The following is a 72,089-nucleotide window of genomic DNA, read 5'->3' as shown; positions in this document are numbered from 1 at the left end:
ATCTTTTACAAGAGAGATATTTTAATTTTAATTCTCTTTTAAATTAAATCTTCCACATAATAATAAACATTAAAATTAAATTTTCTTTTTAATTAATTATGGCCGGCCCTACTAGCTTGGGTTCAAGCTAGGGCCGGCCACCTTAAACCCAAGCTTAGGTCGGCCCTAGCTTGGTTCCCAAGCTAGCTTGGCCGGCCCCCTTTAGGTGGGTATAGAAGGTGGGTATATGTGGGTATAGTACTCTATAAATAAGAGGCTACGATAGGGACCGAGAGGAGGAATTGGTTTTGGTCTCCCGATAAAATTAAGCATCCCATGTTCGCCCCGAACACACAACTTAATTTTATCAATGATAATTCATTCCACTAGAGAACTATCATTGAACTACCGCACCAATCCCAAATTACATTTTTGGGCTCCTTCTTATTATGAGTGTGTTAGTCTCCCTGTGTTTAAGATATCGAATGTCCACTAATTAAGTGAGTTACTGACAACTCATTTAATTAATTTCTTAGTCCAAGAGTAGTACCACTCAACCTTATTATCATGTCGGACTATGTCCACTTGCAGGGTTTAACATGACAATCCTTATGAGCTCCTCTTGAGGACATTATCAACCTAGTATCACTAGGACACAGTTTCCTTCTATAATCAACAACACACACTATAAGTGATATCATTTCCCAACTTATCGGGCTTATTGATTCATCGAACTAAATCTCACCCATTGATAAATTAAAGAAATAAATATCAAATATATGTGCTTGTTATTATATTAGGATTAAGAGCACACACTTCCATAATAACCGAGGTCTTTGTTTCTTTATAAAATCAGTATAAAAGAAACGACCTCAAATGGTCCTACTCAATACACTCTAAGTGTACTAGTGTAATTATACAGTCAAGATAAACTGATACCTAATTACACTACGACCTTCTAATGGTTTGTTCCTTTCCATTTTGGTCGTGAGCTACTGTTTATAATTTATAAGGTACTGATAACATGATCCTCTGTGTGTGACACCACACACCATGTTATCTACAATATAAATTAATTGAACAACTACATTTATCATAAATGTAGACATTTGACCAATGTGATTCTTATTACTAGATAAATGTTTATACCAAAAGCTAGGCTTTTAGTATACACCCTAACAGTTTTACCATGTCAGGACCTAGGTTTGATACCTTATTTGATCAGTATACCTTGATATGATTTATTCACTATGGTGCCCATTGTTATATGTCCAAAGGTTGGTTTAGTATATTACCATGCTTAGTGACATGCACCATTTGCATGATCGCATGTTGTACGATAGATTGCTCCATTATTGTTGAGCACTTTGCCAGTTTTCATCACTGTTCGGTGCTCCGTTGTGACGCTCATGGGTAGCGTGACACAGCGTGGTAGCACGTCAGTTTGACTCTTCCGGTGCTCCGTTGGTCCGCTCATGGGTAGTGTGACACAGCGTGTAGCACGTTAGAGATCTCTCCCCGTCATAGTGTACCGGGAGATGAGAGCATTGCACTCCCCCATTTATGATTTGGGGTAGGAGTACGTGTGTACTCCGACAGCATCCCGTCCACTCGGTCACTCATCAGGGGTAGTGATGCAGAGTGCACGGTTGTCACAGCTCTACCCACTCGGTCCCACTTTTGTTATGAGTTGGCTGACTGGCATCAGGGGTGACCATGACATTGGCATCATATGCATGATGCATTTATTGTTTGTGATTGTGTTTGCTGCCTTTTTATGCTGCATATTGTTTGGATACCTATGTTTGACATGCATACATGTCTTCTATACCTTTCGGACTGTTTTTCCTTATACCGGGTCCTGGTTAGTACAGATTCTCTCCTGTCTACTTCGGTTTGCATTTATCTTTATTTTATTCAGGAGATTGTACGCATGATTAGTGCTAGGTGTTATTTTTTTACTTTGTATATCAATTGTACCTGCTGAGTGTTGGACTCACCCCGCCTCCATTGTTGTTATTTTCAGGTTGATGCTGTCAGGAGGGAGTTCCAGTCGCTAGTCCCCACTGCACGTAGCGCTAGACCTCTGCTGATCATGAGATGTTATTTTAGTTTTCTTTATCAGACTATGTCTTAGTCTTGTATTGGTTTTTATTTATGGATCTTGTATGGGTTCTTATCGTTTGATGGATTTTTAGTATGGTTTGGATATGTTTTACTTCACGCCTGCCTGGACGGCAGAAGAGGTAACTTTGTCAGATTTGTGTGTTTACGAGTGTAGTTGAGTAGGGTGGTTTTCAAGTCAGAGTACTACTGCTTTGTTTACTTATTATATAAACTGCGTGGTGATTGTTTTATTTTTGTTATTATTCCAGCCGCATGTGGCTGAGGTATATAGTGCTTGTAGAAAAGTTTCAGATTGTCCGCCGTAGAAGGGAGATGTTACCTGAAATTTTTCTTCGGACAGGGACTCCTCCGGGGCGTACATTATTGGTTTTTGTGAATCAAATCTACTACATTTTTTATAATTATCAATTTTCTTTAAACAATAATAAATTTCAAAATATTATAAAATCAGAATAGGAATACACCATTTTATTCGAATGATAAAAAAACCTTTTTTATTTATTGTCACAATAATACCCACTGAATTTTTATTATTTGAATTATCTTTCCTTAATCGACCCACCACGTGAATGCTTGATAACTAAACTACAAGTTAGGGAAACATTTGAGTCAACATCTTGATGTAGCAGTTAAGAATTTATACTGTGTAATAATTATGATTCATATTTGCTATAACATAGGTACAAGTTGTCTCATAGTGTAGCATAGACAGTAGACAGATAGTGAATGTATGATATCTTTATCATAATGGTCAAAAATCGATTCTAACTGACGAACTAGAATTTATTCTATCATACATTCGATATTTGTGTATTTACATATACCTCTCTTCATATTTGTAGGACCGGTACTAAGAGGTCGTTAATATAGTAAATCTATACTTTTTATAACATCGGCACAAGTGACAGAATTGTTCAACTTAAGTCAAGATTAATCAACAATATCTTGTATTAGCTATGGATCTTAATTACTACAGTGCTACAGTAGTTATGGTTAATAACTACTATATCATATGCACGAGCCACGGACAGTCAATAATATATTTTAAAGTAGATCCGTTATCTTAGTAGCTCTCCTAGTACTGATCTCATGAATATAGAGGGAGGTTTATGTAGGTACATAGGTTATAGGCGCATGGTGGAGTAAACCTCATGTCGTCAGTTCCTGAGAATCGACCGCTGACCATTACGTCAGAGATATCATGCATCCACCATCTGTACTACATACTGAGGGCAAAATTATAAGTCAATAATATATTTTAGCAACTATGATTAATAATCACTACATAAACATTGTTTAAACCTGTTCAACTTAGACTGGCCACGAGACACTGTTTTGATAATTAATAAAAAAAATTCTTTTGATGATTCGAATAAAACAACACCCTTTTGATTTTTATCTTAGTTTTAATATATCTAAAATAAGAAACAACTAGATTTTTAAATTGATATATTATTCTATTGTTAACTTTTATAACACCATAAATTAACCCTTTCAAATTATCTCAATCTAATATTTGTGTTTGTGTTTTTGCTTTTTAACTTATTGAAAAACGTTTTTTTATCGAAATTATTTTAAAGGTAGTGAAAAATTAAAGTATGAAGTGGTTGAAAATAGAAGATAAAAGTTAATGGTAAAATTTGAATGTTATAACTATTTTTAAGTTTAATTTTTATTTAAATGATAATAATATCCTTAAATTATATAATTAATCTTGTCAAGCATCTAGATTTCGATACTCAATTACGATATATTATTAAGAATTTTTTTTCGTAATGATTAATAAATTTGAGAATGTTGAATTCTCCGATTTACCTTGGCCGTGAAAAATTTATAAGTTAATTTTTTTAATTATCTAAATATAATTTTGATACACCATGTTTATATAATTATTATTCTATTTGGAATATGGTATCAAAATTAATTTTTTTATAAGTTTAAAAATATATAAAATTAATAAAAATAAAAATATAAAAAATGACAAAATTTATACAAATACACAAAAATATATTAAAAAAATTGAAAACGTAAATTATATAAAATATAAAATATTATTTTAAAAAATGAATACTTATAATAAAATATGATTATAATTTTATAAATGATTTGGGAAGTGGGAGAGAAATTAAGTGTGGAGTGATAATTATGTAAACTGATAAATTTATTAAGAGTATAAATGTCAGTTTTTAATTTTAGACCATAAATAAAAAAGCAAAAGTAAGAAAAAAATATCAAATGCTTCTCTTTAACTTTTGAGTAAAAATTATAGAAGCTGAAATAGAATTTGACATTCATGAACAATCAAAAGTGAAAAGCACTTAGTAGAACCTCTACCAAACACTCCATTAGAAATGTAATTAGTTATTCCATAAAGGAAACTTAACTTAAAATTAATATAACTTTCTAACTTTCTTTTAGCTGACGCTAGGTATTCAATTTTTCAAACCGACTAATCTTGATGTAACCGGTCTGATCCTATATAAATTTTTCATCGACCATTAAGATAAATTTTTCACGAAAATTTATCACCAACCACCAAAATAAATCAGAAAGTATTCATGAAAGCAAGCTTATCCAAATAATCAATATTCTTAGGGTGCTTCTCACTAAAGGAAAAATCTCCTGTAACACTGCAGTTCATTTTTTTATTATCACAAGCTAAATTCTATCCGAACAAGCAACTTCTGCTTGGTTTCTTTATAAGCATGGATTCGCTTGAATCTCAAAGAAAGATTTAATTCAAATTTAAAAAATACCATCAAACACATTCTCAAAGAACACTACTGAATACCAAAATCAGCTTTGAGTCAAATTCTTGAGTATATTTCAGTTCCTACACCATACATGAACAAGTATCATGTTACCATAAAACTCCATACCAAATCTCAAGGAAACAATTTGTCAAAAATTGTCAGAAAAGCTAAATCTCATGTATCCGTGTATTATGAATTTCCTAAACAAATCTAACTGGTGGCTTCCATCTTTTACCTTTACTATTTTCCACAAAATACAATTTCCTCGTATCTGATCAAGAGAAGGGGAACTCTTACACCGGGAGCAATTGTTTCACTGTCATCAACCATTTTCCAACAAGCTGGCTATCACCATAAGTATCAATGTCTTCATCAAGTTGTGTTAGTCACGACTATTTAGGATTGGCTAATTCTCTGATACTGAATGTGGTGGCTCAAACCGCGGTTGCTCATCTTGTAAAGCTTCATCACCGCCCATTCTCCAACCTCTTTGTTTCTGTGAACTCGACAGGCACCAACAAGTGTAGCCAACATAGCACCTGTTGGCTCGACCGGCATGTGAATAATCAACTCTTCTGCCCTCTTCAGGAGACCTGCTCTACAGTACAAATCAACCATGCAAGACCAGTGCTCCACTCGAGGTGCAATCCCATACCCAGTGTTCATGTAGTCAAACAGTGATAGCCCTTCATTGACAAGCCCAGAATGGCTACAAGCTGAGAGAATGGCCACCATGGTTACATGATCTGGTTGAACCCCGCTACGGATCATCTCATTGAATAGCTTTAGAGAGGTAATTCCTTCACCGAGCATTCCATACCCAGCAATCAATATCGTGTAGGTGATCACATCATGGACTTTCATAACATCGAAAAGCCTTTGAGCGAGTGCCATCCTTCTAGATTTGGAGTATAAGCCTATGAGGCAGTTGCTTAGAACTAGGTGATCAGGGAATCCTTCCTTCACCATATAACAATGAAGTTCCTTTCCATGATTGAGGTTCATAACACGGGTACACAACGAAAGCATGACTATTATGGTAACATCGTTTGGTTGCATGCCAGATCCAATCATATCATGGAAAAGCAAATAGGCTTCCTCAGTTTTTTCTGCATGCAAATTCCCTGTGATCATGGCATTCCAAGTAATCAAACTTCTGATCCCACTAGTTCTAAATATACTATAAGCATAGCTCATGTTCTTGCACCTGGAGTACATTGTGATCAAAGTGTTGATGATGTTTTCGACCCCATAGCAATGGGTTCGTAGTGCTACTCCATGGATCTCCTTCCCAATCTTCATGGAGTTCAGTCTAGAACAAGCCTTCAACCCATTGACTAAAGTCACATGATCCATGGCTGGGCCACTAATTTTCATCCGGGAGATCAACCTTAGTGCTTCATAGTTATGTTGCAACCGCAAAGTTCCTGAAACAATAGCATTACAAGTCACAGTGTTAAATCCTGGGCCTTCTTGCATTGATGGTAACAACTCAATTGCCTCCTCCAACATTCCTGCTGAGACATATCCGGAGATCATTGTGTTCCAACTAATTATATCCCTCATAGGCATTGCATCAAACACCTTCCTAGCTTCTCTCACCGCACCGCACCTAGCGTACATGGCGACCAACGAATTCCAAGTGCACAAATCCAGTTCCACTTCGGAAGCAGCCATGCGGGCATGGACCACCATGGCCAAACCTAGGTTACCCACCTCACCGCAAGCTCGGAAAACAGTCGAGAAAGCATACTTGCCGACGAAGATGCCCCTATCAATCATCTGCTTGTAGGTAAAAATCGCACCTTCCCAGGCGCAGCAGCCAGCGTGCACCGAGACGAGGAAGTTCCAGGCTCGAAATTGGTTCTTGCTCGAATCGGCAACATTGCGAGCCTCGGAGAGGAATCCACAAGCGGCGTAGAAGGTAATGAGCTTAGGAAGGATAAAGAAGTGATCTTGGAAGCCCAGTGCGAGAGCAAGGGCATGGAGCTGCTGGCCCTGGGACAGGGCGCTGCGGGCGGCAGAGCAAGAGAGGAGGAAGGAGAGGGGGTACGGGAGGAGGACGAGGCAAGAGGTGGGATAGAGGCGGCGAAGCAAGGAGAAGGCAGAAAAGGCGTCGGAGAGATGGCCGATGGAGGAGGCGAAACGGATAGAGTCCACGAGGCCGGGAAGGCGATCGGAGTGCGGAGGTGGAGGGAGGGACTCCGCTGGTTGCGCCGGTGGTAGGAGCGGAGAGGGACGCGCGGCCAACCATGGTCCTCGGATGCGCAGATGCGGGCGGAGGAGGGCGTCTGGCGAAATGCGTGGAAGGGGAGGAGGAGAACGCATCAACCTGATTCATTTCAGGTTATGCGGCGGCAGCTGGTGGCGGCGTCGTGGGTTGGAAACTTCGAATCAGCTCCGGTGTTTTAGGTTTAAATGGCGGCCGACAATTTTGAATATAAATCGATCTAAACAGCTTTAGTTCGATCCAAATATTGTTAGGCAATTCACTTTTCCAAATACTCACAAATCGTTTTTTTTTTAATGTTACGGGCGTACATAGATTTTGAAAATTATTGAAGGCCACATCAGACTTTGATATTTATTTTTATTGAAAAATATTTTTTTTTAAAAAAAATCTTCAGTCATCTATAGTGGCATGGGCGGCGGTCCGACAACAGAGCTCCCATTGTAACGTGACAACAACGAAAAATCTCCCTCCCATAATGAGAGGGAAGTTTTTTGCTTTACACGAAAAAACCGCTCCATGATTATGGAACCGTTTTTTCATGTTTTTTATTTTTTTATATATTATTTGTATTTTAATAATTGTAAAAAAATGTCAACGGTTAGATTTTTTTTATATATTATGTTGTTGATTTAATCGTTGTTCAACGGTTAAATTTATTTTTTTAATTTATATTTTTTATAAATACATAATTGATTTCATTTTTTTTTTCATCCATCTCATTGTTATCTTCGCTTTCGATTTCTTTCCTCAACTCTCTATATTTTTCAACCACAAAAATATCTTGATTTATTTCAAATGACTCAAAATCTAGATCGATCTATGCTCCATGAATTCTGGAGAAATGAATTAACGGAAGATGCGGAGGATATAGATGAACGAAGAATGATATTATGTGACCAATGAGATCTATCCAGAATGGGCTACTTTCGTCAAGAGTTTTCCATGTCCCCAGGATCCCAAGAGAAAAATATATAAGGAATGACAGAAGGTCGCGAGAAAGGATGTCGAGAGGGCATTTAGGGTGCTCCAATCACGATGGGTAATGATAAGAGGTCCAGGACGATTTTGGTACAAGGATAATTTGAACGACATCATGTATACATGTATTATTTTACACAACATGATTATTGAAAATGAGGAAGATGCAGTAGTCAATTGGTCGGACGATGAAGGAGATCCTCGATCACAAATATTTCAAGGCTCCACTCAAGAATTCCAAGCATACATCCGCAGAAATTACGAGCTACGTGATAATCAACATCATCAACTTCGAGCCGACTTAGTTGAGTATATTTGAGCACGTTATAATTGTTGATCCTGTCCGAGCGCTGAGTCGACGGACGATGGGGACGTGGCACGCTCCGCTGTCTCCGGCCGGTGGTGTAGATCTCCGGCGAACCTGCAAAGAAGTCGAGCCGGGAGGGGTTTCCCGACGACGGTCCTCCGACGCTCAAGTCAGGCAACGAGGAATGAGAGAGGCAGCGTAACTGTGGCTACAGTGAGAATTGCGCACACCTTCGTCGACGTCTGGGGGTCCTTATATAGGACCCCGGGGAGGCGCGGGCACGCTTCCCCAAACATACCTTAACGAGCCCCTGTCAGAAAAATACCTCTAGCGTCATTCTGCAATCGTCCGAGCATATCCCGGATGTGACGGTGGAAGCTTCCACCGTATGATCCTATGTACAGCTCGGCCGCCAACCCTGCTGCCTATCAGTGACAGACGTCTCGAGGATGATGTTATCCCCTGTCTCCTTTGTCCTCTTGTGCTTCCTGTCTGTTTCAGGGCCGAGCGGTTCGGCCGCTCGGCGGGCATATCACTTCTGCCTCGGTTGTATGCTCGGATAAGACTACTTCTGCCTGTCTTTGCCTGTCTTTGTTGCCTTGTGCATCGGTCGAACGGACAGCCCGCTCGACTCTGAAACCTTTTTACCTTGAGCATCGGAAACCCGACCCCTAGTCGGGTTGTCTTTTATTCAGCTCGGGGGATTCCCGGTCGGTTGGCCATCTTAGTCCGGTCGGTTGGGTAGCCGGTCGGCCATCTCAGTCTGGTCGGTCGGGTCTCGGGGTTGAATGTCTTAACCTTTGACCCCCACGTGTCGTTGACCTTCCGCCAGCGAGGGTCCCCCTTCCTTACCACCGGATCACATGTCTCCCCCTCAAGTCTAGTCGAAGGAGGCGCTAAGTCCGACTGACTGGACTGCCGGTCGACCTGAGTGACACCGCCCTGCCACTCTGGAATGTTCCTCCTCACGGCCGCTCGGCCTCTTACGAGCGCTGGCTTTGCTGCCGTGTCGATGGTCAACACTGACGCCCTTCGGATCTGCTCGGGATTCGTGCAAATCCTCTCCATTAAGACCGAGCACGCGCATTGTGCACCGTAATGGCGTTCATTAAATGCGCCCCTATGACATGGTGCCACGTGGCACCTCCGCTGGTGTCATCGTACGGCTCGGCGATGTGTCTGATGGGACATCGACGGTTTGAAATGAACGGCCCGATGGGGGCCTCGATTCCTGTGACCTGCATCCGACGGTCGAGGCCGATCGGGCCCGACCTTATAAAGCCGTCACCTTCTTCCTCCGCCGCACCTTTGCCTTCGCGTGTTCTGCAACCTTCTTCGGTGCTTCAGCGTTCCGGCGACTCCGATTCTCCATTTTCCGACGATTCCCCGCCGCCTCCTTCGATCCCCAGCTTCTTTGTAAGGTTCCTCCGCCTTTCCTCTCTGTTTCCCTCGTGTTTTTTTGTCAAGTTCTTGTCTTCTGGTCGCTATCCCCTTCATCATCTTCTTCCTTCCGCCGTGTGTCTTTTTCTTGCCTTTTGCTTTCTTTCTTGGTCGGACAATGGCCAGTTCTTCCCAACCCGCAGACCTCACTTTAGACCCCTGGCATACCACTATGGAGTCTCGCTTCGATCGACGCGACGTCGAGGCCTTGCTTGATGGTTATGATATTCCATCTGACTTTGAACTCGTTCTACCCTCACCATCCGCTCGGCCTCACAAACCGTCGAGCGGAGCTATCTGTTTTTTCCGCGACCAATTCACAGCCGGTCTGCGGTTTCCTCTCCACCCCTTCTTCGCCGACATTTGCAATTTCTTTGGTCTTCCGCTCGCCCAATTAGTTTCCAACACTTTTCGCCTTTTGTGTGGAGTGGTGGTACTATTCAAGATACACCGCATTCCTCTCCGCCCGGAAATTTTTTATTATTTTTATTATCCCAAGCAGTCCGAGCTGGATACCTATCTGTTCCAGGCTCGGCCCGGTCTAGTCTTCTTTGATAAACTTCCCTCCTCCAATAAACACTGGAAGGAGTATTACTTTTATCTTCGTCTCCCCGAGCGGGCTCCCTTCCGAACCAGATGGCAGGTCAGACCACCTACTTCTCCCGAGCTAAAAAGGTTTAAGACTCGACCGGACTATCTCCAGGCCGCGAACATGCTTGTCAGTCTGAAGCTCGATATCAACAAGCTTTTGCCTGAAGGCGTTCTGTATATATTCGGCCTGAGTTCGAGCCATACTCCACTCCCGAGCAGCTTCGGTAAGAATTTCACTTGCGCATGTACTTTAAGTGCTAACTGATTTTCTTCTTTTTCCTTTACAGCGAATATCGTTATAGAATCTGTGATGCTCTGGATTTTGAAGAGGAAAGCTGAGGCGCTTGAGGTGGTAGCCGCCAAGGAGATGGAGCAACTGGGCATCACTCCGATCGGCTCTCACGAGGGTGAGAGCGAGACAAACGCGGAGGAGTCGGCCGCTCAGGCGTCCCCCGTGGAGGTGACGGGAGGCGCTACGTCAAACAGGGAATCGACCGTCCAAGAGGAAGGCTCCGATCGGGAAGGTGAGCACCTGCTCAGAAAAAAAAGGCGTCGGAAGGAGACACCGTTGCGATCGGCTACTTCTGTTGTTCGTGTATCCGAGCGGGCGGGATCCGATTCTCGTGGGAAAACTCCAATGGTGGAGGCATTATCCTCCGATCAAACTCCGTCTCAACTAAACTCGCCTGCCAACCCTATTGAGGTTGTGCCGGTCAGCACTCTTCCACCTGCCTCCCGCCGGGTCCAGCACTCGGCTATTTTGTTCAAGTTCTCCGCCCCGGCCTCTGCTCCCTCTACATTTCTCACACGACTCCCGGCCGGAGCCGCACCATCAGGGCCACCCTGCACCTTCCCACCGAGGAGCTTTTGCCCGAGTCTGATCGGCCGACCGCGCTCGAGCATATGATCACCATGAAGGGGCCCCTCGCCGAGATGTGGGCCGATGCTCGGGCCCGTGTTGCGATGATTCCGCTCGGTAACCTGGCCAACAACCAAATGCAGCAGGCCATTAGGGTAAGTGTGTTTTCTTCCGAAGTCCTTTACGCCCTCTCTCCGATTGACTATTAATACTCCTGTTTATGTCAGAGATGGGTGGAGGAGAAAGGGCGGACGCTGAGGATCAAATTTGATCATGTCCGAGCGCTGAGTCGACGGACGCTGGGGACATGGCACGCTCCGCTGTCTCCGGATGGTGGTGTAGATCTCCGGCGAACCTGCAAAGAAGCCGAGCTGGGAGGGGTTTCCCGGCGACGGCCCTCCGATGCTTAAGTCAGGCAACGAGGAATGAGAGAGGTAGCGTAACTATGGCTACAGTGAGGATTGCGCATACCTTCGTCGACGTCTGGGGGTCCTTATATAGGACCCCGGGGAGGCGCGGGCACGCTTCTCTATGCGTGCACGCTTCCCCAAACATACCTTAATGAGCCCCTGTCAGAAAAATACTTCTAGCGCCATTCCGCAATCGTCCGAGCATATCCCGAATGTGACGGTGGAAGCTTCCACTGTATGATCCTGTGTACGACTCGGCCGTCAACCCTGCTGCCTGTCAGCGGCATACGTCTCAAGGATGATGTTATCCCCTGTCTCCTTTGTCCTCTTGTGCTTCCTGTCTGTTCCAGGGCCGAGCGGTTTGGCCGCTCGGCGGGCATATCACTTCTGCCTCGGTCGTATGCTCGGATGAGACTGCTCCTGCCTGTCTTTGCCTGTCTTTGTTGCCTTGTGCACCGGCCGAACGAACAGCCCGCTCGACCCTGAAACCTTTTTACCTTGAGCATCGGAAACCCGACCCCTAGTCGGGTTGTCTTTTATTCGGCTCGGGGGATTCCCGGTCGGTCAGCCATCTCAGTCCGGTAGGTTGGGTAGCCGGTCGACCATCTCAGTCCGGTCGGTCGGGTCTCGGGGTTGAATCTCTTAACCTTTGACCCCCACATGTCGTTGACCTTCCGCCAGCGAGGGTCCCCCGTCCTTACCACCGGATCACATGCCTCCTCCTCAAGTCTAGTCGAAGGAGGCGCTAAGTCCGACTAACTGGACTGCCGGTCGACCTGTGTGACACTGCCCTGCCACTCTGGAATGTTCCTCCTCACGGCCGCTCGGCCTCTTCCGAGCGCTGGCTTTGCTGCCGTGTCGATGGTCAACGCTGACGCCCTTCGGATCTGCTCGGGATTCATGCAAATCCTCTCCATTAAGACCGAACACGCGCGCTGTGCCCCGTAATGACGCTCATTAAATGCGCCCATATGATATAGTGCCACGTGGCGCCTCCACTGGCGTCATCGTACGGCTCGGCGATGTGTCCGATGGGACATCGGCGGTTTGAAATGAACGGCCCGATGGGGGCCTCGATTCTTGTGACCTGCATCCGACGGTCGAGGCCGATCGGGCTCGACCTTATAAAGTCGTCACCTTCTTCCTCCGCCACACCTTTCCCTTCGCGTGTTCCGCAGCCTTCTTCGGTGCTTTAGCATTCCGGCGACTCCGATTCTCCGTTTTCCGATGATTCCCCGCCGCCTTCCTTCGATCCCCAGCTTCTTTGTAAGGTTCCTCCGTCATTCCTCTCTGTTTCCCTCGTGTTTTTTTTGTCAAGTTCTTGTCTTCTGGTCGTTGTCCCCTTCATCATCTTCTTCCTTCCGTCGTGTGTCTTTTTCTTGCCTTTTGCTTTCTTTTCCGATCGAACAATGGTCAGTTCTTCCCGACCCGCAGACCTCACTTTAGGCCCCTAGTATACCACCATGGAGTCTCGCTTCGATTGGCGCGACGCCGAGGCCTTGTTTGATGGTTATGATATTCCGTCCGACTTTGAACTCGTTCTACCCTCACCATCCGCTCGCCCTCACAAACCGCCGAGCGGAGCTAACTGTTTTTTCCGCGACCAATTCACAGCCGGTCTGCGGTTTCCTCTCCACCCCTTCTTCGCCGACGTTTGCAATTTCTTTGTCTTCCGCTCGCCTAATTAGTTCTCAACACTTTTCGCCTTTTGTGTGGAGTGGTGGTACTGTTCAAGATACACCGCATTCCTCTCCGCCCGGAAATATTTTATTATTTTTATTATCCAAGTAGTCCGAGCTGGGTACCTATCTGTTCCAGACTCGGCCCGGTCTAGTCTTCTTTGATAAACTTCCCTCCTCCAATAAACATTGGAAGGAGTATTACTTTTATCTTCGTCTCCTCGAGCGGGCTCCCTTCCGAACCAAATAGCAGGTCAGACCGCCTACTTCTCCCAAGCTAAAAAGGTTTAAGACCCGACCGGACTATCTCCAGGCCGCGAACATGCTTGTCGGTCTGAAGCTCGATATCAACAAGCTTCTGCCTGAAGGCGTGCTGTATATATTCGGCCTGAGTCCGAGCCGTACTCCACTCCCGAGCAGCTTCGGTAAGAATTTCACTTGCGCATGTACTTTGAGTGCTAACTGATTTTCTTCTTTTTCCTTTGCAGCGAATATCGTCATGGAGTCCGTGAGGTTCGGGATTTTGAAGAGGAAAGCTGAGGCGCTTGAGGCAGCAGCCGCCAAGGAGATGGAGCAATTGGGCATCACCCCGATCGGCTCTCACGAGGGTGAGAGCGAGACAAACGCGGAGGAGTCGGCCTCTCAGGCCTCCCCCGTGGAGGTGACGGGAGGCGCTACGTCAAACAGGGAACCGACCGTCCAAGTGGAAGGCTCCGATCAGGAAGGTGAGCACCCGCTCAGACAAAAAAGGCGCCGGACGGAGACAGCGTTGCAATCGGCTACTTCTGCTGTTCGTGTATCCGAGTGGGCGGGATCCGATTCTCGTGGGAAAACTCCAATGGTGGAGGCATTCACCTCCGATCGGACTCCGTCTCAACTAAACTCGCCTGCCAACCCTATTGAGGCTATGTCGGTCAGCACTCTTCCACCTGCCTCCCGCCAGGTCCAGCGCTCGGCTATTTTGTCCAAGTTCTCCGCCCTAGCCTCTGCTCCCTCTGCATCTGCTCACACGACTCCCGGCCGGAGCCGCACCATCACGGTCACCCTGCACCTTCCCACCGAGGAGCTTTTGCCCGAGTCTGACCGGCCGACCGCGCCCGAGCATATGATCACCATGAAGGGGCCCCTCGCCGAGATGTGGGCCGATGCTCGGGCCCGTGTTGCGATGATTCCGCTCGGCAACCTGGCCAACAGCCAAATGCAGCAGGCCACTGGGGTAAGTGTGTTTTCTTCCGAAGTCCTTTACGCCCTCTCTCTGATCGGCTATTAATACTCCTGTTTATGTCAGCGATGGGTGGAGGAGATCGTTGTCGCCAATCGAATGACCATGGTGGACGAAGAGCTGAAGAGGCTGAATAGTTCGAGCGACCCGTCCTCCCAGGGCCCCTCATATGCCGAGCTGTAGAAAGAGCTCAAGAAGACCAATGATTTGTTGGAGGCTGAGCAAAAGAAGACAGCCGACCAGGCCTATACTCTGGCCGAACTCGAAAAACAGGTCAAAAGTCTTGACCGGAAAATAAGCCTTGCCACCGATCAAAAGAAGCAAGCTGTCGCCGATTTGGATAAGAAAAACGTCGAGGCGCGGGGCCTGGAGCAACGAGTTAAGGAGTTGATGGAGCAGCTGGACGCCGAGAAGAAGGGCCGCTCGGAGGAGGCGACCAAACACAAGGACGAACTGAAGACCTTGCAGGAGGCTCTTGATGCTTCCTGAGCTACCTTCAAGGAGTATCAAGAGGTCTAGCCAGGCCGGGTCACAGCCCTGTCCTGTCCGAGCACTGAGTCGACTGACGTTGGGGACGTGGCACGCTCCGCTGTCTCCGGCTGGTGGTGTAGATCTCCGGCGAACTTGCAAAGAAGCCGAGCCAGGAGGGGTTTCCCGGCGATGGCCCTCCGACGCTCAAGTCAGGCAACGAGGAATGAGAGAGGCAGACTAACTGTGGTTACAGTGAGAATTGTGCATACCTTCGTCGACGTATGGGGGTCCTTATATAGGACCCCGGGGAGGCGTGGGCACGCTTCTCTATGCGTGCACGCTTCCCCAAACATACCTTAACGAGCCCCTGTCAGAAAAGTACCTCTGGCGTCATTCCGCAATCGTCCGAGCATATCCCGGATGTGACGGTGGAAGCTTCCACCGTATGATCCTGTGTACGGCTCGGCCGCCAACCCTGCTACCTTTCAGTGACAGACGTCTCGAGGATGATGTTATCCCCTGTCTCCTTTGTCCTTTTGTGCTTCCTGTCTGTTCCAGGGCCGAGCGGTTCGGCCGCTCGGCGGGCATATCACTTCTGCCTCGGTCTTATGTTCGGATGAGACTGCTTCTGCCTGTCTTTGTTGCCTTGTGCACCGGCCGAACGGACAACCCGCTCGATCCTGAAATCTTTTTACCTTGTGCATCGGAAACCCGACCCCTAGTCGCGTTGTCTTTTATTCGGCTCGGGGGATTCCCGGCCGGTCGGCCATCTCAGTCTGGTCGGTTGGGTAGCCGGTCGGCCATCTCAGTCCGGTCGGTCGGGTCTCGGGGTTGAATCTCTTAACCTTTGACCCCCACGTGTCGTTGACCTTCCGCCAGCGAGGATCCCCCGTCCTTACCACCGGATCAATTGTAATCAGTGAAAAAATAATTTATTAATTGTGACATATGTATTGTGATATTTATGTAATTTTTTTAATTATGAAAGTTATTTTATGTTAGTAATTTATGAATATAAATTTTATTAAAATTTAATTATATAAAATGTAAATATGAAGAAGAGATTAATAACCTAGTTACTTCATCGCACGATCGACAATAGCCGTCGGATTAGGACCGGCGCACAACTTGCATAAAAAATAGCATTTTACTAAGTTATTTATACCGGTTTTAAATTTTTTTTTTTTCACATATTTAACTTTTATAATATCAAAATCATACCGTATATTTTTGTTATACCTCCTCTTTTCATTATTTTCAAAAATTTCTCTTTTCTTCAAATTAATTTACTTTACCTATTAAAAAATTTATAATTTATCATTCTAAATTTATACTATCGAATTTAGATCTGAAAATATAAATATATTAAAGAAGTTTTCGGAAATACATTAATTTTAGTCTAAAGTGATTTGAAGTTCTCAAATTCCATCAGTCAGTTCCAGACAAACTTGACGATGAATAAACTTAGAGAACTCCAAATTACTTCAAATCAAAACTAATATACTTTTAAAAGCCTTCTTATTATTTTTTTTATAAATAAATTTGTATAGTATGTATCAAAATGTACCAAAATGAGGCTATAGGAGCTATTCATGTCTAATGAAGTATCATATCTGAATATATACCTAAAGACTTGTATATATGAATTTGCACAACCCTCTATATCCTGTCAACATCTAATTGTCCCTCGCCAAAGAAACTATGATTTTAGGCTCTGCATACATAATGGATCATTGATAACAAGGCAAGATAACGTGCTTTTATTGAAATCCTACTCCAATGATAATGTCGCTTGAAAACTCACATCATCTGTCGGTAGATGGACATCTCCTGAAGCAGGTGAAGTCAATCTCTGATCCTCCGTCATAACTTAATGATAGGAGGACACCTGATGAATAGGTGCTCCTATGTCTTCATCACTTGACCACAAAATTGCATTGTTTGTCCTCCATATAATCCTATTAATCTTTAGTGGGAAGTCAACTTTGTGTTAGCATTCAGAAAGTGACTATATAATTGAATTGTAAGTACATCCTTCACATTGTTCGAGCTCATGCCTTCTTAGAACTAGGTTACCAGAAGAAGTTATAAGCCTAGGCCACCCCATCATCCAGTGCAAACTAATCTGTCAGTCATCGATGAGCAACCCCTAGTGACCTAACAACCGCTAATATGAGATCACGTATCCACAAATTCTTTTAATCAGTTGGGAATCTGAATTAGCTGTCTGTCATGCCCAAATGTCAGTGTGACTTAAGTAGATATGATGTGTAGGATCGTTGCACTAGAGAGGTGAATAGTGCTCGTGACTTTCACATTCATTTGAAACTCGGAGAGTAAAACATAGCAGAATAAAGATAGAAAAGAAAACAAGCAATGCTAACAACACCGAGTTTTACTTAGTTCGGAGCTTGTGATGACTCTTACTCCTAGACCCGCACGTGAGAGTACTTTTATTGGACAATCATTAATCAATTGAAAGATTACAAATAAAATTTGAATATGAGTACAACTAATTGAAGTGCAAATAATACCAATGACTTCAGAGTTGGTCTTGAGCATAGTAGCCATCGGAGTAACGTTTGGGTGTCGTAGAGTCATTTTTGGAGCAACGCACAAGAGCGAATGTTGTTCAAATTGATGTCTTGAAGTTGCTGGTCAAACCCTCCTTTTATATCCTTATCAGGGTGCTTGAATCCCTTCTCCAGCGGCTGGAGTATGTTGATATGGCGAGCTCTAGTCGAAACTTCATCTTGGAAGTTTATTCATGTCCAGGCACCCGGACCCCCTCCGAGCCCCTAGATCGCCAATGTGGGTCAACCAGTCATCGCGCTCCAATGTAGAGTGAAGATGAGATTTTGCTTGTCCGGGTGCCTAGAGCAACTCCGGGCGCCCGCACCGTTAGGGTGCCTCACTAGGCACCCACCCGGGGTACTTCCTCATCGCAGTTTACCTAAGTGCCTAGAGCAACTCTGGGTGCCCCGACGTCTCGGTGCCCAGACAAGCTCCGAACTCCTGAAGCCTAGTTTTCCAGCCACCAACTTTCTCCATTACAAGGTTAACACAAACACAAATAATATGTAATGTAATTTTTCACAGTCTTCGGACTATCCGATCCTGACTTTGAGTTTCACTGAAACTCTAGATCAGACCGACGTCTACTGTTCCCTCTTCAGGGAACGCACCCTCACCTACTCCTCTCAGGAGTGTTTACCTTTTATCAAACCAGTCCTCCAGACCGCCTAGACTTTTTCTTAGCATCCAAGACCTTAGGACTTTACGCTGGACGTCTGAACCCCGACTCGTCCAGTCTTCCACCTAGTGTCTGTGATCCCCAAGACTTTCATCTAATGTCATTAACCCTAGGATTTTGCCCGACGTCCTCGACCTGCTAAGTCTTTACTCAATCCCATGGCCAGAACTTCATTGCCTAACTGCAACTAAGACTTTCCATCTGTCTAATGTCTATTTGGACTTCTTTGCCTAGTCTCAACTAGGACTTTCACCTTGCCTAAGATCACTTAAGATTTTTCTGCACGCTTAGTTCAACTTGTTAAAACAATAACACAGTTTAACTTTGAACCTTTGTCAATATCAAAACACAAGTTTGATTAGCTGATGCTTCCAACACCAACATGATATACCCACTTGATCTAGAGTGTGTCCTCCTTCTCCTATATGTGTCACAATACCTTTGCTAAGAGAGCTAGATTCCAGACTCACAAGTCCTGGAATCCCAATCCATCTTCATCCTTTAGTTTGCACATATCTACCCATGATATAAGAGGATGTTTAGACGTCCATGTGAAATACCTGTAAATACTATTGATGTAATCGATGATGCCCTAAGGTAAAGGCAAATAGATAATCAGAAGCACTTGATGCCCTAAAGTACTGATGTGATAAGCGTCTCCTTGCCATTTTAAGACAACATCCTTCGTGGCCAGATGTTGATTCGATAGATCTGGGAGTACAATAGGCTAACATGATATCAGAAGACACTTTGTAGCTAGCAAAATCCCCAGATATCGAAAAGGTATAGTGCCCTCCAGAAAGCCAGTGATGGAGAGAGAATTCTCCTGCGCATTGTGTCATCAACTCCCTCCAGATAGATGCTTGATTATAGCTGATGATTAACATAAAGTCCAATAGTCTCCCTAAAGTTTTGCAAACATATGATCAGGGTCCCGACAGATGCAACATCTCCTCTGCTAAAGGTAGCAAGTCATCCATATAGGTCAGGTGATCAACTAATATGGCATTGACACACTAAGAAGGAGAGTCAAAACTTAACTAGGATGTGTGCTACTGTAGCTATCTGCCAAAGATCTCAATACATATGTTAAATAGATAGGGTGATAGAAATCACCTTGCCATAGCCCTCTAGCTCCTCAAAAATATTCAAAAAATCGACTATTGTTGGATAGTGAGAAAGAGGTAGTGGTGACACACTCCATAATCCATCCAATAAAGCGCGTTAGGAAGTTCAATCCAAGAGAGCCTCGTGTAGCCCAATGTACCGAGTCAAAAGATTTATGTAGATCGATCTTCATGATATAGTGTGGTGAGATACGGTTGCAATCATATTTCTTAAAAAGTTTCTATGCTAAGTGAATGTTATTAGTAATAAGTCTACCATGTACAAAAATGTCATAAGACAAGTAGATAAGGTGTCCCAAGATGTCAAAAAGTTATCTTGTCAATATCTTAGAGATAACTTTATAGAATAATGTATAGGAGAAAATGGGACACTAGTCAACCACCTTCCTAGCGTGGATGGATTTAGGAACGAGGGCTATGAGTGTATGATTCCATTGGAGAAGTAGTGTTCCATGGTGAAAAAATCCCATGATAGTAGTAATAAAATCTACACTTACTATATTCTTAACCCATAGCCATTCGAATCGGGTGCTAGTTGATCTCCAATGTTGAACAAAGCATCTTGATTTCCTTAGCAATAAGTAATGGGTAAACTGTTCAATTTGAATTGGAATGATGGTCGGACCAGATTGGAATAGCTGCTGCTAGAGAGGTTGTCAGCTTAATATTGTACCAAGTTGGTTTTGGAAATGCATTGTAAAAATCTACATTATCTTTTCAAATGATGTTGTGAGATCCCCATCTAATTTTTCTAGTGTTGTGATTTCATTTCAGCGGTTGTTGAGCTTGATAAGGGAGTGAAAATAGACTAAGTTTTGATCTACTTGTTTAAAATAGCTCACTTTGGCACGTTGAATATTAAAGATATGTTATATTCTACTTAATCATGTTGTATTTTATTGTAGGATCTTGTAGCCATTTGCCATATGACTGGTGTCCAAACCTGCATCTTGCACGTCTTCTAACTATTGACAAGCAGCTACTGTCCTAACTAAGATATGCTAGAAATGAGCAGTGTTCAGTTGCTTCAGATCAAACTTTGAGAGGTTGAGAACTTATTGAAGCTTATATTAAGCAGTGCCATGTTGAAATTGTTGCCCATAGGCTGACCACTAACCATTTGCTTTAAACGAACAATAAAAATGTGTTATTCTTGATCCACATATTAAGGAATTTGAAAGAGTTGGGAATGCGAGTTCCACCATCAAAAACCAATGCTAAAAAAATTGAATTGTCAAAGACGTAGCTAGGAGGAGTGAATTTGGCTTAGCTACGTAGTTTGGCTTCTAACCCAGCCTTGTTAATGAATGCATAGTTTAATTTACTACAGATATGTCCATTAGTCCAAGTAAATTGGCAGCACGTATACATCATGTCCTCCATGCCTATGGAGATCACAAAATTCTGGAAAACTGTAGTATAATATTATGTAATTAGTAGCCCTCTTTGCTTGTCTTCATATGATAAGAAAAGAGAGAGTTGAAATCTTCCAAAACTAACCATGGTAGCTCCGTATTAGTAGCTAGACATAGCAAACCCTCCCATTGTAGTTTACTATTGAATAGGGATAGTTGTCCATAGACAATAATAGCGAATAGTTTGTGTGATATCCCGCATATTATTATGTGGTGCATGAATTGCTCATCCCATTCTTAGATTAAATTGACCTTTTAGTCATCCCATATTATTAGTATTTGGCCCCGACCTCCCATAAGACAATGTTATGTTGGTGTAAGTAGTATTGATAATCAAACTTATATTTTGATGTCTGACAAAGGGTTTAAAATTAGATATTATGTATTTGATATAAGAGTTAAGTGTGAAGGTCACTTAACATAAAAAGTTGAATGAGTCAGAAAGACCGGGCATTAGGCAGTGCAGTCTTAGTGGATCAGAAGGACTAGAAATCGAGCAGGATACATATAAGTTGATATAGAAGAACACTTGATGGGTCAGCTAAATAGGACATCAAGTAAGGAAAGTCCTAGAAGGTTGATTGGACACTAAGCGGAAGAAAAAAATCTAAATAAGTCAGTTGGACCATATGTTTAGTGGATAAATAAGGTAAGTCCTAGAGATACCTTTCAGTTTTGTAAGGCAGTGAGGACACATCTCATTTGAGACAAACTTTAGGTGTTAATCCGACTAAAAAAACTAATGGAGATTTCTAAGTTAAGATTAGACAATCGTACTGTCAAAATGAAACATGTATATATAAACTATTTCTAACTCTATTTTGCAAGACTATTATTATTATTGTACTAATTTTATTTGTAGAAAAATAAAGTATATGTGATTGAAGGATTTGGTCGACAAATCAGAGCGGATAAGTGCAAATTAGTTTTGATCCGAGTCTAGAAGGAAATCAAGGTTTAGTCGACCGATAACCATGATCAATCGACCAAACATGTATGGTAAGCCACGATCGAATGTGATCAGATCAAGCAACAAAGGAAACATTTATGTTCAGTCGACCGAACACGGGGTTCAATCAACTGATTAAGCTAATTTTATGAAATAAGTGATCTAGACAAATTGTGAATCCGGATGCAAAGTCAAACATCTCTAATGTTTGGTCGATCAAATAAAAGGTTCAGTCGACATATAAAGGAAGAAATCAAGCACTGAATTAGTGAGATATGATTGGGTTCAATTGACCAAACCATGGGGCGGTCGATCGAAAAATGTATACAAAAGAAATCTCAAGTTTTAAAACTCTACATCATAATTCATCTTCTCTCAACACAGTCACATTCATCGTCGTTCTAATCTATGAAGCAAAAGCTTTACTCATCCATGCCGGGACAACATCCGACAATATACACTAAGTTTCTATCATACAAGATGTCAGTACCATTTTAATAAAGTTTTCTATCTTATTCGAGGAATACTAGTATGTTGCTATATCCTCTTCATTTGTATGATTTTCTCCTCCTTTGAAAGTTTTCGGAAGGAGAGTTTTGGTGGATTACCTATTTGAAAATGGTCTAAAGGATCATACACCTTGGAGTAGTCATCATTGGATTATGAACCAAGTAACTAGCGGTGAGAAAAAATTTAGAAAAACTTAAATAACTAAACCGAACCGACCGAGTTTAGAAATTCGATTCAGTTAATTCAATTTCCATTTTTTAAAATTTAGATTAGTTTTTGATTAATTCAATTCAATTTTAATTTTAAATTTTGTAATTCGGTTAAATTGAATAAACCAAATAAGAATATTAATTTAATTTTTTATTTAAAAATATAATTAATTAAATAATTTTTTATTTTTTTAATTAAAATCGAATAAGGTTTTAAAATTTCAATTAATTCAGTTGAAAATTAGATTAACCAATATTTTATCAGTTCGGTCGATTCAATTTTCATAGGGAAATTCGGTCGATTTAGTTGATTCAAAAAAATTTTGATTTGTTCAGTTTTTGGTCTATTTGGTTTGGTCGGTTCGACTTCGATTGAATACTCAAGCCTACAAGTAACTGCCCAAGTTCTTTCATTTTAATATTAACACTACATTTATGATTTTGAAAGGTTTTGAAAAAAAAAAGAAAGTTTTAAACGAACGATATTCACCCCCCTCTATCGCGTATTCCGATACTACAATTGATATTAAAATATAGACACTCTGAATATGCTTAATCACTTTTCGAGTCATTTAAAATCTTTTTCTTTTCTTTAAACATAATTTATTTATTTTTATTTCTTTTGTTATATCTATTCTTCTACTCAGGGGCGTAGCCACCTTAAGGAGAGGGGGTGCGACCGCCCCCTCTCACATTTTATTAAAAAATAAGATATATATATATATATTTGGAAGTCTTTATCGTCATTCACAATTCAATGTCTAAAACTGAAATTGATCACATATTTTGAAAGTTCATGATCTAAGTTATCCATTAGTACCACTTCTACGATGAAATAGATTACGATTTGAAATGTTAAGTATTGAATTTTAAAAATAAAATATATAATAGGGCACAGAGTAAGGAAACTAAATTAAAATTGAATCGAGTTTGAACTAAATTCAACGGGTAGATATGGAGATAAGAATTATGTTAGTTCTAATTGAAATTGATTTGAAGTTGAATTATGACCGAACCAAGTTTAATGTTTAAATGAGTTCGAACGATTTAAAAAGAATTAGGATATTTTTGATGAAACATTTTATTTTTTTCTCTCCCTCTTCTCTCTATGCATGTTACATCCCAACGTACCGTATGTCAACCCTTCACCCATTCCTCTCTTTTATTTTTTTTCTTCCTCTTCTTCCTCATTTGCTTCTTCTGCTTCTCTTCTCCAACGTTAGTAAACCTACAATTTTTTCCTCTCTTCTTCTAGAGCACACGAGCTTTTTTCTTCTCCTTTCTCTTCTCCAGCAAACAAGAAATACAACACCAGTTGCTGCTCTCTTCAACAACAAGATCAAGCAGCCATCAACCCCTCTATCTTCTTCTTCTTCTGGTATTTTTTAGGATTTTATTGGCACAACAAAATAGTCATGTTTTGTCTTACCTTGCTCTCTTTGTATTATTATCGAGCTCGTCGAAACTAGGCAAGGTTGTTAACAAAGAAAGTAAAGTTCTTCTTTTTTACTTCTTCCTCTCTATTTTTCTCAAAAGCAATGATCTTCCAAGAATTGTAAGTTATTCCTTTCTCGTTTCATGAATTTTTGAAAATTTCCCCTCCTAATCGAAAATCCTGGCTACGCCCCTGCTTCTACTTACCTAAGACCCTAAAAGTCTTAGAACACTTTTAAGTTTGTCTTTGCAAGAAAATGTCTCAACAAGAAGGATTCAGTACTGCTCACCCACCCTTCTTCAATAGTGATGACTTCGGTTATTGGAAAAGACGGATGAAGTACTACTTAAAAATATATATTGATATATGGTTTAACATTAAAAAGGGATACATAGTATCTCCTCAAAATACATTGTGGATATCAATAATTGATATATACAAAGCATCTAGGGATTTATCTACTATAAAATTAGATGAATTATTTTATGAATTAGAATTACATCAGCAGACTAACTTGAATCCATATAAGAAAGTGTTAGTGTAAGCCCTAAGAACTAATCAAGAGTTGATTGACTTATGACATATTGTATCATATTTCATTAATAAAAAGCAGTGATTATTATATTTACTTTAGATCTGTGCCAAATGAATAAGTATAATAATGCCCTAGGATAGTAGGTTCTAGTGTGCAGTATATCAATTGGATGAATTGATAGTGGAAGACTATAGATATATATAGAACACTACTCTTAACTATTTCTAGTCAAACATTAATATACAAGGACAATTTTAATGCATTGAGATTAACATGTAGATCAATTGGTGATTTAATATCACAAGTCATGTATATAAGATATTAAGTTGATACATGAGTATATATTAGAGAATATACACTGAATTAACTCACCATGAGAATGTTTTATAGATCATTATATGAGTGTTATAAATATTCTCATAGTGACATTGGTATGAATAGTCTTTAGACTTAAAGTCACTACGGTTCCCTACATAAAGAGTTGTTTACTTTAACATCGACAAGCATTATCTGTAACAAGGTGGATTATAAAGTCTATCACTGGATATGCTTATGTAGAGGAATGTGAGTGATGTAGATAAGATATATCTCTTCCGTATGACGGAAGTGATATATGTGAACTCCTTGATTAAGTAGGACACAAAAAATACATGATCATGCTCAAATTAGTCAATATGAGATATTGAGCTTATTTGATTAAGTGTATTTACTTAGGGATCAAGAAACACAAAGATTGATAAAAGGATAATATAGTCTATGCCTTATCGATCAACTTAGATATCAAAAATAGAAGGACTGCGGTATACAAATTAATAGACACAGACAGGTTATGTCAGATCTCGACATTCTCGTTACTCTGGTAGCAATGATGCATTGCTAGATGTCACTCATTACTTATGTATCTAAAATATTGATTTGGATACATTGCCAATGTTACAAGAGTCTATTAGGTCACACACAAAGAACATATTGATTTGGAGATATGTTTATTTTAATTTGACTAAAATATGATGAACCCTAAGACCATAAGGATTAAACTCATAAAATTAGATTGATCCGAATTAAACTCATTAAGTTAGACTCAGATTGGATTGAGTCTAATCTGAATTAGACTCATTTGGATTAATGAGTTAGACTCATTGAGTTATTGGATTAATGAGTAATCTAATATATTAATCCGACCAATTAAAAAGATTAATGGAGATTAACTCATCATTAATGGAAAAAGACTAAAAGGCATGAACCCCTTAGTATTCCTTGAATGAATATAAAATGGCTTTTGAGTAAAATTTTCACATAAGACTTTTTATCTTCTTCTTCTTCCTCTTCTTCTTACTCTTGGCTAAAAACCCTTGTGTGGCTAGTACCACAAAGGTGGTTCTTCTCCAAATCTAAGTTCGTGCGATGAATGGGAAACATGTTCGTGTGGATATCGTAGAGGCACGAACATTCTAATCGTACTGAGATCTACATCTGAATCAAAGTTGTTATCGAGAATATCATTCACGCAACAAAGGTAATCCAACTATGTGATAGAGTAGCAAGAACGAGTATACCGTATTCGCATGGATCTCTGGAGGGATCCTTTTTTCACCATGTTGTGTATTATTTTATGCATAAGATCCCTACAAAAAGGTATAACTATACTTACAGGACAAATCAAAAACAAAGAAACCAAATCAAAATCTCGACTAAAGTCTGAATCAAAAGATAAGTCAAAGTTGAACGGGGAAGACAAAGACATAATCCCAAAAATTATGAATCTAGTCTAAAAGATGTTCAAAAATAAAAAGGGTTTCACCAAATGAAACATCAAAAGGAGAAAGAAGGTACTTAAGACTACTTGAGATGAATCATCCTCAGAAGAATCGGACAGGGAGAAATTGAAGTAAACAAACTTCATGACTCTAATGACTTTAAAGACAAGAGCATAAATAGAATAACAAATATGATACAATTTAAAATATTTGAAATTAATTGTTCTTTTTATTATGGATATAAACTATTGTGTATCTTAATGTGTAATAATGACCACTACTATTTAAAAAAAAATAGAAAACTCTGTGTGCGGATTTGTTCGGAGTGGACTTGGGACGTCTAAAATTGATCTAAGTACTCGTGGCTAATATGGTCAAGACGTCTGGAATGAATCCAGGTGCCTGAACTCATTCAATAATTTTTTATTATTTTTTAAATTTTATTTTAGGGTATATTATATGTATTTAGGGTTCAAAAGTTTAGGATTTAGGAGTTGAATTATAACAGGTTTAAGTCAATAAGATTTTTCCTTTAAGGTTCAAGCTTTCCTCCTGATTTATAGTGTTTTAGATTAAAAATTTTATATACTCACAGGATATATTATATGTATTTAGGGGTTAAGATTTTAAAATTGAGGGGTTGGGTAATAATGAGTTTAAGATAATAAGATTTTCCTTTAGGGTTTAGACTTCTCTCTTAAATTATAATGTTCAAAATAAATAATTTTAGAAGCTCATAGGGTATAATATATATATTTAGGATGTTTCAAATTTAAGATTTAAAAAAAAATTATTTTTAAAAATAAAAAAAAAATAAAAAAAGAATCGAGATGCCTGAATTAAATTCAAGTGCCTCGACAAAATATTAAAAAAATAAAAAAACAAATCGAGACGTTTGAATTAATTTCAAGTGCCTCGATAAACTTGTCACGGATTATTTCGTATGGAATGATTCGTAGTATTTCATTACATTATATGTTTTAAAAAAATATTATTAGAATGTATTTATATTTCTAGATATTTTTTGAATTGAAGTTGGAGATAAATTCTCAAAAAATAATCAAAATTACTTGGATTAGTTAATGGAAATATAGATATAGACTTCATAATAAATTGTGTGTTTCTTGCTTCTATAAATATAAAATTTACAAGCTCACAGTTAACAAATGATAATGTCACTTAAGTATTGGCTATCATAATATCATGTGAATTTTTATGAAATAAACAGGATTTTTTTCCTCCCAAATAAATAAGGCATTAGAGAATACAATTAAGAATTGAGAATATATGCATCACAAATATAAGAATGAAATGTTAGTTATTAACTCTAATTGGTGGACTTAATTGTAAGTTGTGCATATGAGTATAAACTGAACCCATTAAAATGATCTAACTTAGGTTTATTGGGTTTTAATTATTGGATATAGATATTGTATGTGTAGAACCTATAATTCCGCATCTATTATCATCTATGAGCTGATAATAAATGTCCACTATATATAGGGTTGGTCCCTAAGAGTTTAGTGTTTAATCTTGATAGAGCTTTTAGTTTCCTATTGTTGACAGGTGACTCATATTTGGATGAGGTCAATGCGATGGATATTATGGAAGAAAAATCTGTTAAATTTTTTTGTAATAAAGTTCTGTTACGATTTTATATAACATAATTCTATTACAGTCTTTCATAATAGAATTCTATTACGATTTTTTATAACAAAATTCTGTTATGATTTTACCGGGTCTGGGGTTTATGCATTATTTATAGGGATCATTGTAAATCTATTGTACAACAACAATCATAAGAATCATGTAATGTGAATTCTAATAAAGTTTCGGCCATTTTTTTGTGTAGGCATGCTGCCAAACCACAGTAACTCTTCTTCTTTCTCTTCTTCTCCTTCCTTGTGTTTACTATCCTTTTGTGCGTCTTTGTCTTATTGCTCTGCATGATCTCTTTTCTCTCTTCCTCTTCTTCCTCATTTTAGAGGTTGAGAGGTGTTGCCCTTTCTTTGCGCAACAATTGGTATTAGAGTTACAGATTTTGATGGATTTCTTCAACATGTTGGGAATGACTTCTGTGAAGTTTGATCTTGTGAAGTTTGACGGAACTGGAAACTTCGGATTATGGCAGAGAAGAGTCAAGCACTTGTTGGTACAACAAGGCATGGTGAAGGCGCTAAGAGAAAGGAAATCGGAAAGCATGGAGAGATTAGATTGGGAAGAACTTCAGGTGAAGGCAGTAGCAAAAATCAAACTTTGTCTTACAGATAATGTGATGTATCATGTCATAGACGAGGAGTCATCGGTGGTAGTTTGACAAAAGCTAAAAAGTCGTTACATGTCAAAGTCATTAATAAACAAGTTGTATCATAAGCAGAAATTATTCGGACTGAAGATGATAAAAGGAACCGATCTGAGCCAGCATATCAATGTATTCAATCAGATTGTGAGCGATCTAAAGCAGGTTGATGTGAAGATCGAAGACGAGGACAAGGCGCTGATGTTGTTGAATTCTTTACCTTCATCACCTACGTACAAAAATTTGGTTACTACTTTAATGTAAGGTAAGGAAACTCTTAAATTGGAGATCACAGGTGCGTTACTAGATTTTCACCAAATGAAGAAAATAAGCGATGAAGTTTCTCAGGGAGAAGGACTTGTGGTAAATAGCAACTATAAGAGCGTGGTAGGAGCAAATCTCGACATGGATCGGGTAACAACAACAAGACTTATTCTAAATCGAGAAGGAAGAAAGTGATCACGTGCTACAAATGTGGAGGCAAAGGTTATATCAAGAAAGATTGTCCAGAGATAAAGAAATATATTGCAGAGAACAAAGGTAGTTCAACAAAGTTTGCAAAGATAGTTGAAGAAGAAAATTCAGAGAGCAATGATGGAGATATGGTATCAATTATGTCAAGTTCGGAGCAGCTGACGGATACATGGATTTTAGACTCTGCATGTTCATATCACATGACTCCAAATAAGAATTGGTTTGACACCTATAAGGCAGTATATTCTGGTTCAATATTGATGAGAAATAATGCATCATGCAAAATTATCGGCATAGGAAATGTCAGAATCAAGATGTTTGATAGTGTGATCAAAACTTTATGTGATGTCAGATATATACCAGAGATAAGGAAGAACTTGATCTCACTAGGCACACTGGATGGTATTGGTTGCAATTACAAATCAGTGAGTGGGGTGATGAAGGTCGGTAAGGGAGCTCTGACGATAATGAAGGGGCAAAAGGTAGCAGGAAACATCTACAAGTTAATAGGAACTACAGTTGTAGGTGGAGTCACCTCAATGGAGTCTGAATCAGATAGTACTGTCTTGTTTCATATGCGGCTAGGGCATATGGGTGAACGTGGGATGCTAGAACATCACAAAAGAGATTTGTTGAAGGGTGTCAAGACGTGCAAGCTTGAATTTTGCAAATTCTGTGTTCTTGGGAAATAAAGCAAAATGCAATTCAAGACGACAACAAACAAGACGGAGGGGATTCTGGATTACATACATACGGATCTCTAGGGACCAGCCAGTGTAGCATCACGTGGAGGGCACTTGTATTTTGTAAGTTTTACTGATGATTTCTCACGAAAGATCCGGGTATACTTTATGCGTCACAAGTCGAAAACTTTTGTAAAGTTTAAATTGTGGAAAACTAAAGTGGAGAACCAGACCAGAAGAAAGATCAAATGCCTCAGGTCAGACAATGGGACTGAGTACACAGATTCAAAGTTTCAGAAATTTTATGGGCAGCATGGGATAATGAGACATTTCTCAGTTCGCATGACATCTCAGCAGAATAGGGTAGCGAAAAGGTTGAATAGGATAATCATTGAGAAGGCAAGATGTCTCAGGCTGAATGTAGGGCTTGCAAAGATTTTCTAGGCGGAAGCAGTTAACATGATATGTTATCTTATTAATAGATCACCAAGGGCAGCACTAGAAGACAAAGTATCAGAGGAAGTATGGATAGAGAATCAAGTAGATTACTCTCAGCTTTAAGTTTTTGGATGTCCAACCTATATACATATATCTAATGAGGAAAGATCAAAGCTGGATATGAAGTAAAAGCAGTACATATTTCTGGGATATCGGAAAGGAGTTAAAGGCTTCAAACTTTGGGATCCTAAGACAAATAAGGTGATGATCAACAAAGATGTGGTGTTTGACGAGAAAGTTATGTTACGGCGTACTCAGGAAGAAGGAAAGGAAACACCATAAAAGCAACATGGAGAAAGATATTGTGCAGATAGAGCTAGAGACTCATGACTCCGATGATTTTAGCTCAAAGCACACGGAGCATCGCACTATAGCTAGTGGTAGAACGAGACGAGTCGTAAAACCACCCACTAGATACGGATTCGAAGACTTGATATCTTATGCGCTTATTACTAGTAGCGGAGACTCTACATCTTTTCAAGAGGTGATACACGGTTCTGAGAAGGATAGGTGGATGGATGCTATGGCAGAGGAGATGAAGTCGTTGCATAAGAACCAAACATGGGATCTAGTGGAACTTCCTAAAAGAGAGAAAGTTATAGGGTACAAGTGGATATTCAAGAAGAAAGAAGCAATGTTAGAGGGAGAAGAAGCGAAGTTCAAGGCTCAGTTGGTAGCAAAGGGGTATTCACAGAGAAAGAGGATTGACTATGATATAATTTTCTCTCCAGTGGTAAGACATACGTAAATTAGAGCGATGTTGGCTTTAGTGTCACATCACGATTTGCAGCTTGAGTAAATTGATGTGAAGACTGCAATCCTTCATGGAAATTTGGAGGAGCAGATTTTTATGTTATAACCTGAGGGATTTAATCAGCCCGGACAAGAGTGGTTGGTTTGCAAGTTGAAGAAATCACTCTATAAATTGAAACAATCTCTTAGGCAATGATACAAACGTTTTGATTCAAACATGATTCATGTAACACCCGTAAATTTCCTTTCCTCCAAAAAGAGCAAAAAGAAATAGAAGAAGAGAAAAGAAATAAATATATATATATAAATGCCCCAAGCTAAGATTTGAACCTAGACCCTTGATTTAAAATTGGTTTAAGTAGCCATTAGGTGGTGGCAAAGCATCACATTGGAATAGGAAACTATTCATTATATGTTGATTTTGTGTAAAGAGATGTTTCAACTTCCACTTAGTATAAAAGGAAAGAGAAGAGAAGAAAACCTAACTCTTCATTTTCTCTTCTCCTCCCTAGCCGAAATTCCTCTTCTCCTTTCTTTTGGTTTTCGGCCAAGAACCCTAGGGTTCCAAGGTTCCAAGTTTTAAAGCTTTTCAAGGGGAGAATCTAAGAGGAGGGTTTCTCTCAAGGAAGTAGTACGCATGTGAGGGGCTATCCGGAGAGTAAGGCATACAAGAGAGGTCATTCTCCCTATACCCTAATGGTGTAAGAGTAAGAAATAGCAAAATGATGTAAGTACTATTCACCTGTAGTATAAGTTGTTTTGATGATGCATGTTGTGATATCTTTTATGCCTGATTAAGAAGACACATGTTATGATATGTTCGTTTTTACATGTTAAAGAAGATGCATGATATGATATGTAAGATGTCCTCTAAAGTTTTGGGAGTAAGAGCATTTTTATAGTAACTTGAATTGCTTCTCATTTAATTTTGGGGCTAAGAAACGTATTCAAGTACCCTAAAGTGCTTCCCTATAAGTGTGAGCGGATTAAGTGCACATAAGGTGTTTGTTTAAATGACAAACAAGTGCAAGTATAAGAAAACGATATTTAAAAGAAAATATTTTACTTTAAAATGACATGTACTGGACACAAGGTCCATGGGTGGGCCTCCTAGATCACCCCTAGGCCTCTAGATCACCTAGTAGTACCTTAATAGGTTTGGGATTAGCTACCTCGGATCTTATTAAGGATGCGCGCAAAGTGGTACAATGTCAGACCCAAGCAAGTTTATTATTATTTTCACTAGTTATGTAATACAAAATTTTCAAACTTCGTTGTTTGTCTTAGTGGAAGTTATCCTAAGGTTGAGAACCTGAGTTATAAAGTACAGCATTGATGAATTCTATAATATGCCAAGATTCCTATTTTCATTACATTACTAGCATGATTTTAAGTTGATGTTTTTCATGATAAACCTGTTTAAAAATACATGTCATGCACACATTTCTGAATTATGCGTTTTAGCGTGAATTACTATTAAGTCATGTTTTCCCAAAGCAGTTTCAAAAGCATGTTTCCACTGTTTGTGTTTTTCCCAATCAGTTTTAAAAAAAATATGTTTTCCTTTTTAAATGCTTGTTTTGTGAGTAGATGGTACTTATTAAGCATTCGCTTATAGATTTGCATTTCCTTATACTGCAGATAAAGGAAAAGGAAAGCTCGAGTAGGAGGAGGCAGCAGGAGCAGTGTTTTGTGTGTGTGTGTGATGGAACAGTGGAAGAAAATAGGGAACTTGTTATTTTATGGAACATGTCGGAACTTGGTGTTTAAGTAATTTTTTCTTTTCACTCTACATGAAATCCTATCACTAATTGCCTAGGATGAAGTTGTTAGTTTGACAGTATAAGAGTGGCGAAGAGGGGAGCACTAGGGAAGGGGAGAACAAATCCTTTTGTAGAGTAGGTTGTGACCTCCACACGACCCGTGTCACGACCGTGTGGATTCACACGACCCCCTACTTCTTGCTCTCGGCCAAGGTGACATGGCCATGTGGATTCACACGGTCGTGCATCTCTTCTTCTCGGCCAAGGGAACACGACCGTGCACCTCTTCCTCTCAGCCAAGGGGACACGGCCGTGTGGATTCACAAGACTGTGCACCTCTTCCTCTCGGCCAAGGGGACACGACCGTGTGAATTCACACGACCGTGCAGCTCTGCTTGGCTCCAGGTCATGTCCTATCAGTTGAAACAAGTTAGAGTAGATCTATGCACTGAGCAGTACATAATGTGTAAGAATGCTAAAAATTTAGATATAGAAAAGGGTAACGTCTGTCCTGATAGGTAAGGGTGTGAGGACGGGCGTTACAATTCAAAACAGATATAAGAGATGTGAGTATGACTGCTGCATATATGTGAAGAGCCTTGAAGATGAATCACTAGTTTTCTTACTACTATACGTAGATGACATACTCATTGTTGCGAAGAAGATGAAAGAGGTTGACAAATTGAAGAGGCTACTGAGCAAGGAATTTGACATGAAAGATTTGGGAGAGGCCAAGAAGCTTCTTGGGATGGAGATTCATAGGCATAGAGCTGCACGGAGATTATGGTTATCTCAACATAGCTATGTGGAGAACGTGTTGGATAGGTTTAACATGAAGAATGCAAAGTCAGTGAACACACCCTTGGCGCATCACTTCAAGTTATCCAGTACACAGTGTCCAAAGATGGATGACGAGATTCAAGAGATATCAAAGGTTCCTTATGCCAGTGCAGTTGGTTATCTGATGTATGTCATGATTTGTACGAGACCAAATTTGGCGCAAACAGTTAGTATGGTAAGCAAGTTTTTCTCAAATCATGGTCGACCATATTGGGATGCAGTGTAGTGGATTTTCATATACTTAAGAAATACAACTGATTATGACATCATGTTCAGTAGACAACCAGAAGATCTTTTAGTTGTTGGGTACGTAGATGTGGACTATGCAAGAGATTTAGATGACAGGAGATCAACTACAGGATACGTGTTCACTGTGGCAGGAGGACCTATTTGTTGGAAATCTATGATTTAATCTATTGTTGCATTGTCTACTACAGAGTCGGAGTATATGACAGCAGTTGAAGCATCGAAGGAAGCTTTATGGCTTACAGGATTGGTCAGAGAACTGGGTGTTCGGGAAAGTGAAGGCAAGTTGTTATGTGATAGTCAGAGTGCTATCTATTTGACAAAAAATAAGGTGTATCATGCGAGAACCAAGCACATTGATGTCAGGTTTCACAAGATCAGAGAGTTGATTGCTTCCAGAGAAATTCAACTTGAGAAGGTTCACACTGCAGACATGCTGACAAAGCCAGTGACCACAGAGAAGTTCCAGCATTGCTTGAACTTAATACATATATCTAAATGCTAGAGGAAGGAAGCCCAGACCCATAGAGATCCAAGTGGAGCTTTATTTAGATACTCATGTTCTTCGAAGGAGTGAATATTCGTCAAGGTGGAGATTGTTGACGAGTGACTCATATTTGGATGAGGTCAATGCGATGGATGTTATGAGAAAAAAATCTGTTAATATTTTTTGTAATAAAATTCTGTTACGATTTTATATAACAGAATTATGTTAGGGATTTTCATAACAGAATTCTGCTGCGATTTTTCATAACAAAATTCTGTTATGATTTTACTGAGTTTGGGATTTATGCATTCTTTATAGGGATCATTGTAAATCTATTGTACAACAACAATCATGTAATGTAATTCTCTTGTGTAGAGAGAATTCTAATAAAGTTTCGACCGTTTTTTTTGTGGAGTAGACACGCCGCCGAACCATGGTAACTCTTCTTCTTTCTCTTCTTCTCTTTCCTCATGTTTGATCTCTTTTTGTGCGTCTTTGTCTTGTTGCTCCATGCAATCTCTTTTCTCTCTTCCTCTTCTTCCACACTTTAGAGGTTGAGAGGTGTTGCCCTCTCTTTGCACAACACCCATTGACCTAAAGTTTTTCAGCACCGTCACCCCTTTTCTTTCCGCTGCATCTTCTTTCATAGGGATTATTTCTAGACGACATTAAAGAAAAGGATGACTCTTCAATCAGGTTTCTTGTCACATTTGTTTATGCTTTATGTTATTATGTCATGTTCTCGATAAAAAAAGATCCATGCTCATATATTCTTTTATTTCCTATATACGAATTTTATACGGTTCTTAAAATCCATGCGGCTTAGGATTTACAAGAACTATTAATTGGTATCAAAGCCAAGAGATTTTGTTTTATCGTTTTTCATTGGTAATAAAGTTTAAGTTTTTTATCGATTTGTTGTTTGTATGCTAGAACAAATTTTCCTAGTATGATATAAATTTTTAATCGTCGAAAATCATGTAAGAGAAAACTATGATAGACTTATTTTTTAGTTTTTTGTGTTTCTACGAAGAATACGAAGAACGATAAAAATCATCGCTGTTTAATTTAATTTTAGGTAAAATTATGATTATTTAATCGATTATTTTCATCGAACAATCGATTATAAAATTTAAAATTTTGAACATAAATTAAATTCAATTGAAATTGATTAATTAATCAATTGATATTTTCAATCAATCGATTAAAATTGAAATCAATCAATCAACCGTCTTAAATTCACGAGTATGTCAATTTTAATCGATTGAGATTATTTTGTTTAATTAATTAAGTTTTTTTAATTTCTTTATGAAACAGTACGCACTGTTTCATGAAAAAAAACTTAATTTAATTAAAATAATATTCTTAAGAAAAAAAAATGTTTCAACGTGAACCATGCGGAAGGAAAAAAAATATTGGTACGGTCTCATGTTGACATAGTATTACACGTTTTTTTTTATTTTCTAGTTAGTTTAGTGTTAAAAAAACAACAACATTAAATTTTTTAATACATAAATAATTAAAAAATTAAATAATATCGAATAATACTGTTTAATTATAGAACTTCAAAAAAGTTTTCTAAAATTCTATATATAATTTAATTATATAATCGTTTATAATAAATTTTTGTATGATATCAATCTATTAATAATTTTAATTTGGAGTTGTTAAGATTGATTAAATAATTTCTATTTAAATTCTAGAATTTTTTGAGTCTATCCATATAAACATATTATTAAATTGAACTAATATGTTAGTCCAAAAAATAAGGAGTGTGATTGAAGTATGTTTAAACATTTTTTTTAAAAAAATTGTTAATTCAATTTAATAATTTTAGATTTTACTCCACCAAAATACTCTAATCTAAACTGATTATTATTATTATTTTTTAAATTAAATCATATAATTTATTTTGTAAAACTTGCATGGGCCATGCTCGGTTGCAACTCATGTTGTGTTTGACACAGCTCGTACAATGATGGTTCAATCCGCCCCATAACTTGATTGATAGGTAAGGAGGATTAACCTCGGAATTTTGATGATAAATGTAAAAATATTTTTTTTCAATAATGAGGGTTTAAATTATGTGTTTTTTAAAATTTATTTTAATGATAGAAAGTTTTTATGGATAAAATCAGATTATTTTTAAAATTAATCAGATAGTAAAAATATATATCTAAATTAGAATAAAAATAAGAAAAAAAGAGGTCAGGTGGACTAGCGTGCATGCCTTGGATTGGATGACTCGTTAAGCAAGCTTTGTCTAGATTTCCTGATATGTAATTTTTAGTTCTTTTATATTTCTTTGATGATTTATATGTGATTATAATTAGAATCAGGTTAAAATGGCTTACGATGTTTCTTAAGTCTATCTTCCTATCAAGATTATAGATTTGGATTGTGTTAAGAGATGATTCATCTCGATCTAAAATTATAATGTAGTGGAAAGATAAACTATATTATAGTCAATTTTGATTATATTTAAGTCACGATTCAACATACAAATTATGAAAAAGATTATGAAAAAACTTAAGAATTACGGACTAAGGATCTACACTCCGCTAAGCAATGATCCATACCAAAAAAGAGTAACCCTAATTAGTACTATTTTTTGGAGGGCATAGTATTTAATAGATAAGGACCAAAAAAGGGTAACAAATTGTTTAGTGGATAATGGACCGTGTGTGGTGTTGGTTCGCTCAAGCTCACGGAGCCGCAAAGAGCACCGATGACGACGACTCAACGCGATCTCGCTCCCAACCGAACCCAAAACTCAAAACCACGGGGATTTGGAAAATGGATAGCGGAGCGTCGACATTCCCTGTCGCCGCCGAACATGCTCGCTCCCCATGGAGGAAACGAGGAAGAAGGGAAAAGAGGCTTGAATGACCGAGAAGCGGCGCCGGAGTTGCCTGAGCAGATTAACGATAGATGGTACTGGTGGCGGAGGACCCGGTAAAGTTATCTGATTTCCCTAATCGCAAATGTTTTATGCTTTCCTGTATTTATGCTCGCTTCTGAATAAACTCGCTGCATTCGACATCGCTTATAGAACAATTCTACTGTGCTATTTGATTTACTGTGGAATTGTATATCGTACACCTAATAGTGTAGAAATTTGGAGTAGGATGAGAACGCGAAGATTAAATTCCTGCAAAAGATGTCTAAACCTTGTATTTTTCTAACAAAAAACGGATTTTGAGTAGCAGCTCGTGTCAAAGCCTCCTTCACACGTCGATCTCTCCTCTCTTCTTCTTCCTTCTTCTTCTCCCCTTCTTTTTCTTCCATCATCAGTCCGACATCTTCCCAGCACCAGCAACTCTTCCTCTTCTTCCGGCCAACAATGTCAGCACAGCCAATAGCAGCAGCTCTTCTTTCTCCTTCCTTTCTTCCTGCTCCATCGAGCTACCGCACCAGCGAAGCTGCCATTTTCCTATCGTTGTTGTGCCTCCAGCTGCCAAACCGCCAGGTTTTCCTCCTCTTGGTTCTCTTCTTCCCCTCCTCTATCTCCTGGCGTGTTCATAACAGAAAATACTGTCATTGTTGTTCATCGCAGCGAGTGCACTGTTCACAACATTATTGGTCAATTAATTAAGTGTAAGAAATTAGTGAATGATTGCATTTTGAAATCCAGAAATAATAAATTAATTTGGATTAATTACGATTTTTGGTATAGGTTTGACTAAACTGAGCGATCTATATCGGTGAAACATCTATATTGTTTCATCGATTTAGTGAAAAGGTAAAGTTTTTATTTTATTAGAATGTCATTTCGGGTGGATGTATTTAGAAGTGAAAATAAATAAATAACTAAATAAATAAATAAATAAAATTTCATTCAACGGTAATATGTGTCATGTAAGAATTGAGATTGTATTAAGGTAGCAAGATCAAAATTAATCGTCAATTTTTAATTTTAGTTAATTTTCATATTTTTGTGTTATTATTATTGGATACTTACCTTGAGTTTTGGTGGGTAAATCTATTTTTTTGACTTTCATATATTTTTCTTTGTGCATGAATAAATAGATAAAATGGATTATATACTTGTATAAATGTCTCGGTCTTTTAAACAAGAGTAAATTCTTCTTCATTTTCCACTTAGCAAATTTTGCCTTTTTTTTCCTTGGACTCTAGTTTTGCTGGCAAGGTTATCTTTTTGATATTATAGTTGGTTTCAGCTAGATCATAGAGTTGCTCTGAGATAGCCTTCTGCTAATTCTTGATTTAGTTTTATTTTGATGTATTTCATTTTTATTCATATGCTCTTTTATTTTATACAATTTTGTTATATTTGTGGAAAATATATATAAGTAAATATTTAAAGTCTGCTGAATTTTTGAGTTATCTTGAGTATTTGTTTATATGACTCTTGGTTCTCTTTTATAACACTGTTACCAGTGAGATAGCTTTTTGTAAGTGGAAATTGCACCTTCAGGGCGTGACAATTTCCTTGGGTAGCTTTTGGTTCTCTTTATTTTCCTTGGCCTCTAGTTTTACATTATAGAATGTTAAAGACGAATCTACATATCTTGCCATAAAGTCAACATATGAGTCAAATTTTTCTTAGCAAATTTTCATATTCCCTAATTTAAATATCGAACTTGTGTTTAAATAAGTTGAAAAATTAAAACAAGTATTGTAATCAATTTTTTTCATAAGACAGAAAGTACATATAAAGAATATGAATACATCAAAAGTGGATCTAATGGAGAAATTTGAATTCATAAATGTAATGTAAAGTTTTTACCATATTACTAGGTACTTTATAATAATCATGACTCCGTACAATTTTATTTTTAGTATTGATATATAACTCTCATTTGTTAAGTGGAATACTGAATTTGTCAATTGGGTAGATAAAAGCAAATAAAAAAACTAAATTGATTAATGAACATTAAAATTTTAAGTAATTATTGAAAAAATGATGCCAAGTGATATGTTGATGTTTAAGGTGCTATCTTATATTACTAGTTTATTTTTTTTTTGTTGCCTTTTTTTTTTGGCTTCTAAGGAGGTTAAGTCAATAGAAGATTCTTCTAATGTTATATTATTTTTGTTGTTCATCGAAATGCCATTAGAAGATTTTTCTAAAATGTTATTAAAGTGTTCTTAAGGTTTCATCTTTAGGGGATTCATCTATAGTTTCATTAAGGAGCTCTTCAACATTTGAGGACTTGCTTAAAATTGAGTTATCAGAAGGCTTATTTGAGCACAACTATATAATTTTAACTAGAAGTGCAAAATTAGCAAATTGTATCTATTCGGTAGTAGAGGCCATGTTATATTGGTTAAAATAATTTTTAACGTTGTCTAACTAATGTAAAAATATATTAGGTTCCATTCTACCATCAAAAGTAGAAGCATCTTTTCTGACACACATAAATGTACAATCATTATTATTTTTAGAAAAACAATTTAATTCCTCTCTAGTCATAGATAACTTCGTTGGTGCAATCAAGTACCAAGTGATTGAATCCGATCATATTTTTTTGATGTGGTTAGCAACAGTTTAAAGTTAGACTTTCGTTAAACTAATGACGTGTGACGTTGCAGAGTAATGGAAAAGTCCAACAAGAGTTGGCAAAAGTCCAAGTTGGTCAAGGTTGATTGAACATTTGATAAAAGAAGTCCTACAAGTGCTTGTAGAGTTAGAAAGCCCAATAGGTTGTAGATGAAATCTTGATATGTCAATGTGGATTGAATATTAGGTAGATGAAGGAAGACTCGAAAATGAGACCTCTTGTTAGATGAGAAATCTCATTAGGTTAACGACGACCAGATACTAGAAAAAGTTCAGAAGATGAACTCTTTACAAGTGAGATGTAGGAGAGCAACTTATAATTTGGGTAAGGGTAACTTTCTTATTTACGTGATGGCTTGACCAAGAAATAGATATTTCACGGTAAAAGTCAATGGACCAGTCGACTGCTAAGTATGAAACATTAACTAAACTGTATGGTTGACTAAGACTTGCAATAGATTTATCTTTGTTCCAAATCTAGTAGACTGAAAGCAAAGATTAGGCCGATTGATGTTTAAATTCAAATAATGTACATACTAAATAGCATATGTTTTGGTTCAGTCAACTCAGGGTAAATAGCAACCCATTGATGACATAGTGTCAGCGGATAATATAGTCGCGATCCAAGATATTGACTGAGATCAAGTCTTGACTAGTCAACTGATGACTAGTTGAGCATATGTCACAGTTGGATTCATAAAGGCAGATGACCATTGTTTGATTCATTATTGGACTTTGGTTAGAAATTTAAATTGATGGTAGTTCTCTTCACTTATTCTAATAGATGAGTTTATCATAAAGGTATACAAGTTAAGTACTATCTTGAGCATAAGAAATCCTAGGTGGTGACTACTTTGAAGTAATTATTGCATTGTTTCATTTAAATTTGAAACATCTTTAATTGATCAGATAACTTAACTCTAAACATGATTTGTAATGTCTTATGCCCTTTGAGAAATATACACATAAACCATAACACCAATAATATCAAATCCCAAAAAATTGGACTGTAGAAGATCCCTTGATGACTTACTTTTGAAGATTGCCTAGTGACATAACCTTGTTAGAGCTTTTTATTGATTCAGCCACTTTAAAGAATGATCTACATGCTACTGAGCATAGCTTAGATTGACAAATTATAATTGGTTCATGCTACCCAAGGAGACCAAAAGAAAAAGCAGAATAAAAAAATAATACAGGAAATAAGAATGCATGCTGTCTATTTGATAATAATAAATCAATTAAAAATTTCATCGATACATATCCTTTTGTGTGGTTATTTATAACTATATAAAGTTGAATTCAAAGATTAAGTTTTCTTGGTTACTACTTGTCGTAATACTGAGATTTCTAATGAGCTAATACACGAGATACATGTTGATGTTATGAACATAGTCATACAGAGTAATAATTACGTAAAGTATCTAGTGAAATGTTACATTATCCTCTTGCATTCATGAACTTTAATTATCTTATGAAAACTACTTTATGAGAGCATTTTTATCTGATTTATTTAGTCATGTTAAGAAAAAAAAAAGTCTAATTTCTATTTATTTAACTTACCAACAACAACAACCGACCCTTATTCCACTAGGTAGAATCGACTACATGAATTCTTTTACGTCATTGGGCTCTATCCCCTACTACATCATCATCTATATTTAAATAAATTTTATTGTATTTTATTGTTACTAACCAAATCTTTTTTGGTCTTCTTCGTTTGATGCGCGTGTTTTTCATAGTTTCACATCGCCTAAGTAGAGCATTTGTTGGTCGTCTAAACATATACCTGTACCATCTTAAACGTGTTTTCCCTCAATAGATGCAACTCCAACTTTCTCTATAATGCTTTATTTATTATTTTGTCTATCCTCGTATGCCCACACATCCACTTTAACATCCTCATCTCTGCAACTCTCATCTTCTGTTCATGTGCTCGAATCATAGCCTAACATTTAGCTCCATAGATCTAAGCAGTTTTGTAGAATTTTTCTATAAGTTGTAGAGGTACTTTATGATCATATAAAATACCTGACGCTCTTCTCCATTTCAACCTTCCTGCTTGTATTCTATGTAAGACATCTCTCAATCCCGCCATCATTATACAAAAATGATCTTAAATATTTAAAGTTCTAAGTTCTAGGCAATTTGTCATTTCCTCTCTTAACAATTGTTTTATTACATCTAATATTGTTAAACTTAAATTTCATATATTTTATCTTTATTCTACTAAGCCTAAAACCTTTCCTTTCTAATATTTCTGGTCAAGATTCTAGTTTAGTATTTACTTTTTCACGTGTTTCATCTACCAAAATAATATTATTGTAAACAACATGCACCACGGTACTGTGTCTTGAATGTATACAATGAGTTCATCTATAATTAGTGTAAAAAGATAAGGACTTAGAGTTGATTTTTGATGTAATCCTATCTTTATTAGAAATACTCCTGTTATTCCGCCTTAAGTTTTTACTCTGGTCATTACATCCTCATACATATTCTTAATTAATTCAATATATGTTATATTAACACCTCTCATTTCTAGAATTATCCATATAATTTCTCAAGGGATTCTATCATAAGTTTTTTTTAGTCAATGAATACCATGTGTAGATCTTGTTTTTGCTTCCGATATTTTTTCAATTAGTTGTCTAAGAAGATGTATAACTTCTATTGTCGACCTTCCAGGCATGAACCCAAATTAATTTTCGGTCACCGTGGTCTCCTTCCTTAATCTCTTTTCTATTACTTTTTCCCAAAGTTTCATGGTATGCCTCATTAATTTAATACCCCTATAGTTTGCATAATTTTATACGTCTCCCTTGTTCTTATATAAGGGAACTAGAGTACTTACCTTCCATTCATTAGACTTTTTTTTTGTTTTCACTATCATGTTAAATAATTTTGTAAATTATTCAATACCTTATTTCTCTAGGTACTTCTATACTTCTATAAAATATTATCTGGTCGAACGATTTTTTCGTGCATTCCATTTAAAGCTTGTTCTACTTCTAAAGTTTGAATTCTGCGATAAAAATTTTAATTTTTATACTTATTTGACCTACTTAAATTACCTAAGTTAAGTTGGTTACCTAACCTTCATTAAAAAGTTGATAAAAATACCAATTCCACCACTCTTTTATTTCTATTATTTACTAGTACTATTGCATTCATCTTTAATATGTTTTATTTGAATAAGATCTCTTGTTGTTTTTTCTCACTAGCTATTTCTCTTTCCCCTTTTTTTGTATCCAATTTTTTATATAATCGTTTAAAAGTTTCATTCTTTGTTTTATTTACTACTTTCTTAGCCTCTTTCTTGGCTATTATATATTTTCTTAAGTTTTCCTCGTTTTTACAAATATATAATTCCTTATAAGCTGTTCGTTTTTCCTTTATTTTCTCTTGTACTTTCTCATTCCACCACTATGATTCTTTACTTAGTGGTGCATATTCTTTTAACTTACCAAGTATACTCTTAGCTACTATTTTCAACTTTTATATCATCTTATCCCATGTTGTATTAGAGTCACTGTATATTACACCCTGGGTTGTTAAAGACATGCTTGAGGCGCTCCCAAGGCGCGCCAAAGGCGTCAGGCACACAAGGCGCTGGGAAAATGCCTTCTCCCACGCGAGGCGGGGTGCACCTCGGGTGCGTCCTCACCTTAACTGAGGCGCGATCGTGAACCATTTCTGATTTTTATAAAAAAAAAAATATTTCAAACCAATTTGGTTTGAAATTAGAGCACGGAGAAGAAAAGGATAAAAGGGAAGAAGAAAAGAATGCAAGAAGAAGAAGAAGAAACCTGAATTTGAAGAAGAGTTGCACCGTCGCCGTCGCCCAGGTATTTCCTTCCATCGCCGCCATCGCTGAGTCGCGCATTGCCCAGGTATGTGTTTTTTCTTTTTTTTTTTGTTTTTCTATTTTTCACTTCTTCTTCTTCTGTTTTCTTCTTCTATTATTGCTTTTCTTCTTTTTCTCTTCTTCGTTTTAACTGTTCAATTTTTCTTTGTTTCTTCATCTTCTTCTTTTCTTCTCTTTATTCTGGTATCTTTTTTTCTTCTTGTTGAGTTGTGGTTCGTGTTCTTGCTGCTGTCCGGGTTTGTTTGTTTTTTTTCCCATTTTTGCAAGTTGTGTTCTTGCTACCGACTGTTGTTCGGTTTTGCTGCTGTCCGGTTTTTCTTTGTTTTTTGTCCTATTTTTCATTTTTTTCTGTTTTTCTTTTTGTTTTTTTCCTATTTTTCTATTGTTGAATGTTGGTACTTTTCTTTTGCGGGTACTTTTCTAATAAAATGCTTCTTTATTTTGTTTTTGATTTTTTAGACTATTTTCTTGTTTAATTATCATGGAAGGTAGTAGTGATTCTCCAACATATATATCAAAAGATCCGGCATGGAATTATTTTCAAAGAGTTAATCCGGATAACAAAAATGATTTGATTTATAACTTTTGTCAAAAAGTTATAAAAGAGGTATCTATCGTGCAAACAACATCTTGTTGGGGGGTTTCGAAATACTACGACTTGCAAAAGATGCTCACCACATGTACGTGAAGAAATTAAAAATTTCATGGAGAAAAAGATAAAGAAAAGTAATCTTTTTAAACTTGTGACATTGGACTTTGAGAATGTAGACCCTCTTGGTGATGATATTGGTGCTAAAGCCGTGCCGCCTATAAATACAAGTTCTAGATCAGTGAATATGTAAAAAAGGCCAAAGACAAATAGGTCCAATGGATATATATTTTGCTCCTAATGCAAACAAAAATGTTGAAAGTAGAAAGGGTAAAGAGAGTCAAACTACGATAAATGAGGCATACAAGAAAGAATTGAGGGAAAAAGCTTGTATGGTTGTAATTGAGTGGATGTATGATGCGACAATTCCTTTTAATGCTGTTAACTATTCAAGTTTCAAAAGGATGTTGGACTTGATTGGTCAATATGGTAGAGGTCTAAAAGGACCTAGTTATCATGAGGTGTGGGTTCTTTTTCTAAAAAAAGTTGTTGATAGTGTGACAAATGATTACATTAAGTCGTATGAAACAGAATGGGCCAAGTATGATTGTAGTTTGATGGCAGATGAGTGGACAGACAAAAGGCATAGACATTGATTAATTTTTTAGTGAATTCTCCTAAGGGTGCGTTTGGTTCAAGTTATCATGTATAACCTTGGTTATGTGATTACCAAGTAATCACATAACCAAGGTTATGCGGAATAAAATATAAACCAATGTTGTTTGGTTCAACCTAGGTAATGCAACAAAAACTTGTTTGTTTGAAGGTTTTAATAAATAACCTAGTTTAATATTTTACTATATTATTCTTATTTACAAAACTAACCATATATTATTATTATTATTATTATTTAAACTCTACATTTTTTTATTTTTTCTTTTCCATGTTTTTCTTTATTTTTATGTTTTTTTATTTTTTTATTTCTTTTCGTTTTTTAATTTTTTTTTCGTTTTTTAAATTTTTTTTCGTTTTTTATTTTTTAAAAAATTTTAAAGTTTTTTTAAATTTTTTTTACTTTTTTATGTTTTTTATGGTTTTTTTATTTTTAATTTTTTTCTATTTTTCCTTTTTTATATATATTTTAATTTTTTTATGTTTTTATTATTTTTTACATTTTTTTATTTTTAATTTTTTTAATGTTTTTTAATGTTTTTCTCATTTTTTTATTATTTTTTAATTTTTTTAATGTTTTTAATGTTTTTTCTATTTTAATTTTTTTTATGTTTTTTTTACATTTTTTATTTTTTTAAAAGTTTTTTATTTTGTTTTATTATATTTTTTATTTTTAAATTTTTTCTTTACATTTTTTTATCACATTTTTCTCTTATTCGAGGGTATTTTGGGTAAAAAATTTTTGTTAACCCCGGAATCAAGAAAAACCTCAGTTTTTTGAGGTTTTCCGATTCTGGGTTGCATGCCCCTTTTGTTGATGTGTCGAGCATGGAACATTACTCGGGAATCATCGATTACCTAAATCAAATAAGGTTTTCGTTGATAACTTTGGATGGATAACCAAGATTATCAAGGATAATCCCGAACCAAACATACCCTAAAGGTTTAGTTTTCATCGAATCGGTTGATGCTTCTGATTATGCAAAGACTGGAGAGAATATTTCAGTTGCCTGATCGATTTGTTGAGCGTGTAGGAGAAGCAAATGTTGTTCAAGTTGTGCAAGTAACAATGTGCTTGCTAGTAAGAATCTATTTAATTCATTCTTATCAATATGCTTTTCCTTAGATATGTTAAACTTATCTAGTTTTCTAACTTCTTTTGTAGGAAAATTATTAGAAGCAAAAATGTCACCCTTGTATCGGACTCCTTGTGCTGCTCACTGCGTCGACTTGATCTTAGAAGATATTGGGAAATTGCATGATTTTAAAGCAACATTGAAGAAGGCAATGAGCATGAATGCTTACATTTATGTTCGCCCTAGCATGGTAAATATGTTGAGGCAATTCACAAGACAAAAGAGCTTTGCCGGGCGAGTGTCATAAGATTTGCTATTGCTTTTCTCACTCTTGAAAGGATGCATCTATAGAAGCAAAATTTTAAAAAATGTTCATTTCGAAGGATTGGACAGAGAGTAAATGAGCAAAATAAGCAACGGGGAAGAAGGTAGCTAAAATCATCATGACACTTAGATTTTGGAGCAGTATTATGCATATATTAAAGATATATGCCCCTTTTGTCCGTGTTCTGAGATTAGTTGATGGCGAAAGAAAACCTGCAATGAGTTATATTTATGAGGCTATGGATAGGGCAAAAGAAACAATTATGAATACCTTTAAGGAGAAAGAAGAGAAATACAAAGAAGTATTTGAGATCATTGATACGAGATGGGAATGTCAACTTCATCGACCTCTGCATGCTGCAGGACATTATTTGAATCCAGAATATTTTTATTCATACACAGATTCAAATATCTGTGGAGAAGTGGTGAATGGTTTGTTTGAAACTATGGAGAGATTGATTTCAAGCATTACTGAGCAAGATAAAATCACTACCCAACTCTCTATATATTGAAAGGCAGAAGGGCTATTTGGGAGGAATGTGGCAATTAGACATAGAAGAGCATTATCTCCAGTGGAATGGTGGGAGTGCTACAGAGCAAATACCCCAGAATTGCAAAAGTTTGTTATTAAAGTGCTTAACCTCACTTGTAGTGCTTTTGGCTATGAGCGGAATTGGAGTGTATTTGAGTAGGTATGTAATAAATATAAATGTATAATACTATTAGTATGTTACTTTTATAAGTAGAAAATATTTTTTGCTATTTTATTATACTTATTGTGATTTTTGTTATTTTATAGATTCACAGCAAAAAAAAGGAATAGGCTAGCTCAGTAGCGCTTAAATGATTTCGTATTTGTGAAATACAATCGTGCCTTAAAACTTCGGTATGATGCACGTGATAAGATTACCCTCATCTTTTTGGCATATACTGATAACAATAATGAATGATTAATGGGTAGAATGGATGGAGAAAGTGATAATGAAGAAGATGAGTTAGTTTTTGAAGGTGATGGCTTGACATAGGATGTTGTTGCTAGGGCTAGTGGAGCTGAAAAGCCTAAATTTTGTACTAGAGGAAAAAACATTGCATCCATGGTCTCTGTTTCACATGTTAGGCTTAAACAAGTCGAGAAGGGAAATACATCTTCTTCTATGAGACATTAATCTCTAAGACTTAGAGATGAAGAAGAAGAAGAAATTGAATTTGAAGAAGATGAAGATGAAGGTAAAGAAGAAGAAGAATACAATGAGGATAATCTTGAGCTTGATGATTAATTTGACTCATTACGCTTGTTTTGATGCACTTTGTTAGTTTAGATTAGAAAATTGAAACTTGTAAGTTTTAAACTTTTATTAATTTATCATGGTGTTGTTTTGCTTGTCATATTTGATATTTGTATGTGTGGAATATTAATAATTATCATATTTGACATAGTAGTTTAATAATCAACCTCATGTTTAAGAGGCGCGCCTCGTGCCTCGGGTTCTCGGAGCCCTTTTGTGCCTCGCGCCTCTAACAATACTGATTACACCTAATGCTTGTAATCCTATCTTCTTAAATATATTTTGCTTCTCATTCTTTAACTTCCATCACTTAATTTTAGGAGTTGTATGTATTTTCTTTCTATTGATACTATGCTTGAAGCGTATATCCAACACTACTAATCTACGTTGGGTAGTTAAGCTTCTTCAGGGATGACCTTATAATCTTTACAAATCTTTCTATCCCTCTTCCTAACAAAGTCAATTTGCGATTTATTATTCCCAGAACGTAACTAAGTGTTCTTCTTATCTTAAAAAACGTATTAGCTAATATAAGATCATATGTTATCGCAAAATCCAATATAGTTTTCTCTTTTTCATTTTTCGTTCCAAACTCATAACCCCATGTACTCTTTTATATTTCTTATTTTTTACTCCGACATGTTCATTTAGATCACCTTTTATTAAAATCATTTCATTTGGCGGAATGTTTTGTGATACTTCATCTAGGTCATCCCAAAACCTGGATTTGGTAGCTTTATCTAATTCTACTTGCGGTGCATATATATTATTTATGTTCATAGTTTCTTTCGCCACTATTATTTTAAGGGCTATAATTCTATTCCTTTTTCTAACTGCTCCTACAATTTCATCCTTTAACGAACTATCTATAACAACACACTCTATTTCTTGTTTTACTTTTTCCTATGTACCATAACTTAAAATTCGAGTTTTCTATCATTTTTACCTTCTCGCTTACTTATTTTGTCTCTTATACACACAAAATACTAGTTCTTCTCCTAATCATTGCATTTAATTTCCTTCTTATAATATTTGTTTTTATCCAACTTATGGAGTGAGAACTCTTATCTATTTAATACTACACCCAAGTTCTCATGAAAATGTAGCGGTCCTTGCCTATACGTTACAGTCGGATACTGCATTGCGAATTCTTGCATATTTAGCATTACACTCGAGTTCTGGAGATGTAGCATTCTTGTCGAAATGTTGCAGCCGGACCTTACAATGTGTTTCTTTCAGGGAACAACCTAGCATTAGTACAATAGTTTAATAGATCCATTCATTGAACATTTGCCATAGTTTAACGCTAGCTGACAATCTAACGCAACCCTCCTCCCTCATCCGGGTCATAGTTTAATGGATCCTCCTTTAAATTACCAACCTATTAAAAATTTTACATTAGAATATATATCCTAATTAACTCCAGAAATTCCAGTCTCTTGTCCTTGTATGTCAAGCTCACACTTCTTCAATTTTGGTTTAAGCGGATTCATCATCAACATTGTTAATTCAATGACCCATGACTACTAAAGAGATGGGAACATCTTCCTCATCTCATGATCAGTCAGTAGCTTTTCTTATTGAAAGGAGTGACAAAAAATGTTTAAGTCAAATCTCTTCAAGAACTAGAAGAAAGAGAAAATACACAAGCTCTGATTCACTCATTCAAAGGAATGTTTAGAGAAGAACACAATGAAGGCAATATACAAAGATAATTCTGTGTAGTCAACCCATTGTCTAGCCTAAGTGGTTGATGGGTGCCTAAGCGATCAACATCAAAATAATATTTTAAAATAAGGAAGAGAAGAAATTAAATTAAATATTACTATCTTATTAATGTATGTATAACAAATGTATCTTTAATCAAAATAAGTTTACAATATAAATAAATAAGTCATAATTGATAAATGAATAAGCAACTTGTAAAAAAGAAAAAAAAAACTCAAATATTTTTTCATAGATCCATCTAGATTGCCTAGGCGGATTGCCCAAGCGGCCTTTTAAAGAGTTCTTTAACTGGATTGCCTACCAACTACACGAAATAGTCCCTTACAAGAAGCATATATGTGGTCGCCTTTTAAACCGATGCAATATACTTCTTGAAAATTGAGATTTAAATGATATTATTGTTATCCATACTCATTGGAATGAACACAATGATTGAGGATGCTAACAACTTGTCAAGAGTCAAGTTTCCTTGGCGAGGGAGGAGAATAATGCAAATTAGTAGTTTAGTTTTTAAAAGTTTTGGACTTCTTAAAAGTTTATTTTGTTATATATAATTAATTAGGAGAATGGGTTAATTTTGTTATTTTTTAATTTGATAATTTATTGAACCACGTAACTAGGTTTTCATAATACCCAAAATGTGTACCCAACTTTTATATTTATCAAAACGCATAGTTGTTTCCCATTATACCCCTTCTTTATTTGCAATCGATTGCATCAGTCGATTCCTAAACTTATTGGGTTGATTTGTTAGTTAGCTGCGTCACTCGACTGATAAATTTCAAGTCCGATTTAGAAGTCAACTGATCATAACGCATCATTTTAATACTCTAATTTTAATACCCTACTTAAATTTAATACTCTAATTTTAATACCCTACATATATTTAATGCTCTAATTTTCATACCCCAATTCATGCTTGAGGGCATGGTCGCATGATAATGCAAGAAGTGTAATGAACTTGGTTTGAAATGTTTTTGAGGTGCGTAAGATCATCAATGAATTTTGTTGATGACCTTATAATTTCCAAAATTTTAAAATCTTGACATGCTCTGAAGCAAGGGAGTCCTAAGAACTCTTTGGTGGGGTTGGTGAGTGAATATGAAGGGCCTAGATCCTTTAATGAGTTCGTGACAAAGCATCTCAAGGCTGTGTAAATTTCAAAAACCCATAGCTCTTTATATAAGTTGTGAAATCCATATCTAAGAGCATGATTAAACTCAAGGGACTCCTAAAAACGATGTTCTAAATGGTGTTGTAGGCGGTCGCCTAGGTGGTGCCTAGGAGGGAGGTGGAGGTCATCTGCCCGCTTTTGTCAGAGGCGGCCTTAAAAGATGGGGTAAAATAAGTAGGTTAAAAAAAACTTAATTGCCTTCCGCCTGCAGCCGTTTCACAGCTACTGTCACTAAGCGCTCGTAGCTGTTGCCGCCAGCCACTTGCGCTGCTGCCCGCCATTGCTGCCTACCGCTGCTACTGTCATCGGATAAGGTTTTCAAAAACCTAGATTTCAAAGTTTCCTTTAGAGGCTTGTGCAAGAACACCAGAACGCCTCGCCGGACCTGTCGCTAGGGCACGGACGCCTCGCCGGACCTTTCGCAAGGGCACGAACACATCGCTCGGGCCCGACAATAGGCCTGGACGTGTTGCCCAGGCTCGACGAGGCTATCGTGCACGCGCGACGGACCGTCTGGCGAGTGTCCGTCGCCTGTGCTGTCTGTCACGCATGCTCTCACGGAGCAGAAACCAATTAGACTTCTTTTTTTTTGTGTTGGTTTGTTTTTAAACTTAGGATTTAATCAAATTTTATCAAATATTTTATATTAATAATTTTAATCAATTCCTAGATAATTTAAATAGACCTACTTAAAACCTAACTTACGCCACATACCTCGTCCCCACCTAAGATATTTTTTTAGTTTAAACTTTTTTTTGTGCTTAATATCATAATTCAACTTCTAAACGCTAAAGGCAAAATCCTAAATGTCATACCCACAAGCTAAAAAAAATAATCAAAAAAAAAAAATCTCAAATGCACTAATCACATATACATAGCTATTAGTCTATTATATATATTTAATTTTCTAATATTTAGATTAAATTGTTGCGCTAACTTTTAGTTCTTAATTTTTTTTTATTATTGAAGATTAATTGCGGAAAATGAGAAACAACCAGAGGTGGAATTGAAGCGAAGTCTAATGATATTTTTTAGGATTATAGGTACAGTATTGCAAAGAAAAAAGAGATTGGATCATATGCAAATTATGTAAGAAACTTATTAAAGGAGGAGTTTATTGAATGGAGCATCATATTGCGGGTATTGTAGGACAAGTTGAAGCATGTCCTAAAGCATCTGATTAAGACAAAAAAAAAAAAAGAGTACGAGCTTATCTTGAAAATAACAAGAATAAGAAGCGAGAAAGGATGGAAGAACTAAAAGAAGAGAGGGTAGAAGTAAATATGTGTTGATGTAGAGGATGAAGATTGTCCAGTGGAGGGAGATTCTTCTTAAAAAAAAAAGTCAAGCACCTCAGACCTATTGATAAGTGGACATCTGCAATCAATCCAACAAAGGCAAAACAACAAAACATAAATGATGCATTAAAGTTAAAGTTTACAAATGATGTGCATGAGTACCTTGCAAGATGAATTTATGAGGCAGGGATTCCTTTTCATGCAATTGACAATCAAGGTTTTAGATAATTTATAGAGGCGGTTGGTCAATTTGGTCTGCGCTACAAACCTCCAAATCAATATCTTCTAAGAGAGCCACTTTTGAAACAAGCAGTTGAGAGAACCAAATTATCTCTTAAAAAGTATGAAGAATAGTGGATGAAAAATGGATGTTCAATTATGACCAATGCATGGATAGATCGTAAGAGGAGAAGCATTATGAATTTATGTGTTAATTACAAACTAGGTATTTCATTTTTTGGTTCTATTGAAGAATCCATAGAGGCAAACACTGGGACTTGCATCTTTGAGGTTGTGGAAAAATATATCAATGAAATTGCTCTCAACATGTGGTTCAAGTAGTGACACAATGCAACAAACAATATGACAGCTACGGAGTTGTTGAAGGTTACACAACCTCAAATTTTTTGGAACTCTTGTGCGACTCATACAATCAACCTCATGCTTGAAGCAATTGGAAAGCTACTCAGGTTTAACGGAATACTTGAAAAAGCAAAGGCTCTAACAATATTCATCTATGCACATCATAGAACTTTGGCTATTATGAGGAAATATACCAAGAAGAGGGATATTGTGAGACTCGGGGTGACTAGATTTGCTACTTCGTTTTTGACATTGGAAAATCTCAAAGACAAGATCAATTGAGACTTATGTTTACATCAGAGGAGTGGAGCAACACAAAATTAAGGAGTAGTTTGTAGGGGAAAGCGGCGGAGGCGACGATAACAAGTATCTCTTTTTTGAATGGTGTTTCTTTGGCTTTGAATGTTTTCATCCCTTTAGTGAAAGTTTTACACCTTATTGACGGTGACAAAAATCCCTCAATGGCCTTTTTATTGGGTGCACTTAAACAAGCCAAGGAAGAGATTAGAAAGACTTTCAAAAAAGAAGAAAATGTCATCCCTACTTTGAAGATTATTGATGAGAAGTCTAAAGGTAGACTTGATAGTCCTTTGTATTATACCGCTTACTTGTTGAATCCAATTTTTTACTTCAAAGATCCAAGCATACAAAATGACATCAATGTTATGAATGAGTTCTTAAATTGTGTGCAGAGAATTTTTCCCACTAATGAGGATATACAATTTACCATTTCTAATGAAGAATTGTTGAAGTATAAGAGTAAATCTGGAAACTTTGGAAGAAAAATGGCAGTCATAGCATATGAGAAGGTAGATGTGTACCATGACTTTGATCTAGGTATATCTTTTTTTCTTTATTTCTATTCACTAGCATATACGTCTCTTTTACTTATTTTTGGATTTATTATTAATTTATTTTTTTGCTTCTTTAATTTTTTAAGTTGGATGGTAGTCCAATTATGATGGTGACACTCCAAACTTGCAAAAAATGGCAATGAGATTTCTCTTTTTAACAAGTATTTTATCAGGGTGTGAAAGAAATTGGAACTAATTTGAAAGGGTAAGTAGTAACTCATAAATTATATTATTTATTCTTTCTTTTTATTATTTTTAATAATTTTCTAATTGTTTAGATACATACTAAGAAAAGGAATAGGCTCGAGACATCAAGATTGAATGATCTTGTATATGTCAAATTCAACGCCAATCTTATGAAAAAAAAAGTAAAAGAGAAATGGGTGAAGATTTGCTTTTATCCTCTCAAGCTAGTGAAGCTCAAGGTTGGCTTATTGATGGTGGCGATGAAGATGAGGTAGAGCCGGGTTCGGGACTTAGAGAATGGTGGCGGAGGCCTCGGGAGCGAATGAAATGCTACAACCAAGGAGGAGCAAGGAACATCTCCATTAGAGAACTTGATGAGAATCTAGATACATCGGAGGAGGAGAATAAAGAAGATGTTGATTTTAAGTCTGATGATGGGAGGATTATGAATGTAGCTGATGGTACATGTGTAGATGATTTGGAAGATTAGTTATATTTGGTCTAGTCCTTCTTAACTTGTTGTCATGTTGAATTGAAACTTTAATTTTTTTTAACTTAGACTTTTGGTATAAATAGTGATATTACTTTTTTATTATTGTTGGAATAAAGAGTTTTCTTCATATTCATCATATCTCAGGAGAATTACATATGCTTATATAGCCACACAACCCTAAGCATCAACTTATTTACAAAAGATAAAAAGACTTATCTACCCTTGCTTCTCACAACACTCCCCCTCAAGTTGAACATATATATCAAACATGTTTAACTTGCTAAGAGAAGAGTCAAACACAGCTTGGGGTATAGCTTTTGTAAACATATCAGCAAGTTGGTCCTCAGACTTAACATAAGGCAGACATAGCTCTCCAGAATCAAGTCTTTCCCGAATAAAGTGACGATCAATCTCAATGTGTTTAGTCCGGTCATGTTGTACCGGATTATTTGCAATATTGATTGCTGCCTTGTTGTCACAATACAACCTGAGACGTAATTCAATCTTTAATCCCATGTCTGTCAACAGAAAACTCAACCACAACATCTCTGCAAGGCCATGTGCCATGGCTCGATATTCAGTTTCAGCACTGGACCGTGCACAAACATTTTGTTTCTTACTCCTCCAAGTTACCAAGTTTCCTCCCAAAAAAGTGCAATAGCCAGAAGTGGACCTTCTATCATCTCGAGAACCAGCCCAGTCTGCATCAGAATAGCATTCTACCTTCAGATAACCACCTCCTTTAAACAACAAGCCTTTTCCAGGACATGATTTCAAGTACCTTAGAATCCTGTCAACAGCCTTCATGTGGATAGTTTTAGGAGCATGCATGTACTGGCTTACTACACTAACAGCATAGGTGATGTCAGACCTAGTTATAGATAAATAGAATAATTTTCCAACCAGCCTTTGATACGTTCCCTTTTCCAGACTTGTAAGATCTTCCCCACTAGAACTAGTAAGATCATGATTTACTTCTATAGGAGTAGACGCTGGCCGAAAACCCAGCTTCCCTGTCTCCTTGAGTAAGTCCAACACATATTTTCTCTGACATACATATATTCCTTTCTTTGATCGAGCGACTTCAATACCCAGGAAGTACTTCAATGATCTAAGGTTTTTAATTTCAAATTCTGATGTTAACTTGGACTTAAGAGCCTGGATTTCTACCTCATCATCCCCTGTAACTATCATATCATCAACATAAACCAAAAGAATGGTAGTGCTGTCCTTTTTCCTTTTTATAAAGAGTGTATGATCAGCATTCCCTTGTTTAAAACCAAACAATATCATGACTTTGCAAAACCTATCAAACCATGCTCTGGGAGATTGTTTAAGCCCATACAAAGCTTTTTTTAGCTTGCAAACCTTTCCTTTTGTTTCAATTCCAGGCGGTGGCAACATGTATACTTCTTCATAAAGGTTACCATTCAAAAAGGCATTTTTAACATCTAACTGAAATAGAGGCCAATCATATTGAGCAGCAAGAGAAAGAATTGCCCTGACCGAGTTCAGCTTTGCAACTGGTGCGAAAGTTTCCAAGTAATCTACCTCATATGTTTGGGTGAATCCCTTGGCAACAAGTCTGGCTTTATATCTAATCACTTCACCCTCTGAGTTATACTTGATAGCATAGACCCATTTAGAACCAACCAAGTTCTTCCCCTTTGGGGGATCAACTAATTCCCAAGTACCATTTCTGTTAAGAGCCTCCATTTCTTCGTTCATTGCTTCCTGCCACCTTGAATCCCTTACAGCTTCATAATAGGAAGAAGGTATAGCATGATTTGATAACTGTGAAACAAATGCATGATATGAAGGAGACAAACGAGAGTATGAAACATGGTTGGAGATAGGATGTTGAGTACATGACCTGACACCTTTTCTAACAGCAACCGGAAGGTTCAGCTCATTCATATTTAGAGGTGCGGTTGACTCAACTGATGAGGATAACTGCTTCACAGGATCAGGAGCCAGAGCATCCGATTCAACTAGCCGATCAATAGTAGGTTCTTGCTTGTGTCTTCGTCGTTTATAAGTAATAATATCTGGTGAAAACTGTGCTCCCAGTGATGGAGTATCTTTTCTCAGTGATGGGGCATCTTTTCTATTTTCTATGACATCCAGTGGAATAGGAGAAGAAACCACTTGAGGAACTTGAGGAACCACTTGATGCACAAAGGAAGAGGTAATATTCTCCCCCTGAGGATGAGACTGAGGAGAATAATAGGACTCAGACTCAAAGAAAGTAACATCCTTTAAGATATATCTCGTCCTAATAATAGGATCAAAGCACTTGTAGCCTTTCTGGCAAGTGGAATACCCTATAAAAACTCCTCGTATAGAACGAGGATCAAGTTTAGAGGATTTGGGACCAAGAACATGTATAAAACAAAGAGAACCAAAAACCCGAGATGTAAGGGAGAACAACTCTATGCTAGGATGAAGAATAGTGAGAGGACACCAGTTCCCGAGACTTTTAGATGACAATCGATTGATGAGATAAGCAGCGGCAAGAACAGCATCAGCCCATAAATATTTGGGTAAGTGACGTTGAAATAATAGTGCACGGGCTGTTTCAAGAATATGACGATTCTTTCTCTCGGCCACTCCATTTTGTTGTGGTGTGTAGGGACAAGATGACTCATGAAGAATTCCTGAGTCCTCAAGAAAAGTATTTAGAGACTGTGCAAAGTACTTACGGGCATTGTCAGAACGAAGAATCTTCACCTTTGAGTTAAATTGGGTTTCAACCATTCTACAAAAATTTTGAATGAGACGAGGAACTTCTTCCCTAGTTTTCATCAAGTAAAGCCATGTACAGTGGGTGTAGTCATCAATAAAAGAGAGAAAATATCGATAGCCATCCAAAGAAGTCACAGGAGAGGGCCCCCACACATCCGAATGGACAAGATCAAATGGAGACAAACTCTTCTTTAAAGACTCAGAAAAATGTGTTCTACAATGCTTGGATAACTGACAGATTTCACATTGAAATGACTGAAGAGAAACAGAAAAGAACAGACTAGGAAATAAAATTTTCAAAGACTGAAAAGACAAATGTCCCAACCGAGAATGCCATAAAAGAATTTCTTGATGCTTAATTCCTTGGCTGCAGATTTCAGAGCAGATGTTGTTTCAAGCTGATAATAATAAAGACCCCCTACTTCACGGCCAGTCCCAATCGTCTGCTTGGTCTCGAGATCCTGGAAGACACAATGATCAGGGAAAAAGGTTACGGAGCAGTGTAGTTGTTTAGTAATGCTACTAACAGAAAGTAAATTAATAGAGACGGATGGAACGTGAAGTGTAGAGGATAGGAAAAAATGATCTGTAAGTTTTATGGAACCTTTGCCAGCAACAGTGGCTTTGGTTCCATCTGCAATGATCACTTTCTCCTGCCCAGAGGATAAAGAATAAGAAATAAAGGAGTTAGCAGCATTTGTCATATGATCTGTAGCTCCTGAATCAATGACCCAGGGGCTGTAAAAACTGGGACCAGTAACACTTAATCGCAGGCCATGGATACCTGTGTGCGCTTGAAATGGAGTAGAGTCTGCAGGAGTAGTGGTCGAAGATGAAGCCTGAAGCCGAGAGAGAAGATGTTGGAGATTAACAATATCAGTAGAAGACAATCCCGTGATAGAGGACACAGAGGAACCAATAGTCTCTTCATTTTCTAACTTTTGGATAGCAATATTACTACTATTAGGAGCCTTCTTAGCATTGTACTTAAATTTTCCAGGTTTCTTTTCTGAATATTTTTCCCAGCAGAAATCTGAATCATGATTAGTTCTCTTGCAGTGCCGACAAAATCTGTCCCCTTCTCTTTTAGTTCCCCAGGCCGAAACTTGTTTGCAGAACCAATAAAGACAGAGGTCTCCCCAATCGGAGGACCTCCAGTGGAAATCCCCTTGTTGTTCATGGTCCTTTTTCTACCTTCTTCACTTAGAATTTTGTAGTAAACCTGTTCTAGAGAAGGAGTAGGATCAAGACCAAGAATTTGCCCTTTTAAAATCTCAAACTCTGCAGTAAGCCCATCTAAAAATTTAATAATTCTGTCTTTTTCCAGAAACTTTAAATATCTCTGATGATCATCAGTGGAACTCCAATTTTCCATCCGGTAGTAGTCAAACTCATCCCACATTCCTTTCAGAGTAACAAAATAATTGGTGACTAACATAGAACCTTGTTTAAGTTTGAAAATTTGACTGCTGATCTGATAAGTACGCAGCATATCATGTCGACGTCCATACATCTGCTCCAGTGTCTTCCACATGTCGTACGCTGTTTTATTATGAAGAATGACTTGTTTGATGCCAGAATTAACAGAGTTAAGCATCCAAGTCATTAATTGAATATTGTCACGCCGCCAAGTGCGAAAGCTAGGATCCTTTTCATCTGGTTTCACTTTAGTGCCATGAAGAATATCAAGTTTATCATGGCCTTCGACATAAAGTTCAACAGCAACTGCCCAAGATGCATAATTTGTCTCAGACAATTTTTCTGATACTATCTGAAGACCGGACCCTCTAGTGCCTGCCATTGTGAAAACAGGTTGTACCTGTCCTGAAGAAGACATAGGGTTCGCAGAAATCCCCGAGGTTTCGCTAGCGTTGTCCGCCATTAAAATTTGTCTGGAAGGGGCGGCGGCAGTAGACTGGGCTGAAGAAAAGGAATTCGAGACAGGGTGAAGTGCAGGAGACCGTGATGAAGAAGGGAAGAAGAAAGCTTGGTCGGCGCCAAGAGATCGCGATGAAGAAAGGAAGAGGAAAGCTTGGTCGGCGCTAGGGCACAGAGGAAGAAGACGCGCCGACGGCTAGGGTTAGGGTTAGAGGGATCGGAACCTTGCTCTGATACCATGTTGGAATAAAGAGTTTTCTTCATATTCATCATATTTCAGGAGAATTACATATGCTTATATAGTCACACAACCCTAAGCATCAACTTATTTACAAAAGATAAAAAGACTTATCTACCCTTGCTTCTCACAACAATTATTAATATGATGAAGAATTTTTATTAATTATCTTGTTAGATTATCTTTTTTATTGTAGGAACCCTAAAAAAAATTTAACCGCCTAGGCGGCTGGGGCGTATCGTCGTTTACAACACTGCTTAAAAATGTAATGGTTCTGATTTGAAGTGATTTTCAGGTGCCTAAGATTATCAACAGATTTTAATTAAAACTTGACCCTACACTGTCCAAAATTTTTAAATCTTGACATACTTTGAAACAGAAGAGTCCTAAGAACCCTTTGATGGTGTTGGTGAGTGAGTATGACATGCCTAGGCCCTCTAATGAGCTCGTGACAAAATATTTCAAAGCCATGCCAATTTTAGAAACTCATAGCTCTCTATTTAGGTTGTGAAATCCAAGTTTTAGTGCATGATTACACTCAGGGGACTAGCAAAAGTGTAATGGTCCTAGTTTGAAGTGTTTCTGAGGTGCCTATGGTGTTTTGACCAAAATTCGCTTATGGCCTTAGGCACCTCATCACTTCAAACTAAGCTCATTGAACTCTGTCTCATCTTGAGTATAACCATGCTCTTAGACATGGATTGGGGTATTAGAATTGGGGCATCAAATTTATGGTAGTTGATTGACATATTATGATCACTTGACTAATAGTCTAGTTTGTGATGGCCCGAAGAAATTAATACTCAAGTGACATAATCGAGCAGAATCGATTAGGGCAGTTGATTGTCCACATAACAATAGTAGTTGACCCTGATAAAGGAGGGGCATAATAGGAAACACCTATGTGTTTTGGTAAATATGAAAGTTGGGTACGCATTTTGGATGTTGTGAAACTCCGGCTACGTGGTTCACTAAATTGCTATTTTTAATTTGCCAATTTTCATGATTAGAAAATATAATATATTTTAAATTTGCTTGAGTCTTTTAAGATATTAAAGTACTTTTTCTTAAGATATTTGCAATTTATTTCTAACTTTATGTTGGATTGGCATCAGTAACAGGACTCCGATCCTCATATTTGATTATCTTTGTATAATAAAATTTTCAATTTGTGAGTGTGTTTGATTGCTTATTTCTCTATGTGAGATCGTTTATTTCTCTGTATTGGATTTTTTTTATCCCTGATGCTATATCAAGTGGCATAAGATCTTTCTGTCAATTTTGATCTAATTCTTAGCTGCATTAGAGGCTGTGACCCTCAAATATTGCTTGATTGTTACAAGGAAAAATGATTATTTTCCTTGTTTGATTGTCATACATGGAAGATATTCTCTCTTTCTTCTCCTCCCTTCCATTTCATGGCCAGTATGAGCGACTGATAATTCTCACTGGGGTCAATGGGCTTACTAATTGGTAGGGATGGTAGGACAATCACCAACAGGATGGTTGAGGTTGCTGACTGGCAAGGATAACCAATGGTTGATGGTAGGTAGGGGTGGATGACTAATTGATATGGACTTTTTTTGATGGCTGGTGGTCATTTGCTGACAGAGTTTAGGGTTTAGGGTTTATAAAAGGTTGGAGGCAAAGAAGTGGGCTCGAGGGCAGAGAGGAATTAACTAATGTTCGAGTGTGGGAAAAGGACTTTTGATTGTTCCAAGAAGAAATCTTTATGCCTTAAAATGCTACATATTTTCTATTGACCGACATAATATTTCTGTTTACTATAAGTTTCCGTCATGCCGCATATTAAATGTATTATAAAAATTGTGGAAAAATATTATCCACAAAACAAATAAGCTTTAATGTTAATTTTGTATGGTACAAAATACACATCAGTCTGATCAAGAATAATTATTAGCACTAGGCTTTTTTTCTTGTAAAATGTTCACAAAGCAAAAAAGCACAAGATTCCATTGCTAGAAATATTCTATAATTTCTCAGCTCAAATGGGGAACAGCATAGAGCCAATAAGAACATGGAACTCAAGTCTTGAACATTTCCTTTCACTAGGCTAAAAATCATACTATACCCTATGTTTAGAGCCAATAAGAACATGGATTTCAAGTCCAGAACATTTCCTCTTGTTAGGCTAAAAGATCATACAAATGCAAATGTACTAGATTCCATTACAAGATCTCCCTTGATATTGTCTCAATCTTTTACCCTCTCTCACAACATGTTCCCTCCACTAAACTGATCTTCTTTAGTGTACCTTGGGAGTTAAGCAATCCCATCTGACTTCTGTGCTTAGGGCCCTGGTTACATGATTAAAGAAAATAATAATTATTGTGCTGTTTAAAGATAACCAACATTTCTATCATTGTGCTTTCTCTCCGAGGAAATATACAGATCCTAGAAGAGTTTATAAAAAACAAATCTTATTGTAGTGATATGCTCTGCGTAACTATGAGAGGATGGAATACCCTGGAGTGGTTGAGCTTTTGGTTTATCCTCAGAAGCAATTCCCCTGCCACTCGTAAGCTTTCATCCAACTTTTAACACCTGTCCAGCAGTGAAAGATGATTTCTCCTCGACCCGACGACTGAAAAATCCAAGAATTCTCTCAGCAGAACGTGAGGGGGGAGGGGTCTAAAGTACTACTTAATTATTGCAGAACTAAGCTTTCAACATAGTTTTAATGATGAAACTAAGATTTGGATAGGCCCATGGAAATCTTTTATAATCAGAAGTTGATGATGTCCTAGATAAATTAACTGTCCACTTAAATAAATCAAAGTTAAGAATCACCCCTGATGCTCAGTCTGTCGATGGATAATTTATTTTGGATAATTATCTTCAGTTCCTATTGGTGAAATATTCTTTCTTTGGCGGTTGCTGCTTCTATGAGAAGACTGAAAGCTAAGAAGAAAAATATTGGCTAGAAAGAGGACTAACCAATATTCTTAGGTTTGATTAGACACCACCTGGATGCTTTTTTTGTTTTGTCATTCTTTGATAACCCATATTCATGGATCTTAATTATCTGTATTGATTTTTTTATTGAAAGACAACTGCATTATAAAGGGAAAGTTATTTAAGATTAAGTTAATATAAGGGTCAAGTATTTATTTCTTGGTTGGTATAGTTCAAGTATGAAAGCAGGAGCAAATGCATACACACTATTTATTTTAACTGGTGTCTAACTTTTTTAACTGGACCAGACCGGCAAGTAAGGATGGGAAAAGAGCTGGCAAATCCGAACTAAACTGATCCAATCCCAACATAAAAAAGTTTTTTTTGGATTTTGGGTTAGGTTTTGAGGATGTAAAATATTGTGTTTTAGGTTCAAGTCTTTTTTTTTTTCCAACCCAAATTGGTAGGGTGGCTAATTATTGGATAATTCATATAATTCAAATTAAAGTGATAATGAAGTTCAAAAAAATAAGAATTAAATTGTATTTTGATCGTATTGTAAGATGACAAATGTTTTAAAATTTTGCAAACATAAAACTCAAACAAGAAATAAAAAAAGCTTGAAACCTAACTTGAAAATTTCGTGTTCAATGTTCTTTTTAACTTGGTCCACATTAGAGTTGGGTTTAGAAATTTTTTTGTACGCCAGATGAAAACGGATTAGGTCACCTTTTCCTTAAACTCATTCTGACTCATGCACTCCCCTATTGGCAAGTTCAATTGGTAACCTTGGAATTAGGAATTTTCTTTGGTTCCCAAGTTATTTCAAAAGCTTTATTAAGTTTTGAAGTTAATAAGTTTTGTTGAGCTGAAGATCAGTTTGAATTAGAAGCTTTCAAACTAGTTAAGAAAATACAAAATTGATTTTTCTGTTTAGTCCGGGTCGCTATGCATAGAAGTGAAACTAGACTGAAAGTTACCATAAAATTATTTATTTATTTTTCATAAGAGACTATATGTTGAAGAAATTGAGATAGATGGGTTGTAATCTTTCAGGCATATTATCCTCCTCCTCGAGGTTTAATATACCCCCATCAATTAGTGTATTCGTAGATATCATAAATTTAATCTAGGATCCTATTAATTTGATTGCACTCCTGCGTCTGTGCCCTTCACTAATGAAGAAGAGCTCACAGTAAATAGAAAAGACTATAGAGAGGAAAAGGTGTGTAAGAGGAAGAACGATAAGAACATTAGATTTTTTTTTTAGTTTTTGAATTTGAATTTGAATTTGATTATGGTCTTCTTTGCTCATTCGATGGGCTATTTAAGAGCCAATCCATGTCCAATTCTACTCGAGCTACCCTTATTGGTCAACATCTGTCCATATTCATTCTAGACCCTTGGATCATTCGACAATCCATATCACACCACAAGCATCAGTTGGTAGTATGATGATTCACTCTACAAGTTAGGGTAACCTATGGAATGAAATGAAATGAGCAATTGAACACGTCTCATGATGTGTGCATGCTTAGTGCAAGGTTTATCGATAAGGAGACAATACACGGAATGTGACTCCACTTCCACCATCACTCAAGACTCTTGTATGTCAAAATCTCTATTTATATCTTTGCTTCCTTCGACTCCCCAATGTAGGACTAGAAACTCACATTAGCACTTTTGTTTTCTTTTTTACTTTTCTTATCCTTTAGAAAAAGTTCTTGGCTAAATCGTATTTGGTATTTTTGGAGTAAGTTAATGATCTCATGAAAACCAAGACAAGTTCTTTCAAGCAAACAAAGACAACTATTTTTTGTTTTCAATTTTGTATTTATTTCTTTATACTCCCATTTTTCGCCAAGTAAAAAACACAAGTGAATTAATGGCAATTAAATTACCTTAACTAGGGATGAAATAAAATATATGTTAATCCTACATAACAGGGACAACAACTACCTGAATAGCTTGACATAACTTTCACTTCTGCTAAATTGGCCTGACATCAGTATTCTCTTTACTTCCATCCAAATTCCAGCCACCGTTCTATGAATTAGAATGCATGATAAAGCAGGCCAGCTAAGAAAAGAGTAACTCACCAACTGATACTGGCTCTTTTGCTGTTCAATAAGCTTCCTCATAGTGGCTTGACAATTTATTAAGCAAAAGCAGAAGGAATCTTTTTGAGCTTTATACCCTGCACCACCAGCATCCATTAGCCCCCCACCAATACATGTCCTCTCATGCCAAAATGCACCAAGTGTTGCCCCTTAGCTACTCTACCAATGGAGAACCTCCAAGACCCCTACGATTGGAGGAAACTTATATTAAGATTTTCCTCGTGTATTAATTACCCTTTTATTGGTCATGATTCTTGTGCTCATTGTTCAAAGCGCAAAAAGTAAAAGGGAATGAGATGACTCCGAAAGTCTTTGTTAATGGCTTTCTCACATGTCCCTTAGGGAGCATAGGAATAGCAGTCAACAAACTGTGCAGAAAAGGCACTCTGTGGAGGGACCTCAACTTGATGCCATGTCATCAGTACATACTAAAGCCATTAATGGGGTGGTCGAACCCAGCTTGTCTTTGTTCAATCAATAAGAGGATTTCTACCCTATGTAAAGGGACAAGGCAGGGCCAGAGAATTGACAGAGGACAAACAATTTTGACGTATAAAGATTCCACCATCGAGTGAGGCACTATAAAAGGGCAGCCCTGGCTTCGTGGACCATCATTGGTGGGAAGTCTGCTAGGAAAGCAGAGAGGAAGGACAGAGCTCAGCAGTGCAGCAACCTCGAAGCTAGTCTAAACTAGTGGGAGGTTGTGTGCGAGGATGGTGCGAGGCAAGGTGCAACTCAGGCGTGTCGAGAACCCGGTCCACCGGCAGGTAACCTTTTGCAAGCGTCGGGCAGGACTACTGAAGAAAGCCCGTGAGTTGTCAGTGTTGTGTGACGCTGACATCGGCATCATGATCTTCTCTGCCCATGGCAAGCTCTATGAATTGGCTACAAAGGGGTACGTCGATATCATATCAATTTCTTAGCTTTTACTATGTCCATAGATGTGTTGTTCTTAATTGATGAGATATTGAGTTGGGCTATCTTGGAAGGACAATGGAAAGCTTGATTAAGAGGTACAAGATGTCATCTGAAGAAAGTCAAAACCATGTGAGTGCTGCTGTGAATCCACCTCAGGTCTGTCCAATGTTTTTTATTTCTATTTCTCAGTAGGGTAAAGAAACAGTAGCAATGCAAAAGAGTAAATAAAGGAAGGTAATCCCAATATCTTACAAGGTAAAGTCATGCGCAATGACTCTAGACAGAAAAGAATACGATGTGTCTTAAGGACAACATCTCGCCTGAGAATATGACACTCATAAATATGCTTTTCTTCCTTGAATCTTGATCAGCGTAGATAATATATAAAGCCTCTGGTATCATTTGCTTTTATATATTCGTACTAATATTCTTGGAATACTTAAAGTTACCATAATTTTGGTTAATTATTGTGCGCGGTTAACTTCTCTACTGATTTAATGACAACGATTGTGTAGTTGATATATAATTGTCACGTCATTTTCAAATGCTTCTAGATCATCCATGATCGAACCGAGTCCTAGTAGCTTAGATTTTCATTTGTTTGAACTTATGGACTATTGAGTTTGGATTCTTTATGTTTGATTCAACCATACAAATGTAAAGCAATATACAAGATATGGAGAGTGGCATAACAAATATGCCCACTATGAAATGCAGATTAGCTTGCGTATGCTTTTGATAAATACAATAATTAACTTGAAACCTGATGACTTAAATAGTTCAAATGAATAAAGTCCATTTATAATCATATGTGAAGCATAAAATACTATGGGTAGTCATAAAGTATTTTAATTTAGCTTGCTATGTAATTAACCTAAGAATTAGGCAATTGTTAACACATGAAGCAAATAAAGTAGTCGACCATGAACCATCCACGTGTTTTAAAATTGTTTGAATTGTCCAGATTGAATAGAAATCTAATTCTAATCCAGGTCAACTCGGGCACTAAATCTAGAATTAAGAACTGGTCCCAATCAAGCTTCTTTTTTTTCTACTAGTCAAAAAGTTTATCTACCATACCACTAAAATTCCTTTGTGCAGTTTTGTTTAATCTTATATCAATGCATATTATTTCTTTCTCTCATCATTTAACATTGTCTCAACGTTAATAGGATTCTGAACGAGAGATTTTTCGGCTGAAACAAGAGATCAATGTTCTGCAAAACAGTCTGGGGTATAACATATTTTTTCTGAAACTTAATTGTTGAATCACCAATATGCAAATTAGATTTGTTTTCCCCCTAAAAGTCTATATATGCTATCATGAGATTTCTCTATGGTTATAATAAATAAATCCTAAAGAAGCAAAATTGAGAAGATTGCACAGTACGTAAACCTATTTTTCTTATGGTTGTAATAATTATTTAATTTGAGTGTGGCATTCATGCAGGCACCTTTTTGGAGAAGGAAGCCCTGGCCATGGGCAGATGAACCTTGATGAATTGTACATATTGGAAAGGCACCTTGAGATTTGGATGGACCACATTAGGACCATGAAGGTAGAAAGAACATCAAAATTCTAATCCTATGCTAACTAAACTCTTTCAGTATGCAATTTGCTGATATTTTTAATCCCCCTCTGTCTATTTTACTCCAGACGCAGATCATGCTCCAAGAGATTGAATCCCTGAAGAACAAGGTATCAAATAATAAACACTAGTAATCTAATAACAGCACTTTAATATTGGAAACATGATGCCATCAACATCTTCACATCTGATGTCATTGTCATCATCACATGATGTAATATCACTATCAAGCCGTATTAGTATCAAATATTTGACATCGGTATAGCACATCAAAACATAAATTAGGGACAACAGTAAAAGTGATACAGCATAAATATGCCTGTCATGATCTTTCAAGCTGTACTAGTATTTCTATACTCATCTAAACCATATATTTCTATACTCATTGATTCATTCTCTTAAAAGATTTGCCCTTGATTACTAATTAAAAGAGTGTTAAAGGTGTTCTCGACTGTTCACTTGCTTTCCAAACCATTGTGCAGGGGGGTATACTGAAAGCCACCAATGAATTCCTTCAAGAGAAGGTAATAATCTCTCATCATCTTCAGAACCAAATATGAACTGAAATCAAATTTTCTTTTTCCTATTTATTTATTTATTTATTTATTTATTTATTTTTATTGCAGATTGTGGAGCAAAATGGGCTTAATGATGTAGCCCCAATGATGGTCCAACCCAATGGGCATTTTGAGATGTCCCCAATCACAGTTGCTGACTACATGAATGCTTACCCACTGACTATACAGGACCAATTTAACAATTTTTGGGGGCCCGAAACGGGTTTCTCCTGATGGTAATAAGGCTAGTTGAGGGATTTAAACTAATATTTCTCAACCAAGTCCTATTTTTATATTTCGCTCGTGGAACTTTTTATGTGTCTGGTTTGTATTGAATAATATGCATCACAACTCTCGTCCATGCACTTTACTCCTATGCTGGGGAGTTTATTGCAAGGGCTTTGATGGTTTATTAATTATGTGAAAAATCTTAATCTTTTAATCATACGTTGGGATTGTATTGCAGTCAATGTTTTTTTACATAAGAATGAAGCGTGAATATATATATTTTTTTAAAATAAATTTGTCTTGATTGGATTTTGGAATTCAAAAACATATTTTAAATTTTTAATTATCAAATGTAAAATTATTTTCGTAAGTTATTGTTCATATAATAGCTGTTAAAATTATGATATTTTATTGGACTGTGCATTCAACTTTCACAAATTGTGCACCATATTTTAAGTTTTTAAAATCATATTTCTTTTCTCTTGTTGTGCCCAATGGATGTCTATATATTTTCATAATAGCATGATATTATTCATTTTGAGCTTAGGTTTTCATGATTTTACTCTTGGATTCTCCTCAAAAGGTCTTATGTCAATAGAGATATTTACATCTTTTTAACCTCATGATCTTTATCAAATCTTTTCAATATGAGACTTTGATTGAACCTCAATAATCCTCCCTCAAATGAAAAATCATAATTACTCTCACGGTCGAGTCTCTCCGCGAGCATCTGGTCACCTTGACCTGCTCTGGGCCTCTCCGCAAACATCCACACCCGGTCACCTTGACATACTCTGGGTCTTCCCGTGAGCATTTCGATCACCTTGATATGCTTCGGGTCTCACTGCGAGTATCCGGTCATTCTGACCTACTCGTCTCCTCGCGAGCATCTGATCAGCCTGACCTGCTCCAGGTCTCCCCGCAAGCATCTAGTCATCCTAATCTGTTCTAGGCCTCCCCGCGAGTATCCGGTCATCTTGACCTGCTTCGGAGCCTTTCCCACAAGCATCTGGTCATCTTGACTTGTTCCGGGTCTCCCCGTAAGAAGCTTGATCCGGTCAATCTTGACCTGCTTCGGGCCTATTTGCGAATATCCGGTCACCTTGATCTGCTTCGGGTCTCCCTGCGAGCATCTGGTCACCCTGACCTACTCACCTCCCTACAAGTATCCGGTCACCTTGACCTGCTCCAGACTTCCCCACAAGCATCCGGTCATCCTGACCTGCTTCGACCCAACCCTCAAGTTCGTTCAAGGCCACCCCACATTGCATTTAGTCTGGACCATGACTCTGATACCATTTGTTGTGCTCAAAAGATGTCTACATATCTCCACAATGACATGATATTGCCCACTTTGGACTTAGACTCTCATGACTTTTCTCTTGGGCTCTCCCCAAAAGGCCTCATGTCAATGGAGATATCCTACATCCTTTTAACCCCATGGTCTTTCCCAAATCTTTCTAATGTGGGAGTTTGATTGAACCTCAACAATCCTCTCCTCAAACGAAGGACCACAATTACTCTTATGGTCCGGGGCTCACCGTGAGCATCTGATCACCCTGACCTGCTCTGACCCTCCCCGTAAACATCTGCACCCTAATCACCTTGACCTACTCCGGCCTTCCCCACGAGTATTCGGTCACCTTGACCTGCTCCAGCCCTCCCCGCGAGTATCCGGTCATCCTGATCTACTTCGGGGTCTTTCCCACAAGTATCCGGTCAACCTGACTTACATCGGGCCTACCCTTTAATTTCGTTCAAGGCCGCCTCACATGACATCTGGTCTGGACCATGACTTTGATATCAATTGTTGTGCTCAATGGATGTCCATATATCTCCACAATGGCATGATATGGTCCACTTTGGGCTTAGACCCTCATGACATGATATTATCAACTTTGGATCTAGGTCCTCATGACTTTACTCTTGGGCTCTCCCTAAAAGACCTCATGTTAATGGAGATACTATGCATCTTTTTAATCCCATGATCTTTACCAAATCTTTCCAATGTGGGACTTTGATTGAACCCCAACAATTACATGGGGTCTGGTGTAGGCGATGACTCTGATACCATTTGTTGCGTCCAAAAGATGTCCACGTATCTTTATAATAGTATGATATTATCTATTTTAGACCTAAATTCTTATGATTTTAGCAAATCTCTCTAATATGAAATCTCTCATTTTTTATTTAAATTGCGGACCATACTCTTTAATTTATCAAATTGCACCTCGTTTTTAAAATCCCTCATTGAGGACGCACGCAGTTGAGCCATCAAAATACATTTGAAATTTTAAAAAACAAGCTATACATGCACTTAGGCGTTGTAGAGTCTTAAAAATATATTAATTTTATTTTACATGATTGTAAGAGAGTTAAATTTAGAAATTTTGAACACGGAGGAGGCAAATCTCTTGGACCATGTTTTTTTTTTCACAAAATGTGTCATTCGTATTTACGGTCAGATCGTGATTGTGATCTATCCGTAAATAGTTGTGATCCCTTCTTAGGTTCACCGTCCCTATTAGGTTATCGTTTTTGTTCGGAGCGGGCAGTCGGAGGTCGCCCGAAAGACACCCTCGCTCGGCACCCAGTAATATAGCTACTTATCCATCACCAGAGGCCGCCCACTCCGTACAAAAACTATAACATGGTGGGGACGATGAACACAGGAAGGGATCATAACAATTTGCGGTCGGATCGTGGTCACGATCTGACCGCAAATACGAATGACACATCCCTTGGACAAAAAAAAAGTGATCCAAGAGATCTGTGCTCTGGTTAGAGATATAGGAGTTCGAGGAATAAATAGATATTGTTGTTGAGTGAATATGATAAATCTATGTGCATAATATTTTTTTTGATAAAATTATATAAGGTTGAATTTAAAAAAAAAACTTACAATAACTTATTCAAGATGTGAAAATGAAAGTTGGAGAGTTTGGTTATACTCGGGAGATTTCTATGAATACATTTGTTTCGATTTAGATTGAGTTTGATAAGTCTAAGTTCATCAATGAATTTGGTCAAAACTCTTTCACGGATTCATTAATAACTTTTGACCCAAATTCATTGATAATTAATCCTATAATATAGAATTTAAGTTTTTTTAACATGATTAGAGTTAAGGAGTACTAAGAATACATATTAATTTTTAGTGTGTGAATATGACACGCCTGAGTCTAACAATAAATTTGTATCAAATTTATGTAACGCTGTATAAATTTAGAAACTCACATCTCACTATTCAACTATTCGAGATGTGAAACCATGATTAAAGGTCATGCTTACAGTCAAGTCACTTCTAATTAAGAATGCATTAGTCTTGGTTTGGATAGAATCTGACAAGTCTAAACTCTATCAATGAATTTCATTGATGACTAGAATGCCCATAATTTGAAAATTTCAACATGGTTAGTTATAGAAGTTTGGGAACATATTGATGTTATTTTTTTAATGAATATGATATACCTAAGTTTAGTAGAATTTGTGCCAAATTTATTTAAGATTGTATAAATTTAAAAACTCACAGCAACCTATTTAAGGTGTGAAATCAAAGTTGGAGGATTTGATTATACTCAATTATGACAACACTTTATGCGCTAGTCACTAGACTCATCGAGGGGACGATTTAATTACACTCAAGAGACTTATAGCAATGCACTAGTCCTAATTTGGATTGAATATGATAAGACTAATGAGATCGATTAATGAGATAGCCTTTGAAACCAATATACCGTGGAGTATAATCATGCCCTTAAATCTAGGCTTCACACTCTATTTAGTCTGTTGTGATTTTTGTTTGATTTTATGTAATTTTATTACAAAATCATTAATCAATTTAGACTCATCATATTCACTTAACAATGACACCTAGGACTCTTGTGAGTCTTACTATGGTCAAACTCATTAATGAAGTTAGGATTATTTTATTCAATCTAAACTAGAATCAACGTATTCTTCAAACTCTTCAGATTGCAAGCATGTCCTATCCTATTCAATCTATTTGTGAGCTTTTGAACAAAATTTAGTAGGTTTTTAAAAAAGACGGATAGTAGTTCCAAGACGCTATAAAATATCACTTTCTTTTATTTTTTAAAAAAAAAATTAAATGTGTTTTGGTGGTTCACTCAGATAAACAAACGTGTGTATAAACAACAAAAGCGTATTTTGAAAAAGAGGTGTATGATTTAATAAGTTTAAAAATATTCGTAAATATTAAGTGAGTGCTAGTTCAATATATAAAATGCTGTTGAAATTATCTAACACATGACATTGTTTTTTTTTTTTTTTGAGTTATGTTATTATTTTTCACCGAATGTTACCATATGTTATTATTTTTGCAACTTTTTTTTTACTTATTTTATTCAATATTAACTACTAAAATGATTCCAATCTATTTTATCTTTAAAAAATATATATTGATAATTCAATTTATTTTTTAAAGTAATTTCTTTGACATGCATAAAAATATTAGTGTGATTTTTTTCTTTTCATTGACACGTATTTTAGCTGATTAAAATATTTTCTTTTTTGAGCTCATGAATACTTTTTGTAATTATTTTGTATTCAAAAAATGTTTTTCAGAGATTTGGTTTTTTTTTTTTTTAAAAAAAGGAACATCATGGATCATTCAAGACATATATATCATCTTAAGAGAAAACGTATATTTAAAAAATATGTTAACTAAAACACAATAAATTAAGGATCGATATTAATTTGAGGGGGCAGGATCATTTCAGTACTCGGAAAATAGGAAGGGTGATTTGAGGATGTTCAATTTTCAGGCGTGTTGCTGGGAATTTTCCCTTTTGTGTTCCAGAAGAAAAATCCAAGCAATATTTTATTGATTGCATCAAAATTTCTCAAAAGAATGACAAATGTCAGATTGCATGCCACGTGGCAACCTATCCATTATATAAATAAATTAATTAATAATATTTTTTACAGTTAATAAAAAATAA

The 72,089-nt window shown here is 37.1% G+C and overlaps 2 protein-coding genes across 3 annotated transcripts; one reads left to right on the top strand and one right to left on the bottom strand.

Annotated features, from left to right (window-relative positions):
* Positions 1-5,255: 5,255 nt before the first annotated feature.
* LOC121979606 (pentatricopeptide repeat-containing protein At1g71490-like) lies at positions 5,256-7,187 on the bottom strand. Its single transcript, XM_042531601.1, has one exon. It carries the CDS (start codon positions 7,185-7,187, stop codon positions 5,256-5,258), a length of 1,932 nt encoding a protein of 643 aa, XP_042387535.1.
* Positions 7,188-36,963: 29,776 nt separating this feature from the next.
* Positions 36,964-67,342, top strand: LOC121980537 (MADS-box transcription factor 26-like). 2 transcript variants are annotated; one of them, XM_042532618.1, is made up of 8 exons: positions 36,964-37,237; positions 64,176-64,728; positions 64,823-64,880; positions 65,924-65,985; positions 66,202-66,310; positions 66,409-66,450; positions 66,823-66,864; positions 66,967-67,342. In XM_042532618.1, exons 2-8 carry the CDS (start codon positions 64,547-64,549, stop codon positions 67,129-67,131), a joined length of 660 nt encoding a protein of 219 aa, XP_042388552.1. In that variant the 5' UTR covers positions 36,964-37,237; positions 64,176-64,546; the 3' UTR covers positions 67,132-67,342. The 2 variants fall into 2 exon arrangements, with proteins under 2 accessions (XP_042388552.1, XP_042388551.1); XM_042532617.1 differs by having other exon boundaries at positions 36,966-37,237; positions 64,823-64,907.
* Positions 67,343-72,089: the final 4,747 nt, after the last annotated feature.

Source organism: Zingiber officinale, chromosome 5A (genome assembly GCF_018446385.1).
Source record: "Zingiber officinale cultivar Zhangliang chromosome 5A, Zo_v1.1, whole genome shotgun sequence".
Lineage (NCBI taxonomy): Eukaryota > Viridiplantae > Streptophyta > Magnoliopsida > Zingiberales > Zingiberaceae > Zingiber > Zingiber officinale.
This window is presented reverse-complemented; position numbering and strand designations above follow the sequence as displayed.

Bases quoted from the DNA above. Each gene is read 5' to 3' on its own strand.
- LOC121979606 (XM_042531601.1), bottom strand. From the start codon at position 7,187: ATGCGTTCTCCTCCTCCCCTTCCACGCATTTCGCCAGACGCCCTCCTC.
- LOC121980537 (XM_042532617.1), top strand. From the start codon at position 64,547: ATGGTGCGAGGCAAGGTGCAACTCAGGCGTGTCGAGAACCCGGTCCAC. The intron at 64,908-65,923 runs GTCTGTCCAATG...CAACGTTAATAG, and splicing joins CTGCTGTGAATCCACCTCAG to GATTCTGAACGAGAGATTTT. The intron at 66,865-66,966 runs GTAATAATCTCT...TTTTTATTGCAG, and splicing joins ATGAATTCCTTCAAGAGAAG to ATTGTGGAGCAAAATGGGCT.